This window comes from Procambarus clarkii, chromosome 61, assembly GCF_040958095.1.
Source record: "Procambarus clarkii isolate CNS0578487 chromosome 61, FALCON_Pclarkii_2.0, whole genome shotgun sequence".
Classification (NCBI taxonomy): Eukaryota; Metazoa; Arthropoda; class Malacostraca; order Decapoda; family Cambaridae; genus Procambarus; species Procambarus clarkii.
This window is the reverse complement of record NC_091210.1, coordinates 14,223,247-14,285,746: the sequence shown is the minus strand read 5'-3', so window position 1 is coordinate 14,285,746 and position 62,500 is coordinate 14,223,247. Positions and strand designations below refer to the sequence as shown.

The window sequence follows — 62,500 nt, the reverse complement described above, 5'->3', positions numbered from 1 at the left end:
GGAGGCTGAGGAAGAACTAAGAAGTTCTTGAAGAAGTGATAAAGATGGGAGTACCGAAGGTGGATAAAGATAACCCTATCTCACGCGGATCTGTGAGAGATGGAAGAAAGGTGAGTCTCTCTCTCTCTCTCTCTCTCTCTCTCTCTCTCTCTGTCTCTCTGTCTCTCTCTCTCTCTCTCTCTCTCTCTCTGTCTGTCTGTCTGTCTGTCTGTCTGTCTGTCTGTCTGTCTGTCTGTCTGTCTCTCTCTGTCTGTCTGTCTCTCTCTCTCTCTCTCTCTCTCTCTCTAGGGATCATTAGTAATGTCATTTATTTCCCCCTAAAAGTGGAAGCCAAGAGCTGAGGTTCAACATCAGCGTGTCTGAAGCCTGATCTCTAGAAACTCATTTACATGATGAGTTTATTAAGCGTATTCATTAGAAATGAACGTTGTTTGGTGACAAGTTAAGAACATGTTAGTTATCATGTCTATCCCTGAACATGTCTGCCCGAAACGCTTTGCGTAATAGTGGCTTTAGGCATTGTATGTACTAGATCTATCTATAAATCTATCAGCGTTTTGTATCTCACCTTGTATGTATGTACTTAACCTGTATAAATATATGTATTTGTACTTGTATTTGTTGTATTTTGGAGTAACAGGAGCCAGCTGTGTGTCAGAGCTGTTGTTGTTGTTGTTTAAGATTCGCCACCTGGAACAAAAAGTTCCAAGTAGCACGGGCTATGGTGATCCCGTAGTGGACTTTTGTTATGTCAGAGCTTTCAAATGTCGGGGGGCAGGATTTCACGAGTAATCTAAGTGTTACACCATCGACCTAACACCATCAACCTAACACCATCGACGTAACACCATCAACCTAACACCATCAACCTAACACCATCGACCTAACACCATCAACCTAACACCATCGGACCTAACACCATCGACCTAACACCATCGACCTAACACCATCGACCTAACACCATCGACCTAACACCATCGACCTAACACCATCAACCTAACACCATCGACCTAACACCATCAACCTAACACCATCAACCTAACACCATCGACCTAACACCATCAACCTAACACCATCGACCTAACACCATCAACCTAACACCATCAACCTAACACCATCAACCTAACACCATCAACCTAACACCATCGACCTAACACCATCAACCTAACACCATCGACCTAACACCATCAACCTAACACCATCGACCTAACACCATCAACCTAACACCATCAACCTAACACCATCGACCTAACACCCTCAACCTAACACCATCGACCTAACACCATCGACCTAACACCATCAACTAACACAAAGGAACATGTCGCAAACGCGATTCGGTCTAGAAATGAGTGATTGCTGGTGGATGATGTCCTAGAGAATAGCCCCATCGACAAGAGGCGGTTGACGGCTGAGCGCCTTAAATTGTGCTGTGATTACCAACGTCATGTTTGCTCGGCCAGATCTTTAAACCATCGACTCCTTATATATAAGAGTTAAACCGCTAACATCTCTTCACTATTGGTGGTTCCTGATGGCCTTAATTACCAGTCCAACCAAATTGGGTCACGACCCCTTGAGATGAATTTCATCTCACGGTTCTCCTCGTGGTAGAGCGACGGTCTCGCTTCATGCAGGTCGGGGTTCAATTCCCTGGACTGTCCAAATAGTTGAGCACCATTCCTTTCCCTCCGTCCTATCCCTAATCCTTTATCTCAAGATGTTATCTTCATCTTCAAGATGTTATCTGCATCTTCAAGATGTTATCTGGATCTTCAAGATGTTATCTGGATCTTCAAGATGTTATCTTCATCTTCCAAGATGTTATCTTCATCTTCAAGATGTTATCTGGATCTTCAAGATGTTATCTTCATCTTCCAAGATGTTATCTTCATCTTCAAGATGTTATCTTCATCTTCCAAGATGTTATCTTTATCTTCAAGATGTTATCTTCATCTTCAAGATGTTATCTTCATCTTAAAGATGTTATCTGCATCTTCAAGCAGTAGACTTTTTCGATCCATCCATATTCTTGTCTCAAGTTCAATGTCATGTAGTCTAGTTATGATCAGTGTCTGTGTTTCCTATGCAGCAAATATACTTTGTCATCATGTAAAGAGGAAATTGCTTGAAGGAGTAATTAATGAGTCTTGTAGCAGTCGGCATTTCCCCCCTGTATATGTAAATTTTAGAGTGCAGCCAAAAAAGTATATAGATTAGAGTTTCGGGAATGATTAGACAAGTCATACATAAAAGAAAATGTACTTATAAATAATCATATATATATTAACGTATATAAATCCAATCCCCGACCAGTGGATGGTTGGGGATTGAACGCCGACCTGCATGAAGCGACACCGTCACTCTACCGTCCAGCACAAGTGGTTGGACTACCTGGATAGGAGAACAAGTTATCTAGACACTTCTCTCTGAGGATTGCAAAGGCCTGAAAGATCCTGATAAAAAGATTGACCAAACTTTTTTCTCCTCTGAGTTTTCAGTTTCCTCCTTGCAACAGGTGTCTTAAAAGTGGCCTTGGAGGGCCACAATAGTTGCAATACTCGCCACAAGAGGTTTCCAGTAAGCTGTGGTGACTGGCAGCGTATCGTAGACTTCCTGTTGTAGCTTGACTGTAGGTGTGTGTTGTGGAGCTTGTAGTGTAACTCAACCAGGAGAAGCAAGAGAAGCAAGAGAAGCACATATTTCCACAGTTGCGTCAATGTAATCAGTAAGTGCATGCAATACAGCATCACAGAGGAATCATTTCACCTACACAGTCCAGGAAATCATCCACGGCAGCGTTCATCACTTCATGGGACCAGCTGTATAGAGTGAATTGTGAGTTGTATGTAAACTCATCGCTATCTACACAGTGCTAACGGCTATATAGCACTGTTCTTGCTCTCATCTCATATACCACACACTCACTGCTCCCTCACACTCACTCATACTCCTTTCCTCACACTCACTACTTCCTACACCTCATCTTCAAAACAAAAGGCTGAGAGGATCACAACGTTCAGAACAAACTACAGAAATTCTTCATAAGCCAGTATTTAGACTCATTCTCCACCTAGTCATTATCGAGACAGACTCGAAGCTTGCTTCGTTCACCTCCTGCCACAAGTGTAAACATTCCCTAAGTCAATATAACCCCAAACACCTCCCCTACCCTCACCAAGGTCTAACTATACATACACTCACAATATATAATGTTTATTTACATTTCAAAACAAACTTTTATTATTGTTCTGCACGAATAATCATCGTGTCAATTGGCTGTCTTATGAATAAGTCTTAAATTGCTCTTACTGAAAACTAAGTCGGTGTTGGACTTTGTGCTTGGGCAGGAGGATGGGGTACTTCCTCATACATATATGCACGTATATATGTATGCATATACATATACTCACATACATATATACACTCAATGTTTTTTCACACATTCGCTCCCTTATTTCCATACATATTGTGTCTGTTCATCTTTTTGTTATACATCTGTTCCTGACTTCAGATTCACTCCAAGACACATGCTTCACAAGTTCATCAACCTAACTCCAGCAACCTAACTCCAGCAACCTAACTCCAGCAACCTAACTCCAGCAACCTAACTCCAGCAACCTAACTCCAGCAACCTAACTCCATCAACCTAACTCCAGCAACCTAACTCCATCAACCTAACTCCAGCAACCTAACTCCAGCAACTTAACTCCATCAACCTAACTCCATCAACCTAACTCCATCAACCTAACTCCATCAACCTAACTCCAGCAACCTAACTCCAGCAACCTAACTCCAGCAACTTAACTCCATCAACCTAACTCCATCAACCTAACTCCAGCAACCTAACTCCATCAACCTAACTCCAGCAACCTAACTCCAGCAACTTAACTCCATCAACCTAACTCCATCAACCTAACTCCAGCAACCTAACTCCATCAACTTAACTCCATCAACCTAACTCCAGCAACCTAACTCCAGCAACTTAACTCCATCAACCTAACTCCATCAACCTAACTCCATATACCTCACTGGTACAACACTAGAACACCTCCTCAGTGATATCGTCTCAGTGTTTACTCTCCACATCTTGACATTGTATTATAATGCCTTAGTTTAATCCATAAATACTTCTATCTCACTCTGTATCTCTCAGTCTTCTGATTGGTTGGTTTTCAGATTCTCACGAGCGGCTGATATCCTCACTTGGTGAGCACCGAGCACTCTTGCACTCTGATATCTTCTGAGTTCATGATTTCACAACCAATTGGGGCTGGATGGTAGAGCGACGGTCTCGCTTCATGCAGGTCGGCGTTCAATCCCCGACCGTCTAAGTGGTTGGGCACCATTCGTCCCCACTACCTGTCTCATCCTAAATCCTTTTCCTGACCCCTACCAGGTGCTAAATAGGCGTAATGGCTTGGCGCTTTTCCCTGATAATCCTCTCCCTTTTTCCAATCACGGCTTCCATTCCATCGTTTATTTGACATCGCGATGCTCGTGTCTGTCGTATCTGGTACAGGTATCCGCTGTGACTCTAGGGGTCTTGTATTTACTATTTGTGTCTGCAGGATCGAGCTGTTAGCTCTTGAACCCCTTTCTAATCAATCAATTTTTCCTCTATTATATCTACTACATATATTTCTCTAACACACACACAAAAAGTAGCCCGTAGCAGCTGTCTAACTCCCAGGTACCTATTTACTGCTAGGTGAATAGGGGCACCAAGGTGAAAGAAACTCAACCCATTTGTTTCCGCCTCCGCCGGGGATCAAACCCGGTCCCTTAGAACTACGATTCCCGAGCGCCGTCCACTCAGCCGCGAGGCCCCCTGTGAACGCATTGCGACAAAAGTGTGTTTGGTGTTATAGCTCTAGGGTTTGTTCTGAAAGTCTATTATTGGTGAACATTAAACTGCATCTATCAGTGTTTTATTTTCAGTCTATTCAAGACATCCTAGAGTGATCTTAATTCTGTATATGAATTTAGTTTTCCCCCTGTTTTTGTGGCATATAAAATGACACTAAGATAAACTGAATACATACAATATACTGTATATTCAAATACACCTGTTGCATTTTACATCAGGAGATAAAACTCGAGGATTGTATAAATGTATTTTTTGTTTCTGCTGTATATATTATTCCATGAGATGTCCAATAGTTTGAATGATATATATATATACTTCTTTCTCAACCCAAGTGATGGACGGTAGAGCGACGGTTTGGCTTCATGCAGGTCGACGTTCAATCCCCGACCGTCCACAAGTGGTTGAACACCATTCCTTCCCACCGTCCCATCCCAAATCCTTATCCTGACCCCCTTCCCAGTGCTATATAGTCGTAATGGCTTGGCTGACCAGACCACACACTAGAAGGTGAAGGGACGACGACGTTTTGGTCCGTCCTGGACCATTCACAATCGACTTGAGAATGGTCCACGACGGACCGAAACGTCGTCGTCCCTTCACCTTCTAGTATGTGGTCTGGTCAACATTCTTCAGCCACGTTATTGTGACTTATCGAATGTAATGGCCTGGCGATTTCCCCCTCTGATAGATATTATATATTATTATAGTTCCTTCGTCTCTTTACAGATCAAGAAGTGTAGTATGGAGAAGAAGCGGCTTGACCGCATCAGCATGTGTATGGACGAACTGTCTGCTCTCTTGGGTGAAGAGCGCCGGACGAAGGGTGACGACGCTAGCAAGAGCGCCAAGCAAGAGAGGACTGACGTGCTAGAACTGACGATGAAACAATGGCAGAGCGCCATGGCGGTCAGCACCTCCATGGACCTCGGCGCGAAAGACAGAATACGCGACGCGGAGGTACTCGTGTCGGCCGCGGGTGACAGCAGCTACCTGAAGGGTTACAAGCAGTGCATCCAGGTAGTGAGCGACATGTTGGTAACTAGTAAAGAGCCAGGTACAGAGTCCCTCCGCCAGGGACTTCTTCAGCACCTGTCTTCGCGAGTCCAAGAACTCACATCGCAGCCCGTAGTTCCAGTTTCCGCCGGATGTGACGCCACTTTGACAGGTAAACCACTTGTAGCAGAGGCCAAAGAAGAACCATATCGATGTCCAGTGTCTTCAGAGCCCTGTGTGCCTGAGCCACAACACCCCGTCGGCCCATCAGCCATTTCCCAGCAGGAAGGCTCTTCAAGCAACCATCCAAAGAGAAGGGAAACTTCAAGTACTTCGATGGTTCTCGAGCACAAGACTTCGCGTTGTGGCGCGTCCACGAAGACCACCAGGGAACTTCAGACCATTCAGGCTACAAAGGGGTCCTACGCGGCCTGCCAGAAGGGTCCAGTAAGCGGACTCAAGACCAAACAAGACCTCAACTCCCCCAAGCCAACTCCAGGAGCTCTCTCAGATCCCACTGTTATAAAAAGACCTAAATTCTTACCAGCACGAAGTACGTTAGTTCGAGTCGAGCCACTTCCCCAGAAAGACGAGAGTGAGTCTCTTGCGGAGACCCTCGAGAGACCTGCGAAATCACGAAGAATCGAAGTGCAAGATAAATGCAACGAAGGAGAATTTGCAATAATTAAGGAGGATGCAAAGGTTAAAGATGAGGAAGAAGTGAAGCATGTGCAATAGGCCTCCGAAATAACTCATAAAATATATATATATATATATATATATATATATATATATATATATATATATATATATATATATATATATGCCATAGAAAAGAGGCGATATGATCACCACATACAAAATAGTGCCAGGATTTGACACAATTAACAAGAAGAAATTGTTGAAACCAACAGCTACAAGAACCCGAGGCCATGCTGTAGATTCAAGCTAAGGAGGCAAAGGTGCCGAAAAATTGCCTTTGTAAACAGAGTTGTGGATAATTGGAACAAACCAAGAGATAAGGCGACGGATGCCAACCCCATCAGCAGCTTCTAAAGTGTCGTGTGAAAGAGATTGTGTTTGTTGAATTCATCAAATGCAACATTATTCAACAAGCTGTGTCCTCAGCCTTAGCTCATCAATGTATTTACCAACCCCAAAAGGCATACTGTATTTCCTCATATCAATTAATAATATTATATATTAGAATGTGACGCATAGTTAGACCTAAATTTGGTTAAGTTAGATGTGTTGGTTCTGTTGGCAATATATTTGTATAATACGTGGGTGACGCATTAACAAAGGGGGCAATTCGAACAGAGGACGTCAGCGAAGTACTGTTCGGAAATGTTCGAACGTCATCAGTTGTGAGTCGTGTGTTATGGTTTTCGTTCATAAACAGGGAGTTTAGCGGTTGGATTAATGTGCATTTGACCTTTCTAGATGAGGACGGGGTGTACTAGGACTTCTAGAACCTCTAGCACCTTTAGAACCTCTATGCCTCCATGCTCGAGTTGTAGAAAGGTTGACACGAGCATTTCATCCCTAATCTCGCCTCATTCTTCAAATAAATGTTGGCCTCAAATAAATTTTCAAAGTTCTAAAGTAAGAAAAATAAATTTTCAAAGTTCAGAAGTAAAATATTTAATTTTCAAAGTTCAGAAGTAAGAAAAATAAATTTTCAAAGTTCAGAAGTAAAAATATAAATTTTCAAAGTTTAGACGTAAAAAAATATGAATTTTCAAAGTTCAGAAGTGAAAAAAAATGAATTTTCAAAGTTCAGAAGTAAGAAAAATAAATTTTCAAAGTTCAGAAGTAAAAAAATTAAATTTTCAAAGTTCACAAGTAAAGAAATAAAGTGTTTAGGATAAAAGCCCAAAACCTTTCATTTTGAATTTGATGTATATACTAAAGTTAAAAAGTAAACGATTTAGAATTAGACATCAAATAATTAAAATTGGACAAATATTGTACATAGAAACAAAAGATTTAGAAAGAGAAGAAATAGAAAGAAATAGATTTAGAATTAGAATTAGTTGTATTCAGTTGTATTTTCGTCAAATGTTTAAAAGAAAAATGCATAAATCCACATACTCATGAACAGTAAAAAAAAAAATACAACCAAAATTTAAAAAAATTCTTGTATATTCAACCATCACTAATGCAACTTATACAACACTGTATTTCATCATTTTGATTGTTTCTGCATGTGTTATACAGCTGTATAACTTTACGAGGTTGTTTAGAAATATAATTAGAGATTATATTACCTAAAAGATAGTTTTAATGGAGTATATTATATCACATTAAATTCTTTATTCAAATTATTCTTGAAATAAACCAAAGATTTATTACTTTGTTTGATTTTAAAAACATCATTGCAGATAATAATAATAATAATAACATTAATGATGTATTTAGCTGTATTTAAAACAACAGTTTAGTTTCATCTATTGCAGTAACTGTACCTCCTAATATCATCTGTTTCGCTTACAGTTGAAGTATTCACTGTACCGTAAGTTATATATGTAGCTTAAATTATTCATTTACCTGTAGTTTTATTAAATAAAATACAGTTGTATTTGTCGTACCTATAATGGTAGTTACATTTGCAAATGCAATTAAACATGCACGCTGTAGTTTAGGGCTAAATCTACAGGTGTAACAACTAAATCTACAGCTACAGTACAGCTACAGTAATGACTCCCCTACCCTAACCATCCAATCAGAGAGCCACCAGCCGGGATGACTGACATGGGCCCAACAATGCTGTTATCTTGAGGCTATCTTGAGATGATTTCGGGGCTTAGCGTCCCCGCGGCCCGGTCCTCAACCAGACCTCCTTTTTGTCACACACCCCCAGGAAGCAGCTCGTAGCAGCTGTCTAACTCCCAGGTACCTATTTACTTCTAAGTAAACCGGGGCGCATCAGGGTAAAAAGAAACTCTGCCTATTTGTTTCCGCCTTCACCGGGGATCAATCCCGGAGCCTTAGGACTACGAATCCCGAGAGCTGTCCACTCAGCCATCAGGCCCCCTGTATGACTCACTACCAAACCACTTCCACCCTTCCGGAAGGCCATTACAGCGCTGGCCTTAACCCTTTGACTGTACCTTCCAGCGATTTATTTTGTAACATTTTCTGTATTTCTGTCTTTGGCGTTACAGAGAGTCGCGTATAAAGCATTTCCTTGTATTGAGCTCCAACAAGAGCAGGATCATGAAATGGCTGAAAGCTGTATTTGTCAGTGTGTACCAAGGCGCTGAAATGGACAAAGATATTCTTAAATCAATGCCTGTAACTTTTGTAATAGTTTTGTAATTAATTATATATATATATTTTGAGTTTCTTGCTGTTTATATTTGTACATAGTCAAGGGAGAGAGAAAGAGAGAGAGAGAGAGAGAGAGAGAGAGAGAGAGAGAGAGAGAGAGAGAGAGAGAGAGAGAGAGAGAGAGAGAGAGAGAGAGAGACAGAGACAGAGAGTGAGAGACAGAGAGAGAGAGAGAGAGAGACAGAGAGAGAGACAGAGACAGAGAGAGAGAGAGACAGAGAGAGAGAGAGAGAGAGAGAGAGAGAGAGAGAGAGAGAGAGAGAGAGAGAGAGACAGAGACAGAGAGTGAGAGACAGAGATAAACATCTTATATGCAAACTTTTCTCTCTGAAGTGACGCCACTTGCTGCGACCACTAAACTATTGTGTCTGGCGAACGTGAGATTCTAAGCACGTGAGATGAGCAGAGACAAGCGCAAGGCTCTCTGCCTACCCTCCACCACCCTAAGTCATTCCTCCCGAGATTATTAATGACTCAACTACTCAAATGGCGACAATTACTGCTGCTTCTACTGGCCATCCAAATGAATTGCTTGTTAGATGAGCACCGTTCCTTCACTCTGTCATCATGTCCCACCTTATCGGACTCGTATCCCAGCTTCTTGTCCTCATATCCCAGCTCCTTGTCCTCATATTCCAGCTCCTTGTCCTCATATCCCAGCTCCTTGTCCTCATACCCCAGCTCCTTGTCCTCATATCCCAGCTCCTTGTCCTCATATCCCAGCTCCTTGTCCTCATATCCCAGCTCCTTGTCCTCATATCCCAGCTCCTTGTCCTCATATCCCAGCTCCTTGTCCTCATATCCCAGCTCCTTGTCCTCATACCCCAGCTCCTTGTCCTCATATCCCAGCTCCTTGTCCTCATATCCCAGCTCCTTGTCCTCATATCCCAGCTCCTTGTCCTCATATCCCAGCTCCTTGTCCTCATACCCCAGCTCCTTGTCCTCATATCCTAGCTCCTTGTCCTCATATCCCAGCTCCTTGTCCTCATATCCCAGCTCCTTGTCCTCATATCCCAGCTCCTTGTCCTCATATCCCAGCTCCTTGTCCTCATATCCCAGCTCCTTGTCCTCATATCCCAGCTCCTTGTCCTCATACCCCAGCTCCTTGTCCTCATATCCCAGCTCCTTGTCCTCATATCCCAGCTCCTTGTCCTCATATCCCAGCTCCTTGTCCTCATATCCCAGCTCCTTGTCCTCATATCCCAGCTCCTTGTCCTCATATCCCAGCTCCTTGTCCTCATATCCCAGCTCCTTGTCCTCATATCCCAGCTCCTTGTCCTCATATCCTAGCTCCTTCTCCACAGCCACCCACAGGTGGGTGGAGTTCCGTGTTCATAGCTGTGACGCTCCCACCATTACAAACCGCTGGAGCGCGGACTCCGCACGCGCTGAAACGCGGTGGTGGCGGTTATGCAGGAAACGCGTGCTGAGTGGGCGGAGGGTACAAGGGAGTAGGGAAGGGTGGGGAGGACAGCACGTGCTGAAAGGCGGTGGGTGGATGGGGGGGTATTGACCAGGTGGACAGGTGTGGACGGGTGACGGGAGAATGGGTGTTCGTCTGGTGTGTGGATGAAATAGGTGAGGATTTAGGGAGTTTGGAGGATTTAAGGTAATTGGGGAGGATTTAGGAAATTGACTGTTTGATAGACGATTGTAAAACGGAAGATCATAAAATATGATCTTCCGTTTTTAAATATACCGAAATACCGAAGATCATAAAGGTTTGTTTACAAAATACAACAGGTTAGAATGTTTTTTTACACGAAAAGATCAGAGTGGAAGGCTGTATGGATTTACAGAACGTAAATACAGTAGCTATTGATGTAAATATTAATTTATTTGTTTTGATAAAAATCCCTTTTATCATCACATGAAGAAAAGTATGACTATTGAAGCTATCATGAGGAAAAATATATTTGACTCAGCCATCTGGCTCAGAGATTCTGAGTATCGCTGCACGTCCACGAAGCCTGGGTTCTACCCCCGGCCACTCTAAGACAAAGGAAACTTATCATTTGAGGAGCTGAAGAGCTGTTTAAGTGGAGGGAAAATTTGGGGGAGATTGAGGGAGAGGTAAGTAGGGTAGGATGTGGGGGAGGGGAATTATGGGGAGGTAATTGGGGTGAATGTGGGGAGGGGGGGAATGTAGGGGAATAAAGGGAGGGGTAGGGAGAGTCCTTGGTAGGGTAGTGTAGGGTAGGAACCCCCTTGAAGGTTGTCTCTACCTGATCTTACCTACATTTACCTCCCAGCTACTGATGGTGAGTTTCCGGCCCAAGGGGAAGGGGGAGAGGGAAGGGGGGAGATGGGAAGGGGAGTGTGTTGAGACGGGTGATGGGTTGAGCGGAAGTGCTGGGATGCTTGTTGGTGTCTCTCTCTCTCTCTCTCTCTCTCTCTCTCTCTCTCTCTCTCTCTCTCTCTCTCTCTCTCTCTCTCTCTCTCTCTCTCTCTCTCTTCCTCTCTTTCGCTCGCTCTCTCTCTCTCTCTCACCCTCTCACCCTCTCTCTCTCTGTCTCTCTCTCTCTCTCTCTCTCTCTCTCTCTCTCTCCTCTCTCTCTCTCTCTCTCTCTCTCTCTCTCTCTTTCGCTCGCTCTCTCTCTCTCACCCTCTCACCCTCTCTCTCTCTCTGTCTCTCTCACCCTCTCTCTCTATATATATATATGTGCGAACAAGCTTGAATGGTCCCCAAGCCAATATGCAACTGAAAATTCCACACCCCAGAAGGATTCGAACCCAGACAGCCAGAAGCACTATGCACCTTGGCGTACCTGGTACCTTAACCACTAGACCACACTGACTGGTCAAAAATTTTGGCAGTCGTGAGACTATTTATCCAAGATCCGATCACTAACATCTTTCAGTGTCCTGAAAGATATTATTAATAGGAACGTTATCCTTACAGAGAAAAATCAGAAAATGCAATTGACAATTTACTATAGAAACAAGAAAATGGTCAACACACTCATGAAGAACTCTCCAGACACCAACAAGAACGCCTTGAAGGAAACCAACGTCGTCTATGCCTTCACATGCCCACTTGGGGACTGTCAGTCCCAAAGATCTCAGTATATAGGCAAGACAACAACATCTCTTTCTAGGCGATTAACAATGCACAAACAACAGGACTCCATCAAGGAACATATAATCTCTTCCCACAACCAGACCATCACCAGAGAACTCTTAACAAACAACACAGAAATTATCGATAGATACAGCGATAGCAGGAGACTCAACATCAGCGAGGCACTACACATCAAAAAGTCAACACCAGCAATCAACAGCTAATTAACACATAACTATATTCTACCCTCTTCAAGACCCAGAACCTACATAGGAGCATCAAGAGGAAGTATGGGCCAATAGGCCTTCTGTAATTACTTTCATTCTTATGTTTTCATATCCATTTTATACCCATTGATTCGTGTTCTGTCACCTCACCCAAAACGAATATAAGGATGAAATGATATGTGTAACCCTGTCTTTGAAAATGTAAGAAGCCCTTGCGAAACGCTTTTAGGCGTCAGACCATAAATATCAAATGAGAAAATGAACTTTGGAGAGTTAATATTTCAATTACCTCCAACAGTGAAGAAAAACAAAAGAAATATTGAGAAGATTCGTGTAGGAATCATTATTCTTACCCAGTCAGTCATATGCAACAACATATGTTTAAAGGAAAGGCTGCTACCAATATATATATATATATATATATATATATATATATATATATATATATATATATATATATATATATATAAACGTGCTTAGTAAAAATAGCATTATTTATTACATAAAAATTAAAGGTCTGTGAATAGAAAATTTTAAGAAGAAAAAATTATAATGTGATAATGGAGAATTACAATCTAACAGATAACAGAGAGAGAGAGAGAGAGAGAGAGAGAGAGAGAGAGAGAGAGAGAGAGAGAGAGAGAGAGAGAGAGAGAGAGAGAGAGAGAGAGAGAGAGAGAGAGAGAGAGAGAGAGCGAGAGCGAACGAGCGAAAGAACAAACGCTGAAATTACAACCAAAAAAAATAGAGACAAAAGCGATCAAGAGAAGCAGAGGAGGACAGGAAGTAGGATAGGAGGGAGAGGCAAGGTGGAGGAGGAGAAAGTAGGGAGTGGGGGGATAGGAAGGGGGGGGTTATTGCAACCTGCAGAAGCAATAATACCCATCCCCGAGGCCCTAACTAGCCCCAGGGACTGCACAGATGACATCCCCTGCCCCAGGGCGGGTGCAAGGTACACCACAGGGGAGAAGTGAGAAAGCAACACAGAAACATATTACACAAAGAACACAAGAGAAAGAGAAAATAACAAAGAGAAGAAGATGATGCTAGTATGATTAATCATACTGATTAATACTCATACTGATTAATACTTATACCGATTAATTCTCATATTGATAGTTATATGTTAGTGAACTAGCCTGACTACTGGTTCGGTAGTTAGTGACGTGTGTGTGTGTAGTTACCTAGTTGTGCTTGCATGGGTTGAGCTCTGGCTCTTTGGTCCCGCCTCTCAACTGTCAATCAACTGGTGTACAGGTTCCTGAGCCTATTGGGCTCTATCATATCTACACTTGAAACTGTGTATGGAGTCAGCCTCCACCACATCACTGCCTAAATGTGTGTGTGTGTGTGTGTGTGTGTGTGTGTGTGTGTGTGGTGTTGTGTGTGTGTGTGGTGTGTGTGTGTGTGTGTGTGTGTGTGCGCGCTTACCCTAACAGGTGTTCTTTGAAACAATGAACAGCAAAAAAAGTCCAAAAAATATCGCATCAAGGATTTTGTGGAGAGGAAGAAGAGGGAGGGGGAGGGGGAGGGGAGAGAGGGGGAGGAAGTGGGGAAGAGGAGTGGGGAAGAAGAGTCCATATATCACCATTATATCCCCCTTCCCCCCCTCTCACTATATCCAGGGAATAGTGAAGATATAGACAGGAGAACCAGAGATAGGTAGATAAAAACAGAGAGACAGATAAAAGTGCATTACATGGACAAAAAAAATCACAGGAGAAGATAACCAAAACAAGGAAAAATAAGATAGCGAGAGACGGAAGGCACAAAGTCACACAACGTAGCAAGGAAAGCACAGGAGCATATGTAAAGATAGCTGTAGATAGCTGTAGATAGTTGTGACCCTCTATAGACATGCAAATTTCCTAGCTCTATCAGCTGACTTTTTTTTTTTTTTTTTAGAGGAGACAGAAGAAAATATTCTTAGAGTTTAAGGAGAATCTGCATAGTTTTCTCTGAATGCCCTTTATTCTCTTCTCCAAGGCTATGGGTCCCTAAAACTGCATCAGAGATGGTACCCTTCATTATTATTATTATAGATTTTATGGGTATTACTTTCTGACCAATATATCACAAAAATAGAGAACAGCAGAAGGATATTATTGAAAATAATTGTACATATAATTATAATAATTATTAACCCAGGGTTAATAATTAGAAAATAATTATTGAAAATGTCGAAAAATAGGCGAATCGTAAATAGCCTAAAAAAATTCCACCTAAGAGTCAATAGGACGGACTATACAAGGTAAACAATTTTAAAAGTAAACATGACCATAAAAAACTAGTCAAAAAGGGGGAACTGAATTAAACTTCGCAGGGCCGAAAGGCGCGGACTTGAGAGCCGAAACTCGACCCTGCAAGCACAACCAGGTGCTTGCTCCTTAACCCCCACTCAAGCAGAGGTGGCTGAGTGCAACTTGAGTGCCTCAAAACGCACTTCGAAGCCCCAGTGTCTCAGAAAATCGAAAATGTGTCTCCGTTTCCCCTTGAGAGGGTCAAGATGAGTGAGGAGGATGAGTAGGGGAGTAGTTTAAGAAGGAAGGGGGGGGTTCAGGATGGGGTAGAGGGGGTGCAGGAGGGGGTTGGGGGGTAGAGGAAGGGATGGGGGAAGGAGGAAGGGGGAGGGGATAGCCCCTGGCGATGGATAGGCAGGTACACGTGAACAGGTGTGCATCCTCCACCACTCCCGCCACCACGCCGCATGTTTCCTCCCTCATTACGGGTCTCGTAGCCCCCACCACGGGTCTCGTAGACCCCACCACGGGTCTCGTAGCCCCCACCACGGGTCTCGTAGCCCCCAATACGGGTCTCGTAGCCCTCACCACGGGTCTCGTAGCCCCCAATACGGGTCTCGTAGCCCTCACCACAGGTCTCGTAGCCCTCACCACGGGTCTCGTAGCCCCCAATACGGGTCTCGTAGCCCTCACCACAGGTCTCGTAGCCCTCCACCACACCCCCTGGCCGTGATTCGAACCCAGGCGACATCGCACTCAAAGCGTAATGCAGCCACTACGCCGCATAAGTAAGATCATCCCTTGTGAATACTCCTTTTGTGGCATTTTGTTGCACAAATGCTTCCGCTGTTGTGGAGAGAGTGAGATACCTGTCGGTGATTGATTCTGGGAGCCCCCCCCCCCTGGGAGGTCCATTCATTCCCTTCCCTTGTACACGACTTGTATACCCATGTATACCCTTGTACACCCATATACATCCCTTGTATACCCATGTACACCCCTATACACCCATATACATCCCTTGTATACCCATGTACACCCATATACATCCCTTGCATACTCATGTACACCCATATACATCCCTTGTATACCCATGTATACCCATGTACACCCATATACATCCCTTGCATACTCATGTACACCATATACATCCCTTGCATACTCATGTACACCCATATACATCCCTTGTATACCATGTATACCCATGTACACCCATATACATCCCTTGTAATACCCATGTATACCCTTGTACACCCATATACATCCCTTGTATACCCATGTATACCCTTGTACACCCATAAACATACCTTGTATACCCATGTACCCCCTATACACCCATATACATCCCTTGTACATCCCTTGTATACCCATGTACACCCATGTACATCCCTTGTACACCCCTCAACACTAACACAACGAAACCAGTGTTACCTAGTCACCCATCCACACTCATCCACACACCTTACGGCCTAGTTGACAGCGGTTCGCGATTCGTAATCTAGGGACCTGATGGACTGCGAATACCAGGGATCCCTTGGCTTCGATCTCGGCCGAGCGAGGGTCCGTGGTATTCGTATTCAGGGTCCGTGGGATACGAACAAGGGGACACAGGTGGAAACTGAGTACTCACATGAGCCACAGGGACGTTAGAAAGAACTTTTTCAGTGCCAGAGTAGTTAACAGATGGAATGCATTAGGCAGTGATGTGGTGGAGGCTGACTCCATACACAGTTTCAAATGTAGATATGATAGAGCCCAATAGGCTCAGGAACCTGTACACCAGTTGATTGACAGTTGAGAGGCGGGACCAAGAAGCCAGAGCTCAACCCCATCAAAGACAATTAGGTAAATACTACATTGCTTCAGTAAACTACACTTTTGAAGCAAAGTTCCAACAAAAAACAATACAAAATAAATACAGAAATACAATATATTAGAAATCATAAACACCAATCATGTAAATTTAGAGGCGCGGAGCCATATAAACAAAAATAAACTCTACGTAATCAGGTTGTGAATGAAGGGAGAAGAGAAGGGTGGATGAATGGAGTAGGGAGAGAGGAGAGAGAGAGAGAGAGAGAGAGAGAGAGAGAGAGAGAGAGAGGAGAGAGAGAGAGAGAGAGAGAGAGAGAGAGAGAGGGGAGAGAAAGCTCTTAGAGGTGAAAGGGCGGGAGGTGTAGGGAGGGAAGGGACAATGAATGACTAACCCCCACACTCGAAGGGCATCAACTAACCACTGCCCCCCAGGGCAAGCAGAGGCGAGGCGTCCGGAACGACAATTACATCATTACTCCCGGCAACAATTACACGCCGCTGCCTGGCGTAGCAGCGAGCTGACCTCTAATTGTTACGACATTCTACCGAGAATATTGATACCGAATTATACTGTAGTAATTATCAAATTACCTTAAAACAAAACATAATATTTCAAAATATTCCAAAAATAATTAAAACATATTTTTTTGCACTTTATTAAAATTAAAATTAAATTATAATCGGAAAAAATAACTGTATTAAAATCAATTATATAAAATCCAACTTTTGTAAAAAAAAATATTAAAAAGTCAATATTGGTAAAAAGATATAAACCGATAATTAAACTAATCCCAAAGCAAGTTTTTGCGCACTTTATTAAAATTAGTTAAAATGAGCTTTTAACTAATAAAATTAATTAAAAGTTTCTAAGTCACGTTTGTAATTTTGGCTGTTTTATTCACTACTTTTTTTAAGTTTTCCACAATTATGACTTCAATTAGCAAACAACTTTCTCTTGAAATTATTTTAGAAACTTTCTTGGTAAATTATTTTAGAAACTTTCTTGGTAAATTATTTTAGAAACTTTCTTGGTAAATTATTTTAGAAACTTTCTTGGTAAATTATTTTAGAAACTTTCTTGGTAAATTATTTTAGAAACTTTCTTGGTAATTATTTTAGAAACTTTCTTGGTAAATTATTTTAGAACTTTCTTGGTAAAATTATTTTAGAAACTTTCTTGGTAAATTATTTTAGAAACTTTCTTGGTAAATTATTTTAGAAACTTTCTTGGTAAATTATTTTAGAAACTTTCTTGGTAAATTATTTTAGAAACTTTCTTGGTAAATTATTTTAGAAACTTTCTTGGTAAATTATTTTAGAAACTTTCTTGGTAAATTATTTTAGAAACTTTCTTGGTAAATTATTTTAGAAAGTTTCTTAAGCATCTGTCCATTTTTTATTTATTTTTATTTTACCAACTTTGTTGTTGTACTTTTGTAATACTTTTTAGTCTACTTTTTTGTAAGTTTCTTAAACACTTAAAAGGCCGCGAGTTAAATAGAAAAGGTTTTGATCAGCACTTGATTAAAAAAAGAAAAGGGGGTTTTGCTTCCTTAATCACCACCCATTATCACTTGTCTCTTCTTACCCATTAACAGACGAATAGGGAGATTTGCCCCCTCTGCTCTCTACCTCCCTTTCCTTCCTATTCCTAACCCCTTCCCTTTTTCCCCATTCCCCAACTTCCCCACCAATAGCTCCTAAGATGAGTCAAACAGGAGAACTTTTGTACTTTTTTTTCAAGTAAATAATAATAATAAAAATAATAATAATAATAATGTTTAAGAATAATGTAGGTTTCAGTCGAGTCTTTATTTGATTTAGGAAAGCTTTATTGTGAGATTTAGGAAAGACCTGGGTAAATACTGGTTCGGTAACGGGGTTGTTGATTTGTGGAACCAATTACCGCGTAACATAATAGAAGTAGGATCCCTTGATTGTTTCAAGCGCAGGTTAGACATATATATGAGAATTGGTGGATATAAAGAGGAGCTGCCTCGTATGGGCCAATAGGCCTTCTGCAGTTACCTTCTTTCTAAGTTCTTTTAGAACTTTAAAGTTCATTCTCAGTCAGCAAACAGGACTGGCCAATCACTCGGTGCCAATCCTGAGAACTCCCATCTACATCTAAGGAGCCACTACACCAGGCGTGTACAGGGGTGTCAAACAGGGGGTAGAGTGACTGACAGCCCCTCTCTGTTGTCTCTGTTGACAGCAGTGGGAAAAGGGGCGCTTTGGGTAAACATTGGAGCCTCACACATTCCTCAATTTACAGCCCCGCTCCTGTGCCAGGTAAGTCCACTACGGGATCACCATAGCCCGTGCTACTTGCCCCGCTCCTGTGCCAGGTAAGTCCACTACGGGATCACCATAGCCCGTGCTACTTGCCCCGCTCCTGTGCCAGGTAAGTCCACTACGGGATCACCATAGCCCGTGCTACTTGCCCCGCTCCTGTGCCAGGTAAGTCCACTACGGGCTCACCATAGCCCGTGCTACTTGCCCCGCTCCTGTGCCAGGTAAGTCCACTACGGGATCACCATAGCCCGTGCTACTTGCCCCGCTCCTGTGCCAGGTAAGTCCACTACGGGCTCACCATAGCCCGTGCTACTTGCCCCGCTCCTGTGCCAGGTAAGTCCACTACGGGATCACCATAGCCCGTGCTACTTATGCTCTACGGAACCTGTATATAGTGGCGTCGGTTAAGATCTTCGTGAATGAACCGGTTATAAGTAACTTTCGACTAATTAAAGGATTATCTAAATGGGACAGATGAAAAACTTAGCCAATACTTGATATACTTAAAGCGACTTAAAAGATCTGTCCTGGACCCTGATAGCTGAGTAGACAGCGCTCGGGATTCGTAGTCCTACGGCCCCGGGTTCGATCCCCAATGGAGGCGGAAACAGACAGATTCTTTCACCCTGATGCCCACATTCACCTAGCAGTAAATAGGTATCCTGGGAGTTACACAGCTGCTACGGGCAGCTTCCTGGGGATGCGTAACCAAAAGAAGACCTGGTCAAGAACCGGGCCGCGAGGACATTGAGCCCCGAAACCATGGCAAGGTATAGTTCGCTAATCTTCCAGCGCCCCGCTCGCTAGACAATGGAGATTAACTTAATTACCGGAAATTTGGGTATGATTTTTTTGTAAGAATCTCCCCCCCCCACCACCACCTGCTGGCTTCCTGTCCCCCATGCCCCAGGGCCCTCAGGTCCGCCCCTCGTGCCCCTGGGGGCCACCTGAGTGAGGACCCCATGTTCCCCTGAGGGCCCCTTATAGATTGCATGAGGGTCTCTCCTCACCACTCCACACTTGCCTTAGGGTATTGGGCAGGCTCCTGTGCCACCAGTGCCAACACCTGTACCACCAACAGTGCCAACACCTGTACCACCACAGTGCCAACACCTGTACCAGCAACAGTGCCAACACCTGTACCACCAACAGTGCCAACACCTGTACCAGCAACAGTGCCATCACCTGTACCACCAACAGTGCCAACACCTGTACCAGCAACAGTGCCAACACCGCCAACACCTGTACCACCAACAGTGCCAACACCTGTACCACCAACTGTGCCAACACCTATACTACCAACAGTGCCAACACCACCAACAGTGCCAACACCTGTACCACCAACAGTGCCAACACCACCAACAGTGCCAACACCTGTACCAAAACAGTGCCAACACCTGTACCAGAACAGTGCCAACACCTGTACCAGAACAGTGCCAACACCTGTACCAGAACAGTGCCAACACCTGTACCAGAACAGTGCCAACACCTGTACCACCAACAGTGCCAACACCTGTACCACCACCAGTGCCAACACCTGTACCACCAACAGTGCCAACACCTGTACCAGAACAGTGCCAACACCTGTACCAGAACAGTGCCAACACCTGTACCAGAACAGTGCCAACACCTGTACCAGAACAGTGCCAACACCTGTACCACCAACAGTACCAACACCTGTACCACCAACAGTACCAACACCTGTACCACCAACAGTACCAACACCTGTACCACCAACAGTGCCAACACCTGTACCACCAACAGTGCCAACACCTGTACCAGAACAGTGCCAACACCTGTATCACCAACAGTGCCAACACCTGTACCAGAACAGTGCCAACACCTGTACTAGAACAGTGCCAACACCTGTACCACCAACAGTGCCAACACCTGTACCACCAACAGTGCCAACACCTGTACCAGAACAGTGCCAACACCTGTACCACCAACAGTACCAACACCTGTACCACCAACAGTGCCAACACCTGTACCACCAACAGTACCAACACCTGTACCACCAACAGTGCCAACACCTGTACCACCAACAGTGCCAACACCTGTACCAGAACAGTGCCAACACCACCAATAACAGCATTAGACCTCACTAAACTCCCCCGAGCCCCAGAGACGAGCACAGGACCGGACATCCTTTTCCCCCAGGGGTAAACACCCGCTTGTGGGAGGGTTGGGGGGATGGGGAAGGGGTTGGAGGAAAGGGGGGGAAAGGAAGGGGGGTAGTGGCGTGTGCGTGAAGGAGGGAGGGGGAGGATGGGAAGGGAGAGAGAGAGATGGAAGAGGGGGTTAGGGTGGCGTGTGTGTGGGGTCGTGGTTTTGCCTGGAGCAGCGGAAGGTTATGTGTCAAAGGTCAGGTAAGGCAGCAGGATCCCCGCCTGCGGCACTCCACCTGCGGCACTCCGCCTGCGGGGCTCCGCCTGCGGGGCTCCGCAGGCGGGGCTCCCAATTTAGCCAGGATAACCCCCTTCTAACGATCCACCTTCTCACAAAGACCAATGGTCCGCAGACCAACTTAACGTGATGGGTTAATCTTAGTTTTTTAAGAATCTGGTTAACCGCTCAGAAGTCATTAGTATTTGTGGTGATTGAATTAGACTCTCTCTCTCTCTCTCTCTCTCTCCCTCCGTCTATCTCTCTCTTTCTCTCTCTCTCTCTGTTTCTGTTTATGTCTCTCTGTTTCTGTCTCTCTCTGTTTCTGTCTCTGTCTGTTTCTGTCTCTCTTTGTCTCTGTCTCTCTCTCTCTCTCTCTCTCTCTCTCTCTCTCTCTGTCTCTGTCTCTCTCGCTCTCTCTCTCTCTCTCTCTCTCTCTCTCTCTCTCTCTCTGTCTCTGTCTCTCTCGCTCTCTCTCTCTCTCTCTCTCTCTCTCTCTCTCTCTCTCTCTCTCTCTCTCTCTCTCTCTCTCTCTCTCTCTCTGTCTCTGTGTCTGTGTCTCTCTCTCTCTGTCTCTGTCTCTCTCTGTCTCTGTCTCTCTCTGTTTCTGTCTCTCTCTCTCTCTCTCTCTCTCTCTCTCTCTCTCTCTCTGTCTCTGTGTCTGTGTCTCTCTCTCTCTGTCTCTGTCTCTCTCTGTTTCTGTCTCTCTCTGTCTCTGTCTCTCTCTGTCTCTGTCTCTCTCTGTCTCTGTCTCTCTCTCTCTCTCTCTCTCTCTCTGTCTCTCTGTCTCTCTCTCTCTCTCTCTGTCTCTCTCTCTCTCTGTCTCTCTCTGTCTCTCTCTCTGTCTGGAGCCGTCTATGTCACAGGTTTTCATCTATGCCTCCTCGTCTTGGGGTTCCTGGCTATACACAAGGTTTCTTTGTCCACTTTGTTGGTACCAGTTAAATCTTGCATGTCGCTGACATGTCTCCCTCGTCTGTTATAGACGACGAGGGGTGTAGAAGGTGTCCGTAGATGGCGCCACTGTTGTCCACGATGCTCTCAGTAGTGGGTGTCCAGTAGAGATAGTCCACAGCAGAGATAGTCCTTAGTAGAGACAGTCCTTAGTAGAGATAGTCCACAGCAGAGATAGTCCACAGCAGAGATAGTCCACAGCAGAGATAGTCCACAGCAGAGATAGTCCTCAACAGAGATAGTCCTCAACAGAGATAGTCCTCAGCAGAGATAGTCCTCAGCAGAGATAGTCCTCAGCAGAGATAGTCCTCAGCAGAGATAGTCCACAGCAGAGATAGTCCTTAGTAGAGATAGTCCTCAGTAGAGATAGTCCTCAGCAGAGATAGTCCTCAACAGAGATAGTCCTCAACAGAGATAGTCCTCAGCAGAGATAGTCCTATAGACTATAGAGTCACTCCTTCCAGGACCAGAATGCATTAGGCATCTACCCATCCCCCTTACGAAACCTCTACATCTTTCCTCAATCTAGCCTTTGTTGACATTGATAATCTCTGAAGCACTACGAGACAGTTGACAATAATATTTACCTTGTGAATCTCTAAACAAAAGGAGCTATATGGTTAAGAAAAGATGTAGAGGTTTCGTACAAACAGGAGCGTCTTCAGGATGACGATCAGACAAGTCCCTTTGTATTCATTTTTCTTCTTTTTTTTTAAGGAAAACGGTTGGTGTGAATGTGATCTTGTGCAAGGTTGATCACTTCTCGCATACGTCGCCCTCGGCCAATCGTCGGGTGGCCATGCGTCTCCACCAGCCAATCACCGTCCAGACTCGTGACCATCAGCACCAATGAGCAGCGAGCACAAGACTACACGTGGCCAATGAGAGCACGCGCTCTGCCCGGGCGAGAATATATCTGGAATTATACTTATTCTTTCAAATGATTTACTTAATCAATTCCTTGAATGTTTTATGTAAATATAACATTAAAACACATGCGACAAATGATATATGTTTTATAATGCAAATATATTTATATAATGCTATTGAAAACGGCTTTGTTAGTTATATAGCGAGTCAAATTGATGGTTTTTGAGGTCGATGGTGAGCGAAACATTGTGGAGCGTCGTGTGGCGCTGGAAGTCGTGTGTCCGGCGCTGGACTCCCGCCAGAACGCCACGAGGCTCGGTGGAGGGAGGACGCGTCGTCGTGTCCTCGTCGCTCACACACGCTCCGTCGCCCAGTCAGTGTTTACCAACAATCTCAGCCTATTGTGCCCTCAGAAGTAGGCTTTTTGTCCTCTTGGATCGCCAGGAAACAGCAGCAATGGGCGTACAGCAACAGCCCCCGCTTGTTTCCAAGCCCAGACAGCCTAAGCCCGTCAGCGAAGCCCGAAGGGTAAGTTGTCGCTGGAAACTAGGAATCATAAGTTATCGTTGGGGTCTTCGGTGCTAGTTATCGCTGGGGTCTTCGGGGCTAGTTATCGCTGGGGTCTTCGGGGCTAGTTATCGCTGGGGTCTTCGGTGCTAGTTATCGCTGGGGTCTTCGGGGCTAGTTATCGCTGGGGTCTTCGGGGCTAGTTATCGCTGGGATCTTCGGTGCTAGTTATCGCTGGGGTCTTCGGGGCTAGTTATCGCTGGGGTCTTCGGTGCTAGTTATCGCTGGGGTCTTCGGTGCTAGTTATCGCTGGGGTCTTCGGTGCTAGTTATCGCTGGGGTCTTCGGTGCTAGTTATCGCTGGGGTCTTCGGTGCTAGTTATCGCTGGGGTCTTCGGGGCTAGTTATCGCTGGGGTCTTCGGTGCTAGTTATCGCTGGGGTCTTCGGTGCTAGTTATCGCTGGGGTCTTCGGTGCTAGTTATCGCTGGGGTCTTCGGTGCTAGTTATCGCTGGGGTTCTTCGGGGCTAGTTATCGCTGGGGTCTTCAGTGCTAGTTATCGTTGGGGTCGTCGGGGATAGTTATCGTTGGGGTCTTCGGGGCTAGTCACTAACTTGTCGACCAAGTCACTAACCTGTCCACCCGTCACTAACCTGTCCACCCGTCACTCACCTGTCCACCCGTCACTAACCTGTCCACCCGTCACTCACCTGTCCACCCGTCACTCACCTGTCCACCCGTCACTAACCTGTCCACCTGTCCACCCGTCACTAACCTGTCCCACCCGTCACTCACCTGTCCACCCGTCACTCACCTGTCCACCCGTCACTCACCTGTCCACCCGTCACTCACCTGTCTACCCGTCACTCACCTGTCCGCCCTTCACACACCTGTCCACCCGTCACACACCTGTCCACCCGTCACTCACCTGTCCGCCCTTCACACACCTGTCCACCCGTCACTAACCTGTCCACCAGTCACACACCTGTCCACCCGTCACTCACCTGTCCACCCGTCACTCACTTGTCCACCCGTCACTCACCTGTCCACCCGTCACTCACCTGTCCACCCGTCACACACCTGTCCACCCGTCGCTCACCTGTCCACCCGTCACTCACCTGTCCACCCGTCACTCACCTGTCCGCCCTTCACACACCTGTCCACCCGTCACACACCTGTCCACCCGTCACTCACCTGTCCGCCCTTCACACACCTGTCCACCCGTCACTCACCTGTCCGCCCTTCACACACCTGTCCACCCGTCACTCACCTGTCCGCCCTTCACACACCTGCCCACCCGTCACTCACCTGTCCGCCCTTCACACACCTGTCCACCCGTCACACACCTGTCCACCCGTCACACACCTGTCCACCCGTCACACACCTGTCCACCCGTCACACACCTGTCCACCCGTCACACACCTGTCCACCCGTCACTAACCTGTCCTGTCTCCTTGACAGATCCGGAAGCCGCTGATGGAACGGAAACGACGGGAGAGAATTAACACGAGCCTGAACGACCTGGCCTCTCTCTTGGCCGAGGCCCACCTGGTCAAGGGCGAGGCTGGCAAGCCCACCAAGCTAGAGAAAGCTGACATACTCGAGCTTACCGTCAAGCACATGAAGACCCTCAGAGACAGTGACGAAGACAGAACTGACGGCTCTGACAGTGCCGTCAACAGCTACAGGGACGGTTTCACTCGCTGCATGAATGTAGTGGAACAGGCACTCGGCAAAGCAGGCAAAGAGGCACTCAGGGAACGTCTTCTATGTCATCTTAAGTCTTGTCTAAAGACACTTCAGCTACCTACTATCCGCCAGGAAGAAATAGATTGTCAAACGGCCAATCAGGACGCCACTAACAGGCTTTCTGCGGTAACTGCATCGTCAGGCATTAAATGTGAGTCGCTGGTTGGTCTGAAGCCTGAGGTTGGCACTCCTGAGAGTGCCACAAGCGAGGCAGGGAGCCATATCACACTAGTGCCCACTCGCATGCCCTCAGGAGGTGTCTGCTTCCTCCTTCAAGGAGGTATCGACTCCAGTCTTCTCCTGCCGCTGGAGGGGGAGGTCACTGAAGGGATTAACAGCGGCTCCGACGCTTCTTCGTCTTCGTCGTGTGAAGGAGTCGTAGTGTCCCCTGTGTCCAGTGAGGGTTCCAGGACTACATCATCCACCCAGTGTCCGCCCATCTCTACATCCACCCAGTGTCCGCCCATCTCTACATCCACCCAGTGTCCGCCCAGCTTAACATTCACCCAGTGTCCGCCCACTTCAACATCCACACAGTGTCCGCCCACTTCAACATCCACCCAGTGTCCATCCACTTCAACATCCACCCAGTGTCCGCCCAGCTTAACATCCACCCAGTGTCCGCCCACTTCAACATCCACACAGTGTCCGCCCACTTCAACATCCACCCAGTGTCCTCCCAGCTTAACATCCACCCAGTGCCCGCCCATCTCTACATCCACCCAGTGTCCGCCCATCTCTACATCCACCCAGTGTCCGCCCAGCTTAACATCCACCCAGTGTCCGCCCAGCTTAACATCCACCCAGTGTCCGCCCAGCCTAACATCCACCCAGTGTCTGCCGAGCTTAACATCCACCCAGTGTCCGCCCACTTCAACATCCACACAGTGTCCGCCCAGCTTAACATCCACCCAGTGTCTGCCGAGCTTAACATCCACCCAGTGTCCGCCCACTTCAACATCCACCCAGTGTCCGCCCATCTCTACATCCACCCAGTGCCAGCCCACCTCAACATCCACCCAGTGCTCGCCTACACCCTCGTTCTCCACCTTCCAATCCGCCTCCATACCCACTCAGACCCCATCAACCTACACATTCATCCAATTAGAACCCACTTTCACATCCACCCAGTACCCACTAACCTCAACATCCACACCCACCTCCATACCTACATCGCACCAGTACCCACCCACCTACATACCCACACCCGCCCATTTCTCCCCCACAATTCTTGCCCCTACCAATATGTCTATCGTATACTCACCCGGATCAATAGACACACAGGAGTGTTCATACACTCCCTTAAACACCCTGGCTAGGACCCACACCAATCACGAATCAGTGATCTTAGCCTATTACACCCCGACCAATCCCGCCCACGCCCCGCCCACACCCCCGCCCAGTGTGTCTCCCCAGAGCTTCCAGCCCCCTTGTCACCTCCAGGAGTCAAGCGAGGACGATATGGAGACGGATGAGGAGGGTGACGTGGACATCGAAGTGGAATATGAGGGGGAACCTTATGATCTGAGTATGAGGCGAATGTGGCGTCCTTGGTGACTCTTTGGGACTCCTTGGGACCCCCTGGGACCCCTTGGGACTCCTTGGGGCTCCTTGGGACCCCTTGGGACCCCTTGGGACCCCTTGGGACTCCTTGAGACTCCTTGGGACCTCTTGGGACTCCTTGGGACCCCTTGGGACCCCTTGGGACCCTTTGGGTCCTCTTGGGACCCCTTGGGACTCCTTGAGACTCTTTAGGACTCTTTGGGACTCTTTGGGACTCCTTGGGACCCTTGGGACCCCTTGGGACTCTTTGGGACCCCTTGGGACCCCTTGAGACACCTTGGGACCCCTCTACGTGAACTCAGTAAGCTGAGCTCTTGACCCCGCAGTGAGCGTCCAGCAGATCGAAATGACTAAGGGCATTGAATAACCAAAGACATTAGGCAGTCTTTTTTCTTGTGAACAAACACAATTTACACGAGTGATGTTAAAAAGTTGGTTCATTTACCATTGAAAACAGTTCCATAGAGGGATTAATACCTTACTAAAAAATTAACACACCACTGTATAGTGGGATTTTAGTTTTTAAGAAAAGACATTACTTCATTTTGAAGCGAAATTACGTACCTGATAATATATATATATATATATATATATATATATATATATATATATATATATATATATATATATATATATATATATATATATATATATATATATAAGTATCTGGAGATTAAAGGATATATTTTTCTGTCCGGAAACTCTGGCATAATTTGAATATAATGTTTTAGTCTAACGTGAAACGATAACCTGTGATAGTAGGTGTTTGTAATGATTGAAGATAACATATCAATATTAAAATTATATAATTATTTTTTTTATTTATTGAAATTATAGTTTCATTAGAGATAATATGTCTTTAATGTATTTATATGTTATAATACTATAGTTTCTTCTGTGCTGTCATATTCGATGTATTTTTTTCATAGAAAAAGCAGGAATGTTTGAAAATTTCAAAGTTTTCCATTTTCACTGTGATAAATTATTTATTTTTTAATATTTTCCAATAAAATATATTTTGTTTGTATCCATGTATTATTACCCTCTAATTCCATATATATTTGTTCAGGAGCAGAAGTCATTTCTTCATATATCTCTCTCCCTCTCTCTCCCTCTCTCTCTCTCCCCCCCTCTCTCTCTCTCTCTCTCTCTCTCTCTCTCTCTCTCTCTCTCTCTCTCTCTCTCTCTCTCTCTCTCTCTCTCTCTCTCTCTCTCCCCCCCTCTCTCTCTCTCTCTCTCTCTCTCTCTCTCTCTCTCTCCCTCTCTCTCTCTCTCTCTCTCTCTCTCTCCTCTCTCTCTCTCTCTCTCTCTCTAAGCTAGGAACATAACTCAATGACATTGATATTTCACAAACCCACATCGAGCTTAAAATTATCACAACCATAAATTCTATATTAAATTTATATTTAATTTCCTTGGGTTGTGGAGCGACAGTCGTCACAACTCTAACATACATTCACAACCTCAGATACAGAAAAGTCCTGAACAAACTGTATTTAAACAATGCTTTAGTCATACAGGACTCAATGCTCCATTCGGTTCAGCGTCAATCCCTTCCCTTCTCTTCTACCCATTCGTATATTCATGCTAGAGGACCTAAAGCTTCTATGTGCACGAAATTAACTCTTAAGATGTCTAGGAGGTTGATCTTGCTCCTCTACTTCTCTGGTTGGTTATTAAAGTTACCGACAGAATGTTTAGCGAGCTGGCCCTCTTAAAAGCATGACTCGCTTACTTTGAAACACTTAACACGCTTTGAAACACTTTAAAGCAAGACTCGACCTAAGCTTCACTCTGAACCATTCTGAGATCGAGGAAATCTCTTCCAAACCAACTCATAATACCTTAAATAAAATATCTCCAGCTATATCATGAAAACTTTATTGAAATTTCTAAACTACTAAAAGCATTCTTTATTAGATATCTTGATGTTATAAAGTATCTGACCCATACCAAACTTTCATTTTGTAATTGTTGTCTTGACAAAATCCCTTGCAAAATGTTTTATATATTCTATATGGGACCAACCAGCAAACACCTTGAATAGATTTTTTTTTTAAGATATATAGAAGAGTTGTTACATTCTTGTAGAGCCACTAGTACGCGTAGCGTTTCGGGCAAGTCCTTAATCCTATGGTCCCTGGAATACGATCCCCGCCGCGAAGAATTGTTGTTACAACCAAGTACACATTTTACTGTTGAGTTAAACAGAGGCTACAGTTAAGGATTTGCGCCCAGTAAATCCTCCCCGGCCAGGATACGAACCTATGACAAAGCGCTCGCGGAACGCCAGGCGAGTGTCTTACCACTGCACCACGGAGACTGGTAAAGACAGAGACTGGACTGGTACTCTTCATTAGAGTAGGCCTATAGGCCCCATGTCTTTCATTGTTCGAGCCACACGTCACACCCTAATGACACCTATTGACGACTCACAATTGTTAATTGTGATAACAATTAACAATTGTTAATTGGCTTAGTTAATTGGCTTTAAGGCTTAGCGTTCTCACAATTGTTACTTCTCATCACTGTGTGGAGCCAGGACTATCTTGAGGTTATCTTGAGATGATTTCGGGGCTTTAGTGTCCCCGCGGCCCGGTCCTCGACCAGGCCTCCACCCCCAGGAAGCAGCCCGTGACAGCTGACTAACACCCAGGTACCTATTTTACTGCTAGGTAACAGGGGCATAGGGTGAAAGAAACTCTGCCCATTGTTTCTCGCTGGCGCCTGGGATCGAACCCAAGACCACAGGATCACAAGTCCAGCGTGCTGTCCGCTCGGCCGACCGGCTCCCCTAAGCGGCTCCGACTAAGCAAGTAGGGCTGTGTAGGGCACGGAAAGGATATGAGAAAGGGATGAGAGCTGGGATAGGAGGATGGAGTGATGGAACGGAACCCATCCAGTAAGACTAGCGGGGATCGAACGCCTCCCTGCAAGAAGCGAGACGGGCGCGGTACCGACCATTCGTTGTATTTGTGTATTTAATTGATGTCTTAAAATATAGTTTCCGAACAACAATCATCTAATGTTTCTAATCAATTTAGATGACTTTAAATGAGCTATGTATTTCAAGTATTTTATAATATATCTATTAATGTATCTATTAATGAATCTATATCTATAAAAGAGAATGTTTATCTGTCCAAAGATCAGATGTTTGGGGCTAGACTCATTCAACTTTTCAAGATGACACATGGATGGTAGGGGACTGACACGAACGGGTCTGGGTCGACATTGACAACCTATAGAAAGGATTAGCTTCTATTGCAACTCCCAGCGATACTAATAAAGCCTGAAATAGTAGTTGTGTTTTCCATAGAGTTTTTCATTAACCTGTCAGCTGTTCATATGTACATATTACGTGTACTGAGAGAGTGGTGAGAAGAGAGAGGGAAATATCAGTTAAATATCTGATATAAATAAATATTTAAATAGTTAAATATCTAAATATCTGATAAATGTCTGAAATATCAGAGAGAGGGACGTTAGGGAAAAATGCCAAGCCATTACGACTATATAGCACTGGGAAGTGATCAGGATAAGGATTTGGGATGGGACGGAGGGAAAGGAATGGTGCCCCAACCACTTGTGGACGGTCGGGGATTGAACGCCGACCTGCATGAAGCGAGACCGTCGCTCTACCGTCCGGACCAAGTGGTTGTATATTGCAGAGATAACGATGAATATAACAACAGAGGAAGACTGCACAAAGTTAAAGGAATGTCTTGAGAAACTCCAGGATTGACCATACACACGGATGCTTGAGTTCAACCCCAATAAATGTAAGGCATTGAAGATGGGGAAGAGAGGAAGAAGACCAGAAGGTGTCTACACTCCTGGCAGGCAACTCCTGGAACCTGAGCCAGAAAGAGACGTAGGAGTGGATATAAATCCCTAACACCAGAGGCACACATAGACTGGGTGACATCAGCAGCATATGACACGCTGGCAAACACTAGAACATCGATTATAAAAGTAAACCTGGACACCCTCGAGGCAATTTACACATCTTTCATTAGATCAGTACTGGAAGATGCTGCACCAGCCTGGAACCCATACCTTGTGAAGCATAAAAGTAGAGAGGATTTGCGTCTAGTTCAGTGATAAAGCATTAAGAATTATTCTATTAGAACAGGTTGAAGGAACTGGACCTCACACCTTAGGAGGACAGACGAAACGGAGGGAAGATATGACCACGACATACAAGATACTAATTGGAATAAACAGCTTGGACACAGACAGCTTCTTTACATTAGAAAGTATGACAAAGAAGACACAGAACGGGAAGATAACATGGATAATAATATATAGAAAATGAAGAAGTCAAAGATCCAGAATAATAACAATCCAAAATAACAGTTATAGAACAGGAGAACATGGCAATGAATAGAAGGTGTAGGAGGTGTTGGAGGTGTTGGAGGAGGTGTAGGAGGTGTTGGAGGTGTTGGAGGTGTTGGAGGTGTTGGAGGTGTTGGAGGTGTTGGAGGTGTTGGAGGTGTTGGAGGTGTTGGAGGAGGTGTAGGAGGTGTTGGAGGTGTTGGAGGTGTTGGAGGTGTTGGAGGTGTTGGAGGTGTTGGAGGTGTTGGAGGTGTTGGAGGTGTTGGAGGAGGTGTAGGAGGTGTTGGAGGTGTTGGAGGTGTTGGAGGTGTTGGAGGTGTTGGAGGTGTTGGAGGTGTTGGAGGTGTTGGAGGTGTTGGAGGAGGTGTAGGAGGTGTTGGAGGTGTTGGAGGTGTTGGAGGTGTTGGAGGTGTTGGAGGTGTTGGAGGTGTTGGAGGTGTTGGAGGTGTAGGAGGTGTTGGAGGTGTTGGAGGAGGTGTAGGAGGTGTTGGAGGTGTTGGAGGTGTTGGAGGTGTTGGAGGTGTTGGAGGTGTTGGAGGTGTTGGAGGTGTTGGAGGTGTTGGAGGTGTTGGAGGAGGTGTAGGAGGTGTTGGAGGTGTTGGAGGTGTTGGAGGTGTTGGAGGTGTTGGAGGTGTTGGAGGTGTTGGAGGTGTTGGAGGAGGTGTAGGAGGTGTTGGAGGTGTTGGAGGTGTTGGAGGTGTTGGAGGTGTTGGAGGTGTTGGAGGTGTTGGAGGTGTTGGAGGTGTTGGAGGAGGTGTAGGAGGTGTTGGAGGTGTTGGAGGTGTTGGAGGTGTTGGAGGTGTTGGAGGTGTTGGAGGTGTTGGAGGAGGTGTAGGAGGTGTTGGAGGTGTTGGAGGTGTTGGAGGTGTTGGAGGTGTTGGAGGTGTTGGAGGTGTTGGAGGTGTTGGAGGTGTTGGAGGAAGTGTAGGAGGTGTTGGAGGTGTTGGAGGTGTTGGAGGAAGTGTAGGAGGTGTTGGAGGTGTTGGAGGTGTTGGAGGAAGTGTAGGAGGTGTTGGAGGTGTTGGAGGAGGTGTTGGAGGGGGAGGTGTAGGAGGAGGAGGAAGAAGAAGGTGTAGGAGGAAGAGGAGGGGGGAGGAGGGAGCGGAGGTGCCTGGGGGCAGGAGTGTGGCTGGTGCTGCCTTGATTACCGCGCGTGCTGGGGGAAGGGGGGGTGGTGATGGAGGAAGGGGTCAGCGGATGGGGGAGGAGCGTAGGGGGGAAGTGGTGCCGGTAACAGGTGTAATTCTGGGCTGGTCTGGTGGTGGTGGTGGTGGTGGTGGGGGTGGGGGGGTGGTGGTGGTGGTGGTGGCTATCGGAGTAGTGGTGGTGGTGGTGGGGGTGGTGGGGGTGGGGGGGTGGTGGTGGTGGTGGTGGCTATCGGAGTAGTGGTGGTGGTGGTGGGGGTGGTGGGGGTGGTGGTGGTGGTAGTGGTGGTGGTGGTGGTGGTGGGGGTGGTGATTGTTGAAGGGGTGGTGGTGGTGGGGGGGAGGGTGGTGGTGGTGGTGGTAGTGGTGGTGGTAGTGGTGGTGGTGGTGGTAGTGGTGGTGGTGGGGGGTGGTGGTGGGGGTGATGGTGGTGGGGGTGGTGGTGGTGGCTATCGGAGTAGTGGTGGTGGTGGTGAGGGTGGTGGTGGTGGTGGTGATTGTTGAAGTGGTGGTGGTGGTAGTGGTGGTAGTGGTGGTGGTGGTGGTAGTGGTGGTAGTGGTGGTGGTGGTAGTGGTGGTAGTGGTGGTGGTTGTCATATCAGTACTAACCTAACAGAGACCATGATGAAGTGGACCCTAGCTCTCTCCCCCCGGTTTACTGAAGGTCAATTTTTGTTGGTCAAATCTGGCTTTAAAGTTGTGATTGGCTTCTGTGGCTTGGTAGAAGCCTTCTGTGGCTTGGTAGAAGCCTTCTGTGGCTTGGTAGAAGCCTTCTGTGGCTTGGTAGAAGCCTTCTGTGGCTTGGTAGAAGCCTTCTGTGGCTTGGTAGAAGCCTTCTGTGGCTTGGTAGAAGCCTTCTGTGGCTTGGTAGAAGCCTTCTGTGGCTTGGTAGAAGCCTTCTGTGGCTTGGTAGAAGCCTTCTGTGGCTTGGTAGAAGCCTTCTGTGACTTGGTAGAAGCCTTCTGTGGCTTGGTAGAAGCCTCCTGTGGCTTGGTAGAAGCTTCCTGTGGCTTGGTAGAAGCCTTCTGTGGCTTGGTAGAAGCCTTTTGTGGCTTCCACGACAATTTTTTATTGAATTCTCCTTCATGATCACCATCATTGGGTACGAATATTTTTTCTTTTGTTTTTTCCATCAAATTTTCACCTGCGTCATCTTCTTGTATCTTAATGATTTTCTTTGTAAACCTTGCCTATTTCTTTCAGTATCTTGTATGTAGGGATCATATCCCCCACTTTTCCTACTCCGGGCCTGAGAGATTTATTTCCCTTAATATGTACGTGTAGTTTAGTCTCATTCAGATAATTGTTGAAAATTTGGGTTTCAAATTAGGTTTTGTGCTGCATAAGGTTCAGAGTCCCTTGTTGGCGTTACATATGCCCTTTTTGGCCTCATATAGGCTGTTTCCAAGGCCTTGTTAAGGCCTCTAAATATCATTCCAATGCTGGCCGGTAGAGCGACGGTCTCGCTTCATGCAGGTCGGCGTTCAATCCCCGACCGTCCAAGTGGTTGGGCACTATTCCTTCCCCCCTCCTCATCCCAAATTCTTATCCTGACTCCTTCCCAGTGCTATATAGTCGTAATGACTTGGCGCTTTCCCCTGAAAATTCAGTTTCATGATATAGATGTCATCTGGTCTGCTATCTCCATTTCACACTTTTACTGCCTTACACATGCTGGGGGTTGAGCTTTAACAGCCATTTGTCAGCGAACTTGAGAAATTTGTAAAATTCTTCCTGAAGTTTTCCGAAGTCTTCTGTATTTTTTCTACATTCCTCATTAACACTTCGTCATCAGCAAACACAGACACGGACGAACTGCTTCCCCCACCCATTCACATTAATTAGAAACAATAATGGTTCTGGAACAGAGACTTGGAGAGAGAGAGAGAGAGAGAGAGAGAGAGAGAGAGAGAGAGAGAGAGAGAGAGAGAGAGAGAGAGAGAGAGAGAGAGAAGATTCATATGTCACATCCCTAAATGCTCGATACATCCCTTATTCTCTTCCTTCCCTTCTGTTTCTACCTCTTACTAAGTCCTCCCTTCTCCCTCTTTCCTCTCCCTCTTACCACTGAAGAGGCCGTCGAGGCGAGGGAGTTCAAGTTCGCTGTTAGTATTTTATTAACTGGTAAAAACTGGAGAGGCTGGCAGGCAAGATGCTGTTTCCTGAGATGAAGAGATGCAGGGAGGGGGGGAGGGAGGGAGGGATGCTGAGAGAGGGGGATGGAGAAGGGAGAGGGAGGGAGGGATGGTGAGAGAGAGAGGGAGAAAGAGACCAACTTACAATAAGAGCTGAACAATTTGTACCCATAAAAAGCTGCATTGCTGAACCCAAATCCGTTCTTGTCTCAGCAACGTGTTTCCTGAATTCGGTACATGAAGAGGACCTCAAGGTGCTAGGATGGAGGATGAAGGATGAAGGATGGAGGCTGGAGGCTGGAGGATGGAGGATGAAGGATGAGCAGGACACAGTCAAGGATAGATAAGTGTACAAATTTTTAATTTCTGCCATTAACTGTCCACAAACATTGAAGCTGCAGGTTAGTAGTTACTGAATAGTAGTAGTAATAGTAGTAGTCGTAGTAGTCGTAGTAGTCGTAGTAGTAGTTCCTGTTGTTGTAACTGGTAAACGTGTTGTTCATAAAGAGATTACGAGCCAATCCCAATATTATTGTTGTAAATACAATACCTCGCGGCGCGTCAGAGCTCACACACTGCTTCATTAACGCAAACTAAGTCAAGATAATTGAAAAAAAGATGCACAGGTTTCGTAACTGGAGACTTATGTCCTTGATGAATCCCTTCCCCCTTCCGTGGGCACCCAGCGGCATCAGAAGCAGTTGTGCATTATCGGCAGTTTAAATATCAAGTGATATTTCGATGATAGTCTGATATCAAAAAATTATTTTTTTTTTTAGGAAGATGTCTTAATCATTGATTTAGTATTAGGATTAAGGCCTATCAACCTCTGGAAGGTTATTAGTGGAGATTTCAATGCACTAAGGCTGTAATCGAAAATGATTTCCTAGAGTTTCTCCAAGTGGAGATTTCAACGCACTAAAGCTGTAATCCAAAATATCTGGCTATATTTTGAGGTTATCTCGAGTTGATTTCGGGGCTTTTTTAGTGTCCCCGCGGCCCGGTCTTCGACCAGGCCTCCCCCCCCCCCCAGGAAGCAGCCCGTGACAGCTGACTAACACCCAGGTACCTATTTTACTGCTAGGTAACAGGGGCATAGGGTGAAAGAAACTCTGCCCCTCGTTTCTCGCTGGCGCCCGGGATCGAACCCGGGACCACAGGATCACAAGTCCAGTGTGCTGTCCACTCGGCCGACCAGCTCCCTCCCAGCTAGAGTTCCTCCATGTGGAGATTTCAACGCACTAAAGCTGTAATCTAAAATAACTGGCTAGAGTGTCTCCAAGTGGAGATTTCAACGCACTAAAGCTGTAATCCAAAATGTTTGACTAGGTTGGCTCGTGGGTGGAGATCTCAACGCACTAAAGCTGTAATCCAAAATGTTTGACTAAGTTGGCTCGTGGGTGGAGATCTCAACGCACTAAAGCTGTAATCCAAAATGTTTGACTAAGTTGGCTCGTGGGTGGAGATCTCAACGCACTAAAGCTATAATCCAAAATGTTTGACTAGGTTGGCTCGTGGGTGGAGATCTCAACGCACTAAAGCTGTAATCCAAAATGTTTGACTAGGTTGGCTCGTGGGTGGAGATCTCAACGCACTAAAGCTGTAATCCAAAATGTTTGGCTAAATTTGCTCCTAATGGAGACTTCAACGCACTAAAGCAGTAATCCAAAAGGTTTGGCTAGATTTACTCCTTAGTGGAGATCTGAATGCACTAAAGCTGTTATCCAAGATGTCTGGCTAGAGTTGCTCCAAGTGGAGATTTCAACGTATGAAAACAGTAATAAAAAATTACGATTCCCTTATACATTGAATGGTATTATTTAGGTTTGGCCCCATTTTCTCAGATTAAATGTTCTCGAATATTTTGTGTGTGTGTATTCACCTAGTTGTGCTTAAGAGGGTTGTGCTCTGGCTCTTTAGGCCCGCCTCTCAGCTGTCAATCAATTAACTGTTTTAAGTGTGTGTGTGGTTCAGTTTAATTACGTGGAGGTCTTCGCCAAGCTAGAGAGCGGGGGGGGGCACCCCACACTCCACAACTTAGCATAGTCTTTAATAAGAACGCTTACCTTAATTAAGGAGAAAATCTTAGTCAAGCAGAGTCCTTCAAGATATAATACGTCATCTTGAGATGAATACGTGGATTCATCCCCCCCCCCCCCCCAGGTCTAGTATCTGACTAAAGAAAGCGTATCGATTTTGCCCAAGACTAAAGACCTTGTATTCACCTTTCATTAGGCAGTACCCCCCCTCCTCCTCCACCCCTCCCCCACCCCTCCCCCACCCCTCCCTCACCCCTCCCCCACCCCACCCCTCCTATCCCCTCCTCCGAGCAGAGTTACCAACACTCGCATCCAGCCAATTAATCATTAATTGAGTTCTCTCCCTCGAACCTCAGTCATCAACTAGCTGCTAATCGCAAGAGAATGATGCTGCAAGCTTTGTCCAAGGACCTCTGTTGTGTTTAAGACCCAGTGTGAGGGAGGGGGGGGGGAGAAGGAGGGCGATTAGGGGAGGGGTAATGAGCCTTGGCAGGATGAGGGGAGGACTGGTCACTGAGGAGTAGTTGGTGACACTGTGCTCTCATTAGGGGTGGGGGAAGACAGTCCAGGTGACGAGCTGCAGATTCTTCAAGATTACTGCACGCACGCACGCACGCACACACACACACACACACACACACACACACACACAAGGAAGTGATGTGGTGGAGGCTGACTCCATACACAGTTTCAAGTGTAGATATGATAGAGCCCAATAGGCTGAGGAATCTGTACACCTGTTGATTGACGGTTGAGAGGCGGGACCAAAGGGCCAGAGCTCATCCCCCGCAAACGCAACTAGGTGAGTACAACTAGGTGAGTACACACACACACACACGCACACACACAAGGGGGACACAGGTGGAAACTGAGTGCCCAAATGAGCTATAGAGACGTTAGAAAGATTCTTTTCCAGTGTCAGAGTAATAGACAAATGGAATGCATTAGGCAGTGATGTGGTGGAGGCTGACTCCATACACAACTTCAAGTGTAGATATGATAGTGCCCAATAGGCTCAGGAACCTGTACATTAGTTGATTGACCGTTGAGAGGCAGGATCAAAGAACCAGAGCTCAACCACCGCAAGCACAATTAGGTATGTACACACATAGGGTTCTTCCAATCAACTTATCATTATAATATATCATTTATCGGCTCCAATCATAAGATGCTCAACATAAAAATAAATTCCTTAACTGTTTTTTGGGGGCGTTAAGTCCCTACATGAAGACTGAGAGTGTGCTATATTTAACCCTGAACTCCTGCTGCCAGATATAGTGCCATTGTGAAGTAACAGTACCCAACCACTTGCACCATCAGGGATCGAACGCCGACCCTGCAAAATGCGATACTGTCCATGTACCGACCAGCGCAATTATCTCAAACCATTAAAACAACTAACATAATTTCAGATAACAGACGTTTCTCTGCCCATCTCAGTAATTACTCATCTGGAATAAAACAAGAACTACTCGAATTAAAAACAAAACAAAAACTGGATTAACTGGTAAAAACAACAAACCAACGATGCAAAAAAATTACAAATACAACGGATGGAAAGAGAGCACACGCTTCAAAGGCCACGACAAGGATCTTATTCCTAAAATGGGCAAGAGGCCGCGGCGCCATGACAGAGAGGCTCATTAACTAGCCACATGTCAACAAACACACACAGAAACGAGTCAATCCCTACTTGCAGGGTTTCATTAGCTGTATTGGTCTCGGGTCAGTAATGGTTGCTTTTAAGACTCTGTTTGCGACCAAAAACCACCTCACTCCTCCTGCCATTGTTCCCGTCTCCTGCGGGGATATGGAATGAGTTTGCAAATACCTGTAGGGCAATGGTGCGTGGACCTCTGACGTGTGTGTGTGTGTGTGTGTGTGTGTGTGTGTGTGTGTGTGTGTGTGTGTGTGTGTGTGTGTGTGTGTGTGTGTGTGTGTGTGTAGTTGTGTGTGTGTGTGTGGGAGTGTGTGTGTGTGTGTAGGTGTGTGTGTGTGAATGCATGTATATGTGTGTGTGTGTGTGTGTGTGTGTGTGTGCGCGAGAGCGTGCGCATGTGCGCCCACGCGCCACACTTTTTGAAGAGTGTTGTCATTTTCTTTCGTTAGATATTTCCTTTCTGTCTATTTTAAAACGATTCAGCTGTTCCATATTAAATGCAAAATTATATATATATATATATATATATATATATATATATATATATATATATATATATATATATATATATATATATATACATATATATATATATATATATATTGTGACGGTAACGCGTTGGTGTTCGGCTGTTTAAGGCTAGGGGTATGGCCTCGTCACATAGTTATAAAAAAAAATAGAAAAACTGGAACTTCGTCTGTGGTAAGGTAAGGAGAAGACACACAAAACACAAGTAAACTTTAACAATGAAATTTTAATTACGTTAAATAAATCAAAACATGAAAATAATGCACAAACAAATTCTTATAATAAAATCAATGAATCAAAATAATAAGAATACTTAAATGACAAAATGAAAAGTTACGTTAAGGCAAAATAACAAGAAGTGCAATACAACAGTAAGTGGGAGGTGCTGGAATATTGGCTTAAAGCCACCACCTCTCTCAGTACACTCTAGAGTCTAGCTGGGAGGTGTGCTGGCTACGAAAGCACGGAACATTCTGAAGACTGATGTTGGGGCGACCCCAGACATCGGGTAGTATGGGGGGGGGGGCGAGGCAGGTGCAGCCAGACCGGCGACCAATCAGCGGAGTCGTAGCGATCAACGGGTAGTTTGGTGGTTGGAGTTCGAACAGGTGGCTGGTTGCATACGTTTCTGCTCACCCTGGCAAGCCTTGCTGGTGCTGGTGTTGTTGTCGTTGTTGGACATTTCTTCCATAGTCTTTTTATATAATTGTGAAGACGTAATTTTGGAGGGAAGAGCAGGCTCAATCTCTTGAAGGAGATTATCGTCACAACTCTCCCCCGAAGCCTGCGGTTCTGGAAGAAGTACGTCGTTATTTGGTGGAGTAATGGATGGTGTCGCGTCTACTTCATAAACTCTGGAGAGATCATGGGCTAAGATGTTGTCAGACTCTTGGTATAGCGTGTCTCCAGGTTGAATTTCTGCAGTTAGCAAGCCCATAGTAGAAGACGTTGAGATGAGAAGTGGGCGTGCTGCAGGAGGTGTAGGGTGGTGTGGTCCGTGTTGATGGTGGACCGAGCACTTTTCAGGTGTGGAGTGAAGTGCTGAAGCTTCAGGATGAGGAAGAGTAGCTCCTTGCCAATTGTTCCGTAGATCCTTGTAGCAGTAGTCGCTGACAGGTGTATTCTTCTCGCCTCGTTGCTGCATCACGACACCACCCACGTCGGTACCATTGGCGTCGACATGGAGGATGAAGGGCTTATCTGACGAGGTGAGAGTGGAATTAGAAGAGGGCATAGGAGCACGATTATTATCCTGAAAGCATTTGGGAAGATCATTAAGGATTTTGGAATTAGAAAGCGCCGACTCCTTGTCAGTGCTTTCGGGAGAAGAAGCTGGGAAGGTCTCACTGTGGATGTAGGGTTCTGTGAATGTGGAATAATTAGTCAAGACAGTGGGAGGAGTACCATTATATTGCTTCAGGAGGTTGACGTGGCACAGCTGGGTCTTCCGCCGCCTATCTGGAGTCTCTATCACATAATTATTATTATTCCTGCACTCTTTGACGCAGTAGGGTCCTGAAAATCTGTTTTGTAAAGGTGAACCTGGGATAGGGAAATAAGCAAGGACGAAGTCTCCCGGCTTGAATTTTCTTACTTTGCTGGTCTGGTCGTAATGAGTCTTCATTCTCACCTGGGCTTTCAATAGATTATCATGAGCAAAGCGGGTGGACTCTCTCTAGAATGTGTTGAAGGTTTTGAAGAAACTGGGGCACATTCTGATGCTCACTGAAGGTGGCATCTCTGAGAGAGTCTTTGAAAGCCTTAAGGGGAGTACGGCACTTACGGCCGTAGAGCATCTCATAAGGAGATACTCCTAGGGACTCATTGGGGAGACTTCTGAAAATACACATTATTAGGTCAATCTGCTTATCCCAATCCTTTGAGGTTTCACTACAAAACTTTTTCAAGAGTGCTTTGATGGTCTGATGACTACGTTCAAGAGAACCCTGTGAAGCAGGATGATAGGGGCTGGACAATACCTGTTTGATGTTGAACTCCTCCAGTGTCCTTTTGAAGAGATCACTGGTGAAGTTGGTGCCACAGTCACTTTGAATCTCCCTGGGAAATCCGTATTGAGTGAAGATCTTCAATAGATGTTTGATAACCGTAGCAGCCGTGATGTTCTTCACTGGAACTGCTATGGGAAATCTGGTGGTAGGACACAGGATGGTTAGGATGTAGGCGTTACCTGAACTGGTCCGAGGTAAAGGACCAACACAGTCTATTATGAGTCTGTGGAAAGGTTCCGCAGGCACCTGTATGGGAATCAGTGGTGCTCTGGGAATGGAGACGTTCGGTTTGCCTGCCATCTGACATGTATGACACTGTTTTACGTACTGTTTGACGTTATTTACCATACCTGGCCAGTAGTAGTCTTGACGAATCCCATGGTAAGTCTTGTTGAAGCCGTAGTGGGAGAATGCTCCATGGGCCAGGTGTAGAATAGTGGGCCGCAGGCTGGTGGGAATCACAAGTTGTTCGGTGTTGGCCCAATCGTCCTCCTCCTTCAGTTTACTGGGTCTATATCTGCGGTAGAGCAAGTCGTTCTCTAGGAAGAACCCAGGAATACTGTCGGGTTGAGTCTCAGCCTGGAAAAACAATGGTGTTAAAGTAAGATCTTCCCTCTGCAACTTACGGAACTCCAACTTGGTCAGATGCGGGGGTAGTTTCTGAGGGTCTTGAGGGACAGCGGTAGCAGTAGAGTCAGCTGGCTGTGGACGTGCGGCTTGTGCACGGGTGGTCACGAGAACCGGAGGAGAAACTTCATCACTCTCTTGAACCTCTGCTGGAACATACTCAAGAATAGGGTTACTTGGCACAGAGTTACACACCTGGGGTTTGTCCATGACGATCAGGTTGGTCGGTTGCAGGTCTTCTGCCAAGTCGTTGCCTAGGAGAAGTTGCACTCCAGGCATGGGAAAAGGCTTTTCCCTGACGGCGACTTGGACTTCCCCGTTCACGTAGGGACAATCCAGGTGGACTCTGGCGAGAGGGTATGGAGTAGTAGCAGTGAGGTCAGTGATGAAGACTGTTTCCCCGGTGTAGACTATGTTGGGCACAGCCGACTTCAAGATGATCGATTGTAGAGCCGCTGTGTCCCTCAAGATCTTCAATTTGAAACGTCCCTCCGGATTTGAACCGTTGGCAGAGACAGTTCCAGTATACAGGTGGTTACTGAAAAGAGAAAGATCATTAACATCAACACCAACATTCATCACAGGCTTACCGGACTTAGGAGGAGTGGGTTTGGGTCGTTGTTGGTCAGTGGTTCCCTTGTATTGAGACTTACCACACTTGTCTATGGTATGTCCATAGAGTCTACAATACTTGCAGTACAGTTGTGAACCAGCTTGATCGGGGCTCACCTTCTCGTAACTGTACCACGACTTCTTACTGGAGGATGGTTCAGGTGTCAGCCGGTGGATGAGGCTGTAAGTGTCAGCCGACTTAGCACACTTCAGGTAGTCGGTTTCTTCTTTATCTGCTAAGTAGAGGCGGACAGGAGGCGGCACACGTCTCAAGAATTCTTCAACAAGCATCAGGTTGACGAGTTCTGTAAAAGTAGAGACATGTGCTGCTTCCAGCCATTTCATGAAATACCTCCGTTTCGTGTTAGCAAACTCGAGGAAGGTAGTGGTACTTGCCTTCAGGTGGTCACGGAATTTCCTTCTATAACTTTCGGTGGAAAGTAGGTAGGCGTCTAACACTGCTTGTTTCAGAGTGTAGTAGTCATTCTCAGACGCCAAAGTACTGAGTGTGACTGCAGCTCTACCTGTAAGATGGACTCTGAGAAGTGTTGCCCATTGGTCGACAGGCCAACTGAGTTGATTAGCAAGGGTTTCAAAGGTGGTAAAGAACACATCAACTTCTGCTTCTACAAAGGATGGCATTAACTTACTTGCATGTGATATATTAAAACTGACGGGAAGATTTGCAGTAGCTTGCTGGCGTTGAGTGAAGTGTGAAGTTTCCAGGGCGATTTCACGTTGACGACACTCTAGAGCCAGAGTTGCTTGTTGCTTGTCATGTTCGCGTTGCATCTCCAACTCGCGTCGTTTGGTTTCAAGCTGTACTCGTTCCCGCTCCTGGAGTAGTGCAACCTCACGTTCTTGTTCGTCTCTCCTCAAGGCAGCTTCACGTTCTCTGAGGGTGATTTCTCGTTCTTGTTCTTCCCTCCTCAAAGCAGCTTCGCGTTCTTGTTCGTCTCTCCTCAAAGCGGCTTCGCGTTCGTGTTCTTCCCTTCGTATGGCAGCTGCTTCTCTTTGCTGCTCACGTTCAATCTTGGCCAGCTCTAGTTTAAGTTTCATCGTTGCCAAGTCAGTTTTCTCTGCAATATAGTAAGTTTCATGAGTTTCAGAGTCTATCTTACCTTGCTCTAAATAGTAATCCAGCAACAGGTTGTGTAGGTCATTTTTGTTGGCTTGGTAGGGAACTTCTAGTTGATACTCATGTGCAAGAGTTTGTAGTTCAGTCCTCTTGGCACGACTCAAAGTCCCTATTTCACCTGCTGGATTTGCACGGAAAGTTTGGAGACGAAACATGGTGAAATTAGCAAATAAAGGTACACGAATGTTCAATAATGAAATGTCAGAAACAGGACAACGTGGCAACTGGCACCTATCCTGTGTGATCTTTAACAATTAACGTTAAGTGAAAGATATTAAATGATTAAATTAAATCAAGGGCGCAGGAAATCTTGTACCCGGTACTCATGTAAGAGAATAAGGGCAAGAAAATCCTACTAACAAATGAAACAAAGTTTCGAAAACAAATGAAACAGTTAAATGCTTCAAAAGTAAAATTGGTAGTCCAAGGATGTAGGCATACCTTGCCAAGTCTCTATAGGACATAAAGCAAGTTTTTCCTACTGAATTTAATATGATACTTACAGAATTAGCGAACTTTTGTGCTCTGAAAAAATAAGCTAATTCCCTACCGTTGTATGTATCATCATCTCTGACTGACGTGTAGGGGTGCGAGGTGTCAACTGGTGACGAGAACTGCTGCTGAGGTCCCAATTCAGCAACTAAAGTTCGAGCTAGAGGAACTATGGCCCTCTTTGTCCTCCTACAGTCAGATTGCAGAAGATTGGGTACTCTTGACCCGGGGCAGACCACAGTACCAGGGTACCAATATGATGATCTGTCAGAATGAGAAATATTCAAGGGACATAGATGGTAAATACGAGTAATAACAAGGAGGGAGAGATGACCAATTAAGAGTATGACTGCGGCCTACAGTCACCACGTAATCCAAAGTTGTCTCACCTTCACTATATGTTACTCTCGTAATGCACAATACACCGCACCTTATAAAAAATGAAATTGAATGAAAAATAGTAAAGCTACGTTAACAAAGTTAAATACGCTTACCATAAATTACCACTTGGCACCAGTACCTGAGTGAAGCTCCCGGACAGGCCCCCATAAAACTTGTGACGGTAACGCGTTGGTGTTCGGCTGTTTAAGGCTAGGGGTATGGCCTCGTCACATAGTTATAAAAAAAAATAGAAAAACTGGAACTTCGTCTGTGGTAAGGTAAGGAGAAGACACACAAAACACAAGTAAACTTTAACAATGAAATTTTAATTACGTTAAATAAATCAAAACATGAAAATAATGCACAAACAAATTCTTATAATAAAATCAATGAATCAAAATAATAAGAATACTTAAATGACAAAATGAAAAGTTACGTTAAGGCAAAATAACAAGAAGTGCAATACAACAGTAAGTGGGAGGTGCTGGAATATTGGCTTAAAGCCACCACCTCTCTCAGTACACTCTAGAGTCTAGCTGGGAGGTGTGCTGGCTACGAAAGCACGGAACATTCTGAAGACTGATGTTGGGGCGACCCCAGACATCGGGTAGTATGGGGGGGGGGGCGAGGCAGGTGCAGCCAGACCGGCGACCAATCAGCGGAGTCGTAGCGATCAACGGGTAGTTTGGTGGTTGGAGTTCGAACAGGTGGCTGGTTGCATACGTTTCTGCTCACCCTGGCAAGCCTTGCTGGTGCTGGTGTTGTTGTCGTTGTTGGACATTTCTTCCATAGTCTTTTTATATAATTGTGAAGACGTAATTTTGGAGGGAAGAGCAGGCTCAATCTCTTGAAGGAGATTATCGTCACAATATATATATATATATATATATATATATATATATATATATATATATATATATATATATATATATATATATAATGAGAAAGTTGACGTTCTTCTTAATCTTGTAGTCAAGAGTGAGGTGAATCATATGTTTGGTATTGGTGGGGGACGCGGCCCCAAACTTCCAATGAACAGAAAATACTCTTGGACGTTCACTTCAGGAGTAAGAAGATCAACAACTTCCTCGTGAAGCTCTCACCTGACATCAAATAGAAAGCTTTGAAAGGAACGAGAGTTGTTCACGTCTTAACATACCCACGTGGGAGCTGTATGTTTCACCTGTGTATGTGTGTTTTCAGTATAGAGGCACGACGCTAACTTCTCTATAAAAGCCCCTTTATAAAGGCTCCTGACATTGGAAAGCCAACAAGGTGGTTTCATCGATCAAGTAACCAGATCACAACCAGAGATTCCCGACTCGCATCAAAATAATCAATAGAGCAACATTTGGAGATTTGACATAGCACAAGAACGTGACACTAAACACACCCCATCAGTTATCAACAACAAATGCACAGGTTCTTGATGACCAAACTACACATCGGAAGATAATGAAACGAAGACATTTCGGTCCGTCCTGGACCATTAACAAGTCCAGGACGGACCGAAATACCGAAATACGACGGACCACGTAATTAGACTCTCTTAGCACACGAGGTCATATTGAACCGAAACGTTGTTGTTTCTCCATTATCTGATGTCTGGTTTGGTCAACATATCTTCGGTAACGTTATTTTGTCTCATTGTCTGCGTTGGTTTATAGTTCCATCAACACTATCGCGGGAAAACTGCCAGTTGACACCAAACTGGAAGTTGACACCAAACTGCCAGTTGACACCAAACTGCCAGTTGACACCAAACAACCATTTGACACCAAACAACCAGTTGACACCAAACTGCCAGTTGACACCAAACAACCACTTGACACCAAACAACCACTTGACACCAAACCATTGACCAAACTAACTCCTGAAAATGCAAAAGAAGATAATTCTCATTACTATTGCAAAGGAGAAATCCTAGCAGTCCGAACCAAGGGCCCCCACATGACCGGAAAAGTCATTACCCTCAGGGGCCCTGGAAGCAGCCTAGGATGTGCCCTGAGGGGCCCCTGCGCTGCGACCCCTACATTCCGGCAGCTAATTGACCTCTAAATGACCCGGAAACACTTGTGTGACCTTTTGCCTGATTCCATCTCCAGTGGCTTCAGACTCTCATTTGACTTGTGTCACCAGATGTCGCAGTAAAACCCTGGTTGTTGGGTGGTTGGTTGGGTGGTTAGTTGGGTGGTTGGTTGGGATGTAATGGGAATGGCTGAATGGTCGTTTGATGGATGGTAGTTGGGTGGTAATAGGGGTATTGTGAATCTGGCCCCAGGTTCGTAAGTGCTTGCGTAATTGCTTCATGAATCTGGCCCTAGGTTCGTAAGTGCTTGCGTAACTGCTTCGTGAATCTGGTCCCAGGTTCGTAAGGGCTTGCGTAACTGCTTCGTGAATCTGGCCCCAGGTTCGTAAGGGCTTGCGTAACTGCTTCGTGAATCTGGTCCCAGGTTCGTAAGGGCTTGCGTAACTGCTTCGTGAATCTGGCCCCAGGTTCGTAAGGGCTTGCGTAACTGCTTCGTGAATCTGGCTCCTTTAGAATTTCTAACTGTTACATCACCTCTTAGTCTTCTCCTTCCAAGAATAAATAACCACTGTTATCTTGAGGTTATCTTGAGATGATTTCGGGGCTTAGCGTCCCTGCGGCCCGGTCTTCGATCAGGCCTCCTTTTTGTTACACACCCCCAGGAAGCAGCCCGTAGCAGCTGTCTAACTCCCAGGTACCTATTTACTGCTAGGTGAACAGGGTGCATCAGGGTGAAAGAAACTTTTTGCCCATTTGTCTCTGCCTCCACCGGGGATCAAACCCGGAACCTCAGGCTAGAATCCGAAGAGCTGTCCACTCAGCTATCACGCGTTCTCCCTGTGTCTACTTCTTTATTTCTTCTTTCTATAAGGTGTCCCTATCCTATTTTTATCCTATTTCTATGGTTATTCTTTCTTTAATCGCTAACTATACTTATCCCTTCTTTATTCTTTTTCTACACTCATTCATTCTTTATTTCCCCTTTATCTCTATCCCTTTGATTTATCCTTCCTATCTCTGTCCTAACCTCTTTCTCAAACTTCCAATTTCTCATCCCATACCCTTCCAGTCTCCTATTACTTCAGTTCCCTGTTCTCCCACCTATCCCTTAATCTCACTGTCTATCCCATGGTCGTCCTCTCCCACATCCTTCTCCCAGGTGATGGGGGGAGGGGGGGAGGAGGGAGGACTTCAGACAGTTACATGAAGCTGAGATGACTGAATTGGGTGGTAGTGTGGGTGGTGGCGTGGGTGGTGTGGGTGTGGGTGGGGGTGTGGGGGTGTGGGGAGGGGTGTGGGGGGTTGTGGGTGGGGGTGTGGGGGGTTGTGGGGAGGGGTGTGGGGGGTTGTGGGTGGGGGTGTGGGGGGTTGTGGGTGGGGGTGTGGGGGGTTGTGGGGAGGGGTGTGGGGGGTTGTGGGTGGGGGTGTGGGGGTGTGGGGGTGTGGGGGCAAGCCTCTGGGTGTAGATAAATATGTGTTACAACTTACCTACGATTCGGATGGGTCACCTGTTCCGTGCAGAACAGGTTGGGGGGATTCTTGTGTTCTGTGCTCGAGGGCTGAGAGGTGTTCACTCACCCGTGACGGTGTTTCCGTCACACGCGCGCACGCACGCGCACACACTCAACGGTTGAGAAACGGCAGGTTGACAGGCTCTGACGGTTGAGAAGTGGGGGCCAAAGAGCCAAAGCACAACCCCCGCAAGCACAACTAGATAAGTACAACTAGGTGAGCACACAAACACACACCATATTTTTGGATTGTCAGAAAGCCTTTGATACAGTACCACACAAGAGGCTAGTTCAACCCGAGTAAATGCAAAGTAATGAAACTAGGCAGTGGAAACAGGAGGCCAGACATTGAATACAGAATAGGAGATGAAGTACTTAATGAAACAGAGAGAAAGATCTAGGAGTTGATATCACACCAAACCTGTCTCCTGAAGCCCACATAAAAAGAATAACGTCTGCGGCATATGCGAGGCTGGCTAACATCAGAACAGCGTTTAGGAACCTGTGTAAGGAATCATTCAGAATCTTGTACACCACATATGTAAGACCAATCCTGGAGTATGCGGCCCCAGCATGGAGCCTGTACCTTGTCAAGCACAAGACGAAGCTGGAAAAAGTCCAAAGGTATGCTACTAGACTAGTCCCAGAACTAAGAGGCATGAGTTACGAGGAAAGGCTGCGGGAAATGCACCTTACGACACTGGAAGACAGAAGAGTAAGGGGGGGACATGATCACAACCTACAAAATCCTCAGGGGAATCGACCGGGTAAACAAGGATGAACTATTCAACACTGGCGGGACGCGAACAAGGGGACACAGGTGGAAACTGAGTACCCAAATGAGCCACAGAGACATTAGAAAGAACTTTTTCAGTGTCAGAGTAGTTAACAGATGGAATGCATTAGGCAGTGATGTGGTGGAGGCTGACTCCATACTCCATACACAGTTTCAAATGTAGATATGATAGAGCCCAGTAGGCTCAGGAACCTGTACACCAGTTGATTGACAGTTGAGAGGCGGGACCAAAGAGCCAAAGCTCAACCCCCGCAAACACAACTAGGCGAGTACAACTAGGTGAGTACACACACACACACACACACACACACACACACACACACACACACACACACACACACACACACACACACACACACACACACACACATACACACACACACACACACACACACACACACACACACACACACACGCACACGCACACGCACACACACACGCACACGCACACGCACACACATGTATACTGCCACATACCATACGTACACGGTAGCCCGACATACGCACCCACACGCTCACACGCACATGGCCGCACGCCACACGGTCACACGCACATGGCCGCACGCCACACGCACACAGCAGCGCGCCACACGCCTCTGACGCACGCACACGGCCGGAAGCCACACGCGTAAAAAATGTCCTCTACACGCACACACACGCCAGAACGCACCACACACACGCGACTGCACTCAACCAGCAGAAGGTACACATCTGTACGCACTCAAAATGACGCACAACACCGCATAAATCACGCATTAAAACATTCATTTCACTCAAAACCATCCCAGCGTCAGGAGGCTCCACGGATCAAGTCAACTATGATTAAGGCCGCTTGACCACAGCCCTTAACAGCCCTTAACAGCCCTTAACAACCCTTAACAGCCCTTAACAGCCCTTAACAACCCTTAACAACCCTTAACAGCCCTTAACAACCCTTAGCAGCCCTTAACAGCCCTTAACAGCCCTTAACAGCCCTTAACAACCCTTAACAACCCTTAACAGCCCTTAACAGCCCTTAACAACCCTTAGCAGCCCTTAACAGCCCTTAACAACCCTTAACAACCCTTAGCAGCCCTTAACAGACCTTACCACAGCCCTTAACAATCCTTACCACAGCCCTTAACAACCCTTAACAGCTCTTAACAGCCCTTAACAACCCTTAACAGTCCTTAGCAGCCCTTAACAGCCTTTAACAGCCCTTAACAACCCTTAACAGCCCTTAACAACCCTTAACAGCCCTTAACACCCCTTAACAACCCTTAACAGCCCTTAACAGCCCTTAACAGCCCTTAACAGTCCTTAACAGCCCTTAACAGCCCTTAACAACCCTTAACAGCCCTTAACAACCCTTAACAGCCCTTAACACCCCTTAACAACCCTTAACAACCCTTAGCAGCCCTTAACAACCCTTACCACAACCCTTAACAACCCTTAACAGCCCTTACTACAGCCCTTTCTAGTCAAGAGCCCTTACTAACCCTGACTTTAACCCTTAATAGGTATAGTAGTGTCGAGCAGCTAAAGATTGAGTGCCCACTCGATCTTCCCAATCTGGGGTTCGATCCCTGTCGAAAAACGGTCTCCTGGGTGTGGGGGGGAAAGCGTGCCAGCAACCACTGAGCCAAGGGACTCTATGGTGGTGTTGCATCTATCATGGTGTCGAAGCTGGGGGTGGTGTCGAAGCTGGGGGTGGTGTCGAAGCTGGGGGTGGTGTCGAAGCTTTGGAGGTGTCGAAGCTGGGGGTGGTGTCGAAGCTTTGGAGGTGTCGAAGCTGGGGGTGGTGTCGAAGCTGGGGGTGGTGTCGAAGCTTTGGTGGTGTCGAAGCTGGGGGGATGTCGAAGCTGGGAGTGGTGTCGAAGCTGGGGGTGGTGTCGAAGCTGGGGGTGGTGTCGAAACTGGGGGTGGTGTCGAAGCTGGGGGGTGTCGAAGCTGGGGGTGGTGTCGAAGCTAGGGGGATGTCGAAGCTGGGAGTGGTGTCGAAGCTGGGGGTGGTGTCGAAGCTGGGAGTGGTGTCGAAGCTGGGGGTGGTGTCGAAGCTGGGGGGGTGTCGAAGCTGGGGGGGTGTCGAAGCTGGGGGTGGTGTCGAAGCTGGGAGTGGTGTCGAAGCTGGGGTGGTGTCGAAGCTGGGAGTGGTGTCGAAGCTAGCAGTAGTGTCGAAGCTGGGGGTGGTGTCGAAGCTGGGGGTGGTGTCGAAGCTGGGAGTGGTGTCGAAGCTGGGAGTGGTATCGAAGCTAGCAGTAGTGTCGAAGCTGGGGGTGGTGTCGAAGCTGGGAGTGGTGTCGAAGCTGGGAGTGGTGTCGAAGCTAGCAGTAGTGTCGAAGCTGGGGTGGTGTCGAAGCTGGGAGTGGTGTCGAAGCTGGGAGTGGTGTCGAAGCTGGGAGTGGGTGTACGATATGGGCAAATCAATGGTCTGGCCGCCTGACCTAATCGCCCCTTATGTATGGTAGGTATGCTGTGAGGGAAGGAGCGGTAGTTCCGTTGGTCCGTTCGCGTGGTCTAGTGGTCTGAGACGCCTGGTCCGGCGGGACTGGATCCGTCGGTCCGGCCCCCTGGGGCCATGTGGTCCCCCGCTGTACGACGTGTGGAGATGGACGGTCCGGTGGCCTGGCCTGTGGTCGCAGCCAGACGTGTGTCAGTGGTCATTCCTGGCTGCCATTGTTCCCATTTTTTTGTAAGGGTCCGCCTATTATACCCTATTGTATTAGCTAACGAGGCCTGTAATTGGCTAAGTGTTCAAGAAAACTCTAAAAGCAATAATATATACAAAATTACCAATTCAATGTTAAACTATTTTTATTTGCATTAAAATATTCTATGTTAAAATATATTGCATGTTACAAAGGCTTTAAAATATTCAAGGTTCTAAGACTGTGAGAATACAAGCGTCTTGGAGGAGCAGGAAAATCTCCAATGTCCTGGGAGAAAAGACAAGAACGTGAGAAAAATAGAACACAGTTCACAGAGGCATTGTGCATTTTTCTGTGTTCTGGAACCACGATCAGTGTGTTCAGTTTGGTTGTTTCTTCAAGTTTGGGGTTCCAGGCCGATGCAGCATCCTCAAGGCAAGGCTTCACGTGTGTGGTGTATAGTATAGCCTTGTGCTTGTGACCTTTCTTAACCCTGTTTGTGACCGTCGTAATCACTGTGACCTCGTCAATCACCCTTAACCGCTTGTTTCCTATTACGCATGTAACTTTAATCCAATTTCAGCACCTCCCAATTTTGTCCCACTATTAGAACCAACAGTACTATCAACACACCCTAACACACGCTAACTAATAGCACCCACAGAGGTGCTAATAGCACAGATATTACCACTAATAAAACCCAATCAGAGCTATTGACATCAGAGATACAAGAAGAGCTGTTGGCAACATAGACCAGATGTGATCTTTAGACTCCAGCATCCCTGGTTCAGACGCCCGCGGTCAGCTCTGAACATCCGCTTCCTCTCGCTGGGCCCACCTGTGGTCACCTGAGGACGCCAGCATCCCTACCTGAATCACCTGCGGTTGTCTCAGAATGTCAGTCTCTCCCTTAGCCCACCTGTGGTTACCTTAAGATGCTACCCAACGCCTTCCTCTCGATACTAAGTCACTTAGGCTCACCTGGCTGAAGCAACGGCTTCTTAAACTTATACCTGTGATCATATTAACGCCTCCAGCCTCCACTGAGTCACTGAGCGGTGCTTCAAGACGCAAATGAAACATTTAAGTCAACTCTGATCACCTACGGAGCTCATTGAGTCACCTGTGGTCACCTTTCAGAGGGAGAGGAGGGAAGGGACGGTTGTGTGGAAGAGAGAGAGGAGATTTTACGGTTCCTTTCCAGCATCATTAGCCCTCCCAGCTCACCTCTCCCTCTCTACTGTACACGTGTTCGCCTCCTCCTAGACCTCCACCACCACAACCATCGCCAGAAGTCCTTCCTGGCCTCCATTACCGCGCCAAATACTAACCAACACATTCGTAACATCTGAGGCGCCGTAAACACCGCCATGACAGACATATAGACACAATGCACAACCACATATCAACACCAGCACGATAGCAATGCACCCAACATATCCACACCTACATATCAACACCAGCATGATAGCAATGCACCCAACATATCCACACCCATATATCAACACCAGCATGATAGCAATGCACCCAACATATCCACACCCATATATCAACACCAGCATGATAGCAATGCACCCAACATATCCACACCCATATATCAACACCAGCATGATAGCAATGCACCCAACATATCCACACCTACATATCAACACCAGCATGATAGCAATGCACCCAACATATCCACACCCATATATCAACACCAGCATGATAGCAATGCACCCGATATATCCACACCCACATATCAACACCCCACACCTACATAATATCAGCACTGACCTCAACGCTATTAGTATACAGTGAATGAAACCAAATCAACAGCAAAAATGCAGTCACCAATACTCCATTGACAAGATTCATGAAGCTGTTACAAAAGCACTTACGAACCTGGGGATCAGATTCACGAAGCAGTTACGCAATGCTTCGTTAATCTGGCCCCAGGGTCACCCTGGGACCAGATTAACGAAGGGCCAGTGTTCCTCTTTAGTAAATACAGATATAAAATATTTATTAAAAATACTGGCCCCACCCTGGGGCCAGTGATCATATTGAAGAATATGATCACAGCAACAGAAGTACTCTACTCAGCACTGTGGAATAAGCAGACTCGATCAGCACACGAATTGTCTTCGGTGGTAAATAAGGATCTGAATAAGGTGCCGGTCACAATCCTATTTACCACGAAGGCCAGACTAATTCTGACCTATACAGGATCCATATCTCGTTAAGCACAAAACGAAGGCTGGAGAGTGTTCATCAGACGTATGCTAATTACTAGCCACTTGGGCTGGACGGTAGAGCAACGGTCTCGCTTCATGCAGGTCGGCGTTCAATCCCCGACCGTCCACAAGTGGTTGGGCGCTATTCCTTCCCCCCCCCCCCCGTCCCATCCCAAATCCTTATCCTGACCCCTTCCAAGTGCTATATAGTCGTAATGGCTTGGCGCTTTCCTCTGATAATTCATTCATTCATTCCAGACTGATCCCAGAACTGAGAGGCATAAGTTACTAGGACTGAAGTCATTAATGCCCCCACGTCACTAGAATGACAAAAGGAATATGATCACCACGTAAAAATTACTTACCGGAATCGGCATGGAAGATAAGGATATAAAATTTGAGAGTGAAGCTACAAAAATAAGATATATAGATTGAAATTAGGTACCTAAATGAGCTACACAGACACAAGAAATAATTGTTTCAGTGTCAGTAGTGAAGAAATTGACTCGACTGCGAAGCAAATTTGTGGAAGAGGCGGGACCCAAGAACTGAATCTCGCCCTCCAACACAAGGTCGGTTGACAGCTTCATTCCATCAACATCATTCTGTGTGAATAATTATCTTGCTTTACGTACAGAAAGGGAATGGAGAGAGAGAGAGAGAGAGAGAGAGAGAGAGAGAGAGAGAGAGAGAGAGAGAGAGAGAGAGAGAGAGAGAGAGAGAGACAGAGACAGAGACAGAGAGACAGAGAGAGAGACAGAGAGAGAGACAGACAGACAGAGAGAGAGAGAGAGAGAGACAGAGAGACATAGAGAGAGAGAGACAGAGAGACAGAGACAGAGAGAGAGAGAGAGAGAGAGAGAGACAGAGAGACAGAGAGACATAGAGAGAGAGAGAGACAGAGAGACAGAGAGAGAGAGAGACAGAGAGAGAGAGAGAGAGAGAGAGAGAGAGAGAGAGAGACAGAGAGACAGAGAGACAGAGAGACAGAGAGAGAGAGAGAGAGAGAGAGAGACAGAGAGACAGAGAGACAGAGAGTGTGTGGGGGTGTAGGGAAAGCGACACAGAAAGTAACGGTCATATCGTAGCCCAGGAACCACACTGGAGTTGCCTACAATGAAAACTAGTTAACTCCGGTGGTTGAAGGGGCCGACCTTGTTAATCCAAATACATTAGGAACCCCTCCATTCACACCAGCCATGTTCCTCAGGTACTCGTTTTTTGTTTTCATCTTGTGGTTACCTCTCTAAGCCAACCAAGAATCTTGCAAAACAATAAGAAATGAAAATGGGTCCATTACGAGGATAGGAATTGTTGATGTGTTCTTAAAAATCCACAAATACATTTGTTCGTGAAGATATTGAGTTGAAAGCATATATATATATATATATATATATATATATATATATATATATATATATATATATATATATATATATATATATATATATATATATATATATATACTGTTGATACGGGGAAATATACACCAAAATGTATATACCTCTTTTCTCGGTGTATATATCTTGAGGTTATCTTGAGATGATTTCGGGGCTTTAGTGTCCCCCGCGGCCCGGTCCTTGACCAGGCCCCCACCCCCTAGGAAGCAGCCCGTGACAACTGACTAACACCCAGGTACCTATTTTACTGCTAGGTAACAGGGGTATAGGGTGAAAGAAACTCTGCCCTCTGAGAAACTCTATGCACTGAGGTAAACGTTTTAATCCATGTGTATTCTCAGGGCTGAGGAACCAGGCTTGAACATTGTGCAAAAAAAAGAGGTTCATTAAGGACACATAGACCCGTAGGCCTATCCTAAGTTGAAGAACATAGGAATGAAGGAAACTGCAGAAGGCCTATTGGTCCATACGAGGCAGCTCCTATGAACAAATCCACAAGGGCCGTGATGAGGATTCGAACCTACGTCCGAGAGCATCCCAGACGCTGCCTTAATAGACTGAGCTACGACATTTTCAAAAGAGTTGAAACCAGAAGTTCTACTGGGCTTCCTTGGATTACTGACAGCTCCTATTTATAACCACCCAGTCTCATTCATATATATGTCTAACCTACTTCAAAGACAGTAGAGAGGTAGCATAAATGGAGTTAAATCCTTCTGGAAGACTGTTGTAAGTGGAGTGTCACAGGAGTCTATCCTGGGACCTCTGGTGTTTGTCATACATATAAACTATTTAGAAAACAGCATTGATGACAACCTTTGCGAATTTGTAGACAAAACAAATAATTGCTGTAAAAAAATTTCAGAAGGTATAAAACTGCTTCAAGGATGATCGAGATAGACTTTGGAAATGAACGAAAGATTGGTAGATGCAGTTTAATGCTGAAAAAATGTAGTTTTCAAGCATTGGTAAACATAAGAACTTAAGAATAAAGGTAATTGCAGAAGACCTATTGGTCCATACGAGGCAGCTCCTACCCGCCAAACACACGCCGAAACTACGACGTTGGTACAACGTTCGAACAAGTTTCAACACTTCCTAACCAGTTTTAACAATCAATATAGCAAGTTGTAACAACGTTCTAATACGTCATAAACACATTAAGCCAACATGTAAACACTTTATTACAAGTTGTAACAAGCGGAAAATAGAGACAGTTTCGGTTTGTGTTTCCAGGGCATATATATATATATATCCGCCCAATCTCATTCACATATATTTAACCTACTGACGTTGGGTTAGACATATCATTCACGTGAAGAGAGAATGTCAAAGATTAATTTACATTCTCTAGAAAGGTGAAGAGTTGGGGCGACAGGATTGAAGTGTACAAGTTGATGAAAACGTATAACAAAGGGATATGTTAAATATATCAACACGACCCCGATGGATATAATTAGCGTAGGTTTAGATATCTGAAAGACCTGGGTAAATATTGGTTTGGAAACCAGGTCGATATTTATGGAACAGATTACTGGGTAACATAATAAACGTGGGATCGATGGATTGTTTCAAGCGTAGGCTACACATGCACACATTATATCAATATATATTATATATATATATGTGTGTGTGTGTGTGTAACAAATTACTTGTGTTAAACAGATTACTGGTCCTTGAGAGTTCATGCAAGTGTATGGTATATATATATATATAATATATATATATATATATATATATATATATATATATATATATATATATATATATATATATATATATATATATATATAATGTTTTTTGGGTGAGATGAGAGGCAAAAAATCTATTTGAAAAGACATAACACGAAACAATGGGTATACATTTATCTTCTTGCTACTGTGCTGGTTCGGGGTCTTGAAGAGGGTAGAATGTAATTATGTGTTAATTGGCTGTTGATTGCTGGTGTTGACTTTTTGATGTGTAGTGCCTCGCTGATGTCGAGTCTCCTGCTATCGCTGTATCTGTCGATAATTTCTGTGTTGTTTGTTAAGATTTCTCTGGTGATGGTCTGCTTGTGGGAAGAGATTATATGTTCCTTGATGGAGCCCTGTTGTTTGTGCATTGTTAATCGCCTGGAAAGAGACGTTGTTGTCTTGCCTATACACAGAGATCTTTGGGGCTGACAGTCCCCAAGTGGGCATGTGAAGGCATGCCTTCGACATCAGTGTATATATACACACACACACACATATATATGAATGAATACGTTGAGTGAATATAAACAGTAGTTACGTCGTATGGGCCAATAGGGCTTCTGCAGTTCCCCAATTGTTAGGTTCTTACCCTTGTTGGTTGACCAGTAAGTTAGAGTGACGGGTCAGACACCCCCCGTGCAGTAAATAGATCTGGTGCTGGTGTTAAGGCCTATTTATTTTAATTTTAAATTGGTTAGTTGGTTTTAAATTGGTTTAATTTAAAAATCTCTCTCTCCTTCATAAAGAATTACTATCTCGCTATCTCTTATATTCGCTGGTTCACTTAAGTGTAAATAGGTTCATTTAACCTAAGTTAAAACACTGAAAATCACAGCACTTCAGATGGTGATATCAACGTGACGTAGAGAGTGATCCTTGATGAACGGAAGAGAGAGAGAGAGAGAGAGAGAGAGAGAGAGAGAGAGAGAGAGAGAGAGAGAGAGAGAGAGAGAGAGAGAGAGAGAGAGAGAGAGAGAGAGAGAGAGACAGAGAGAGACAGAGAGAGACAGAGAGAGACAGAGAGAGACAGAGAGACAGAGAGAGACAGAGAGAGACAGAGAGAGACAGAGAGAGAGAGAGAGAGAGAGAGAGAGAGAGAGACAGAGAGACAGAGAGAGAGAGAGAGAGAGAGAGAGAGAGAGAGAGAGAGAGAGAGAGAGAGAGAGAGAGAGAGAGAGAGAGAGAGAGAGAGAGAGAGAGAGAGAGAGGGGATAAAATTTCAATAAATTGGTTAGGTTTGGTGCTGATGTTGTTATACCTTAGTCCTGAACATAGTCTAGGACTCCATAGTCCTGGCTGGTGTAGTCTCAGTGAATATAAATCCCTTTTTTGAAGGTTAGGTTAGGTTAAATGGGTACACCTTTCGGCGTATATAACCTTTCCTCTCTCCCTGTTTAGTGTGGGCGTGAGCCACCGTGGGCGTGTGGGTCTGTGGGGGTGTGACACCGTGGGCGTGAGGTTATGGGGGGGTGTAACAGCAGCAATGGGGGAATTGAACAGCGGTAGAATGGGCGTGAATCTTAGGCAGTGTTAGCGTATGACAGCAGTACTGTGGGCGTTAGACAGTCAAAGTGTGGGCGTGAGAGGTCAGTAGCGTGGGCGTACTCAGCAAATTTTGAGTCCCTTCTCTCAACCCACAAATCAATCTACTGGGCTCTATCATATCTACATTTGAAACTGTGTATGGAGTCAGCCTCCACCACATTACTGCCTAATGCATTCCACCTGTTAACTACTCTGACACTGAACAAGTTCTTTCTAACGTCCCTGTGGCTGATTTGGGTACTCAGTCTCCACCTGTGTCCCCTTGTACTCGACTAGATATGGACTCTACGCTGGTGCTGCATACTTCAGAATTGGTCTGACATATGTGGTATACAAGGTATAGAATGATTCCTTCCACGTTTCTAAAAGGCAGCTGGCAAATGACTTGCATATGCCGCTGATGATATCCCTTTTTGATATGGGCTCCAAGGGGACAGGTCTAGAGTAGCGTGTTACAGCAATATTGCGGGCGTGGGCGTGGGGCAGCGTGGGCGTGGGGCAGCGTGGGCGTGGGGCAGCGTGGGCGTGGGGCAGCGTGGGCGTGGGAAGCTGGTGGAGGCTGGTACTAGAGTGTAACAATGAGAGGGTGTGATCGATCAGTATCACAAGTCTCAGCCATCACTCGCCACAAAGCCGAGGCGACACACCCCAGGGACGCCAACACTCAACACAATACACACGAAAATCTAAACCTTCCTAAACACTATAGTTCCCCCTCAACATTCATTTATCTAATTACATGAAATCCTTCTGAAAACGCAACATATTATTTCATTTTTTGCTACGATTTGATGCGATTTAATGCATTTTGAAGGCATGTTTTTTCTCGACACGGTTGGCAGCCCTGCCCGGCAATTTTGGCGGGAAGAAGGGCGACACCATTGTTGACATTTACGCGTTATATCTGGGACGACGTAAATGGAACCTACCGGCGATTGTTCCCACTGGTAATAGCTCCTCCGGCGCGACATTCCGGTGACAGGAGCGCCGCGAGAATTTTCCGGTGTGACCGCGAGATGGGAGGTGGAATATTGTTCTCTTCTGATACGCCGCCATATTGGACCTCGCTCCTGTTGACCGCTGAGGGCCGGTCACTCAGGCAGAAAAAATAGATTAATGGCTCTTTTCAACCGGGATTAATTAAAAACGGTTATGATACGGTATTTAGGGACAAAATTCGACAATGAGTTTGAAGCGCATAGGATTTTACACTATTTTAGGAAGTAATGTGTATGGTTTCAATGAATCGAATTTGGGAATGGTTCTGAAGAATCAATTTTTCACTAACATTTCCCCGGACAATTTTAGACTTATAGTTTTTGATACGATTTATTTTCCACATTGAGTTGCCGTGTCATTGTCATAAATGTGACGAAAATTTTGAAAAAGACTAAAATTAAATTTAGTTGTATTGAAGATAAATAATAAAACAAGGATTAAAAATACAATATATATATATTAGAAATAAAATTAAATATGCAATTAATTACCACTAATATATATTTTATGTTGTAACATGTAAATAAATCTCCTTAACGCGATCGAGGAGTAAATCAGTAAGAAGGATTCGAACCATGCACACTGGATACTCCCTCAACCACACGCCATGAACCACTGAGCCAAGATATGCCCTATACGCAGCCAGAGTGAATCCAGGTCATCTTGAGATTCTTGAGGTTATCTTGAGATGATTTCGGGGCTTTAGTGTCCCCGCGGCCCGGTCCTCGACCAGGCCTCCACCCCCAGGAAGCAGCCTGTGACAGCTGACTAACACCCAGGTACCTATTATACTGCTAGGTAACAGGGGCATAGGGTGAAAGAAACTCTGCCCATTGTTTCTCGCCGGCGCCTGGGATCGAACCCAGGACCACAGGATCACAAGTCCAGCGTGCTGTCCGCTCGGCCGACCGGCTCCCTGTCCTGTCTGAAACCCTGACTTGGTTTCAGTGGAAGTCCTCAAGACCTCTTAGAGGATTCAGTTGAATTCTAGGTTACATTACTGCCGTAGACAATGCAGTGGGATCGAATACGCGTTCCTGAACGCCCCAGTCACACGCAGTACCGACTGAACCACAATGAACCATAAAGAATCTCAAACCGTCTTCTGGTTGAGATCATTTGAGCTCGTGGTTCAGTCGGAGCTGTGTATGTCTCGGGGCGCTCAGAGACGCGAGTTCAATCCCATTGTATGGCGTCAATATTTCCTTATATATCTTAATATCAATCTCACATGTACTAATTGAATAGGTGATTATTGGTGCTGCCATTCACTTGTTCCTACCTATTCTCTCATATCCACTTCCCCTATTCTGTCCTTATCCTCCCTCCCTATTCCTAACCCCCATCCCCTGCCATGGCCCCATCCGTTGCCTATCCATCTCCTCATTCCTCTGGGTCAGGTAATAACTTCATGTGGATCGCTCCAAGCCTGCCGCCTCACAGGTGGACATTTAAAGGTCTTGTTGAACACCTGGGGTATGAAGGGAGGCTGGGGATAGGGGGGATGGGGTGACGAGCCCTCCCCCAGATACCCCTACCCTCCTCTCTCCCCCTATCCTGCCCACGAGGCCTCTCTTATTCATCTCCTGTCTGGGGAAGATGAAGCAATTCTTGACCAGAATTTTCTGCAGATGTTGGTCTTCCCTACAGTCCCCAGTGGCAGGTGTTCTGGGGGGATGTTGTTCTGTTCTTCGCTGTTCTGCAGGAGCTCAAGGAGAACTTAACCTGTTCTATTTGTTCTTGGTGTCTCTGAGCATCTTCCTGACCATCTTGAGAACAGGAGCTCAAAATGCTTAGCAAATCTTCAACTGTTTTGCCATCCTAATTTTCTTCTTAGGCTTGCTGGGTCTCTTCCTATACCTATAAGGGTTACGTTCTTTTTCCTATGTACTCCTACAGCCTCGTACCTTCCTCTCTCTCTCTCTCTCTCTCTCTCTCTCTCTCTCTCTCTCTCTCTCTCTCTCTCTCTCTCTCTCTCTCTCTCTCTCACTCTGCCTTTCAAGAGACAGAGAGAGCGACAGCTAGAGGGAGAGAGAGAGAGAGGGAGCCTTACCATAAGACTCGACCCCAGATCTTCTAAAGATCAAGCCGATAAGAAATCGTATTTGTTCGATGTACCGCATAAGGAGGAGGCGGAGGAAGAGGAAGAGAAGGAGCTGAAGATAAGGAGGAGGAAGAGAAAGAAAAGAAGGAGAGAGATGTGAAGAACCAGAAGAAATAAGAGAAAATCTTATAAGCAGATTATGAATAAAAGAGTTAAAGTCATCTTTCTCTCTTTCTCTCCTCCCTATTTCCCTCTCTCCCTTTTTATCTCCCTTCTTCGTTTCCTTACCTTACTTACCTCCTTGTAATCCTGCCTTAAAGTCAAGTACTTCGTCTCCAGATCCTGACCCTCCCTTATACCCAACAGACACACTTTCCTACCTCTTCCCAGACCCCCTTTCCTTCCTTCCTCCCCCTTTCCTATACCCTCCTTCCCCCATCCCCTTCCCAACTCCCTTTCCGTCTCCTTTCCCGTCTACAACGTCTCCCATCGTCAAGATTGTCTGGCCCACCTGACGACCGTTGACGGGGGGGGAACAAGTGAATTCTTCTCCCTACCACCCCCACCCCAGTTCCTCCCCCCCCCTTCCCCCCCCCCCTCTCCCCTTCCCCAAGACCCACTCTTCAACCTATTCTACATCTCTCTCCCTCCCTCCCTCCCTATTCCCTGCCCCCCTCCCTCTCCCTAAGTTGCCACTCAGCCCTCCTCACACCTTCCAAGACGTGTGTTGTAAGACAGGAATATTTCTTCGACTCGCTTCCTCTAGATTCACTGTCTTGTCGTTATTTTGTCCGTGCTGCTTCGTGGCCCCTGCCGTAGGGAGAGAGAGAGAGAGAGAGAGAGAGAGAGAGAGAGAGAGAGAGAGAGAGAGAGAGAGAGAGAGAGAGAGAGAGAGAGAGAGAGAGAGAGAGAGAGAGAGAGCGAGAGAGAGAGACAGACAGACAGACAGAGAGACAGAGAGAAAGAAAGACAGACAGAGAGACAGACAGAGAGACAGACAGAGAGAGACAGACAGACAGAGACAGAGACAAAGACAGAGAGAGAGACAGACAGACAGAGACAGAGACAAAGAGAGAGAGAGAGAGAGAGAGAGAGAGAGAGAGAGAGAGAGAGAGAGAGAGACAGAGAGAGAGACAGAGACAGAAACAGAGACAGACAGAGAGAGAGACAGAGAGAGAGACAGACAGACAATCACAGACAACTTTAAGCTGAGAAGCTTACAACAATTCTCGGATCCTTCAGAAACGATCACAATAATCAAATGTTTACAAATGTCTCAAACTCTGACCTTGGATAAGCCTAACCAGATCTGACCTTGTCTCTCTTCAAAGCAGGCTTTAAGGTGGACAAATATATCGCACTTCATGCAGGTCCAAGCTCAATTCCCGATGGTTCAAGGGAGTTCAAGCACCGTTCCTTCAGTCTATCTCCATATCCCAGCTCCTAGCCTGTCCCAGCTCAAAGTCCTTCCAGTCTTAAGTCACTCCGGATTAGGACTTTGACCTGAGCTTGTACCACAGGGGAGAACAGGTTGGGCTTTTACAAGAGGAGAGAATATCAAAAGTGCGGGTCTGTCCAAGAACTCAGGAACCTCTATCATCTGGTCCCAAGTCGTCCCAAGATGTTAATTCACTGG

At 45.8% G+C, this 62,500-nt stretch overlaps 3 protein-coding genes across 3 annotated transcripts in view; 2 read left to right on the top strand and 1 right to left on the bottom strand.

The window, feature by feature from the left end:
• Window positions 1–6,600, top strand: part of LOC138354019 (transcription factor HES-4-like) — a 7,603-nt gene extending 1,003 nt beyond the window's left edge. The window contains exons 1-2 of the mRNA XM_069307723.1: window positions 1–110; window positions 5,594–6,600. The exon at window positions 1–110 is cut by the window's left edge and continues 1,003 nt beyond it. Coding sequence (XP_069163824.1) covers window positions 45–110; window positions 5,594–6,598 — 1,071 coding nt within the window. The 5' untranslated portion in view covers window positions 1–44 and the 3' untranslated portion in view covers window positions 6,599–6,600. The remainder of the gene's footprint in view (window positions 111–5,593) is intronic.
• Window positions 6,601–23,353: 16,753 nt separating this feature from the next.
• LOC123774304 (uncharacterized) lies at window positions 23,354–27,435 on the top strand. The gene is made up of 2 exons (XM_045768457.2): window positions 23,354–23,568; window positions 25,007–27,435. Exons 1-2 carry the CDS (start codon window positions 23,497–23,499, stop codon window positions 26,849–26,851), a joined length of 1,917 nt encoding a protein of 638 aa, XP_045624413.1. The 5' UTR covers window positions 23,354–23,496; the 3' UTR covers window positions 26,852–27,435.
• Window positions 27,436–33,005: 5,570 nt separating this feature from the next.
• Window positions 33,006–33,473, bottom strand: LOC123774251 (calcium-binding and coiled-coil domain-containing protein 2-like). The gene has a single exon (XM_045768400.1). It carries the CDS (start codon window positions 33,471–33,473, stop codon window positions 33,006–33,008), a length of 468 nt encoding a protein of 155 aa, XP_045624356.1.
• Window positions 33,474–62,500: the final 29,027 nt, after the last annotated feature.

What these genes read in the sequence shown, in the direction of transcription:
- LOC123774304 (XM_045768457.2), top strand. Translation starts at nt 23,497, where the DNA reads ATGGGCGTACAGCAACAGCCCCCGCTTGTTTCCAAGCCCAGACAGCCT. An exon ending in CCGTCAGCGAAGCCCGAAGG is followed by an intron (nt 23,569 to 25,006) that starts GTAAGTTGTCGC and finishes TCTCCTTGACAG; the next exon opens with ATCCGGAAGCCGCTGATGGA.
- LOC123774251 (XM_045768400.1), bottom strand. Translation starts at nt 33,473, where the DNA reads ATGGAAAAAACAAAAGAAAAAATATTCGTACCCAATGATGGTGATCAT.